This window comes from Hyla sarda, chromosome 6, assembly GCF_029499605.1.
Source record: "Hyla sarda isolate aHylSar1 chromosome 6, aHylSar1.hap1, whole genome shotgun sequence".
In the NCBI taxonomy this organism is placed as follows: domain Eukaryota; kingdom Metazoa; phylum Chordata; class Amphibia; order Anura; family Hylidae; genus Hyla; species Hyla sarda.
This window is the reverse complement of record NC_079194.1, coordinates 44,212,056-44,284,144: the sequence shown is the minus strand read 5'-3', so window position 1 is coordinate 44,284,144 and position 72,089 is coordinate 44,212,056. Positions and strand designations below refer to the sequence as shown.

General features: G+C 46.0%; 1 long non-coding RNA gene across 1 annotated transcript; it reads right to left on the bottom strand.

Moving 5' to 3' along the window:
* Positions 1-51,310: 51,310 nt before the first annotated feature.
* LOC130275515 (uncharacterized) lies at positions 51,311-56,448 on the bottom strand. Its single transcript, XR_008844808.1, has 3 exons — positions 56,370-56,448; positions 55,389-55,461; positions 51,311-51,379 (listed from the first exon to the last, which is right to left on the bottom strand). It is a non-coding gene; the product is annotated as an uncharacterized LOC130275515 (long non-coding RNA).
* Positions 56,449-72,089: the final 15,641 nt, after the last annotated feature.

The window sequence follows — 72,089 nt, the reverse complement described above, 5'->3', positions numbered from 1 at the left end:
CATGTATACTACTCTGCGCTCCTCTGTCACCCATGTACACTCCTCTACACCCCCAACACCTCTCTGTCACCAATGTACACCACTCTGTCACCCCCTACGCCCCCTTTCATCCATTTACACCCATCTATCACTCATATACACTCCTCTAAACCACTCTGCCACCCATGTACACATCTCTACATCCCCAACACCCCTCTGTCACCTACGTACACCCTTCTATCACCCCGTACACCCCTCTTTCACCCCCTACGTCCCCCTTTCACCCATGTACACTACTCTACGATCCTCTGTCACCCATGTACACTCCTCTACACCCCTCTGTCACCCATGTACACTCCTCTACACCGCTCTGTCACTCATGAACACCCCTCTACACCCATCTGTTACCCATTTACACTCCTTTAAGCTCCTCCGTCACCCATGTACACTCCTCTACACCCCTCTATCACCAATGTACACCCCTACACCCTTCTGTTATCCATGTATACTACTCTGCGCTCCTCTGTCACCCACGTACACTCCTCTACACCCCCAACACCTCTCTGTCACCAATGTACACCACTCGGTCACCCCCTACGCCCCCTTTCACCCATTTACACCCATCTATCACCCATGTACACTCCTCTAGACCACTCTGCCACCCTTGTACACTCCTCGACACTGCTGTTACCAATGTTCCCCTTTCTCCTACCTTTTTACTCGTCAACTTTGGAATGTTCCTAATCTCTGTACCTGAGATATGGTTGTGTTATATATAAAGCTGTCCATAGACGATATACTTATTAAAAACACATATATCTTCATATATACGGGAAAGACTATGACATGTCTGCAGGTCTAGATTTTACATCTAGCCTGATTGTTATCAGTAATTAATATAAATATTAATTACCTGTTTCGTGGTTCCTTTCTTGCAGCTGACGGGGGTATATGTCGGGCATCAGTCATCTGTAAAAAAAGACACAGGTATGATAACATGTTCCTGATACATGCTACAGACGCTAATATATATAACACTCTAGGGCCAGAACTACTTAACTCAGGAATTATGGAAAAAGGAGTGGAAAAAGGAACTTAAAATATAATGTATATTTTTGTAAAATATTTTATCTAAATGTTTTATATAATATACAACAATTAATCAAGTAATGGTAATGTAGGCCTCTGTACACTCCTCTGTTACCCATGTACACTCCTCTACACCCCTCTGTCACCCATGTACACTCCTCTACACCCCTCTGTCACCCATGTACACTCCTCTACACCCCTCTGTCACCCATGTACACTCCTCTACACTACTCTGTCACCCATGTACACCCCTCTACACCCATCTGTTACCCATTTACACTCCTCCGTCACCCATGTACACTCCTCTACACCCCTCTATCACCAATGTACACCCCTACACCCTTCTGTTATCCATGTATACTACTCTGTACTCCTCTGTCACCCACATACACTCCTCTACACCCCCAACACCTCTCTGTCACCAATGTACACCACTCTGTCATCCCCTACGCCCCCTTTCACCCATTTACACCCATCTATCACTCATATACACTCCTCTAAACCACTCTGCCACCCAAGTACACATCTCTACACCCCCAACACACCTCTGTCACCTATGTACACCCTTCTATCACCCGTACACCCCTCTTTCACCACCTACGTCCCCCTGTCACCCATGTACACTACTCTACGATCCTCTGTCACCCATGTACACTCCTCTACACCCCTCTGACACCACTCCTCTGTTACCATGTACACTCCTCTACGCTCCTCTATCACCCATGTACACTCCTCTACACACCCAACAACCTCTCTGTCACCCATGTACACCCCTCTGTCACTCCCTACGCCCACTGTCACCCATGTACCCCCATCTATCACCCATGTACACTCCTCGACACTCCTGTTACCCATGTTCACCTTTCTGCTACCTTTTTACTCTTCAACTTTAGAATGTTCCTAATCTCTGTACCTGAGATATGGTTCTGTTATGTATAAAGCTGTCCATAGACGATATACTTATTAAAAACACATATATCTTCATGTATACGGGAAAGACTATGACATGTCTGCAGGTCTAGATTTTACATCTAGCCTGATTGTTATCAGTAATTAATATAAATATTAATTACCTGTTTCGTGGTTCCTTTCTTGCAGCTGACGGGGGAATATGTCACGTTCACCTTTTCAAAGGTCATCAGTCCTCTGTAAAAAAGACACAGGTATGATAACATATTCCTGATACATGCTACAGACGCTAATATATATAACACTCTAGGGCCAGAACTACTTATCTCAGGAATTATAGAAAAAGGAGTGAAAAAAGGAACTTAACACCTTAACGACGCAGGACGTATATTTACGTCCTGCGCCAGCTCCCGCGATATGAAGCGGGATCGCGCCGCGATCCCGCATCATATCGCGTCGGTCCCGGCGCTAATCAACGGCCGGGACCCACGGCTAATACCACACATCGCCGATCGCGGCGATGTGCGGTATTAACCCTTTAGAAGCGGCGGTCAAAGCTGACCGCCGCTTCTAAAGTGAAAGTGAAAGTGACCCGGCTGCTCAGTCGGGCTGTTCGGGACCGCCGCGGTGAAATCTCGGCGTTCCGAACAGCTGATCGGACACCGGGAGGGCTCTTACCTGCCTCCCCGGTGTCCGATCGACGAATGACTGCTCCGTGCCTGAGATCCAGGCAGGAGCAGTCAAGCGCCGATAATGCTGATCACAGGCGTGTTAATGCACGCCAGTGATCAGCATTAGAGATCAGTGTGTGCAGTGTTATAGGTCCCTATGGGACCTATAACACTGCAAAAAAAATGTAAAAAAAAAGTGTTAATAAAGGTCATTTAACCCCTTCCCTAATAAAAGTTTGAATCACCCCCCTTTTCCCATAAAAAAAATAAAACAGTGTAAAAAAAATAAAAAATAAACATATGTGGTATCGCCGCGTGCGTAAATGTCCGAACTATAAAAATATATCATTAATTAAGCCGTACGGTCAATGGCGTACGCGCAAAAAAATTCCAAAGTCCAAAAAAGCGTATTTTGGTCACTTTTTATATCATTAAAAAATGAATAAAAAGTGATCAAAAAGTCCGATCAAAACAAAAATCATACCGATAAAAACTTCAGATCACGTCGCAAAAAATGAGTCCTCATACCACCCCATACGTTGAAAAATAAAAAAGTTATAGGGGTCAGAAGATGACATTTTTAAACGTATAAATTTTCCTGCATGTAGTTATGATTTTTTCCAGAAGTGCGACAAAATCAAACCTATATAAGTAGGGTATCATTTTAACCGTATGGACCTACAGAATAATGATAAGGTGTAATTTTTACCGAAATATGCACTGCGTAGAAACGAAAGCCCCCAAAAGTTACAAAATGGCGTTTTTTTTTCGATTTTGTCGCACAATGATTTTTTTTTCCGTTTCGCCGTGCATTTTTGGGTAAAATGACTAATGTCATTGCAAAGTAGAATTGGCGACGCAAAAAATAAGCCATAATATGGATTTTTAGGTGGAAAATTGAAAGGGTTATGATTTTTAAAAGGTAAGGAGGAAAAAACGAAAGTGCAAAAACGGAAAAACCCTGAGTCCTTAAGGGGTTAAAATATAATGTATATTTTTGTAAAATATTTTATCTAAATGTTTTATATATTATACAACAGTTAATCAAGTAATGGTAATGTAGGCCTCTGTACACTCCTCTACACTCCTCTGTCACCCATGTACACTCCTCTACACCCCTCTGTCACCCATGTACACTCCTCTACATCGCTCTGTCACCCATGTACACCCCTCTAAACCCATCTGTTACCCATTTACACTCCTCTAAGCTACCCCTTCACCCATGTACACTCCTCTACACCCTTCTATCACCAATGTTCACCCCTACACCCTTCTGTTACCATGTATACTACTCTGCGCTCCTCTGTCACCCACGTACACTCCTCTACACCCCCATCACCTCTCTGTCACCAATGTACACCACTCTGTTACCCCCTTTGCCCCCTTTCACCCATTTACACCCATCTATCACTCATATACACTCCTCTAAACCACTCTGCCACCCATGACACATCTCTACACCCCCAACACCCCTCTGTCTCCTACGTACACCCTTCTATCACCCCGTACACCGCTCTTTCACCCCCTACGTCCCCCTGTCACCCATGTACACTACTCTACGATCCTCTGTCACCCATGTACACTCCTCTACACCCCTCTGTCACCCATGTACACTCCTCTACACCCCTCTGTCACCCATGTACACCCCTCTACACCCATCTGTTATCCATTTACACTCCTCTAAGCTTCTCCGTCACCCATGTACACTCCTCTACACCCTTCTATCACCTATGTACACCCCTACACCCTTCTGTTATCCATGTATACTACTCTGCGCTCCTCAGTCACCCACGTACACTCCTCTACACCCCCAACACCTCTCTGTCACCAATGTACACCACTCTGTCACCCCCTACGCCCAGTTTCACCCATTTACACCCATCTTTCACTCATATACACTCCTCTAAACCACTCTGCCACCCATGTACACATCTCTACACCCCCAACGCCAATCTGTCACCTGTGTACACTTTTCTATCACCCCGTACACCCCTCTTTCATCCCCTATGTCCCCCTGTCACCCATGTACACTACTTGATGATCCTCTGTCACCCATGTACACTCCTCTACACCCCTCTGTCACCCATGTACACTCCTCTACACCCCTCTGTCACCCATGTACACCCCTCTACACCCATCTGTTACCCATTTACACTCTTCTAAGCTCCTCCGTCACCCATGTACACTCCTCTACACCCCTCTATCACCAATGTACACCCCTACACCCTTCTGTTATCCATGTATACTACTCTGCGCTCCTCTGTCACCCACGTACACTCCTCTACACCCCCAACACCTCTCTGTCACCAATGTACACCACTCTGTCACCCCCTACGCCCCCTTTCACCCATTTACACCCATCTATCACTCATATACACTCCTCTGAACCACTCTGCCACCCATGTACACACCTCTACACCCCCAACACCCCTCTGTCACCTATGTGCACCCTTCTATCACCCCGTACACCCCTCGTTCAACCCCTACATCCCTCTGTCACCCATGTACACTCCTCTGTTACCCATGTACACTCCTCTATACTCCTCTGTCACCCATGTACACTCCTCTACACCCCTCTGACACCCATGTACACTCCTCTACACTCCTTTGTTACCATGTACACTCCTCTATGCTCCCCTATTACCCATGTACACTCCTCTACACATCCAACACCTCTGTCACCCATGTACACCCCTCTGTCACCCCTTTTGCCCCCTGTCACCCATGTACATCCATCTATCACCCATGTACACTCCTCTGAACCACTCTGCCACCCATGTACACTCCTCGACACTCCTGTTACCCATGTTCACCTTTCTGCTACCTTTTTACTCGTCAACTTTGGAATGTTCCTAATCTCTTTACCTGATATATGGTTGTGTTATATATAAAGCTGTCCATAGACGATATACTTATTTAAAACACATATATCTTCATGTATACGGGAAAGACTATGACATGTCTGCAGGTCTAGATTTAACAATCTAGGGCCAAAACTACTTATCTCAGGAATTATGGAAAAAGGAGTGGAAAAAGGAACTTAAAATATAATGTATATTTTTGTAAAATATTTTAACTAAATGTTTTATATAATATACAACAGTTAATCAAGTAATGGTAATGTAGGCCTCAGTACACTCCTCTGTTACCCATGTACACTCTTCTACACCCCTCTCTCACCCTTGTACACTCCTCTACACCGCTCTGTCACCCATGTACACCCCTCTACACCCATCTGTTACCCATTTACACTCCTCTACGCTCCTCCGTCACCCATGTACACTCCTCTACACCCCTCTGTCACCCATGTACACTCCTCTACACCCCTCTGTCACCCATGTACACTCCTCTACACCCCTCTGTTACACATGTTCACTCCTCTACACCGCTCTGTCAACCATGTACACCCCTCTACACCCATCTGTTACCCATTGACACTCCTCTAAGCTCCTCCGTCACCCATGTACACTCCTCTACACCCCTCTATCACCATTGTACACCCCTTTAACCTTCTGTTATCCATGTATACTACTCTGCGCTCCTCTGTCACCCACGTACACTAATCTACACCCCCAACACCTCTCTGTCACCAATGTACACCACTCTGTCACCCCCTTACGCCCCCTTTCACCCATTTACACCCATCTATCACTCATATACACTCCTCTAAAACACTCTGCCACCCATGTACACATCTCTACATCCCCAACACCCCTCTGTCACCTATGTACACCCTTCTATCACCCCGTACACCCCTCTTTCACCCCCTACGTCCCCCTGTCACCCATGTACACTACTCTACGATCCTCTGTCACCCTTGTACACTCCTCTACACCCCCAAAACCCCTCTGTCACCTATGTACACCCCTCTATCACCCCTTACACCCCTCTTTCACCCCCTACGTCCCCCTGTCACCCATGTATACTCCTCTGTTACCCATTTACACTCCTCTACGCTCCTCTGTCACCCATGTACACTCCTCTACACCCCTCTCACACCCATGTACACTCCTCTACACTCCTCTGTTACCATGTACACTCCTCTATGCTCCCCTATCACCCATGTACACTTCTCTACACACCCAACACCTCTGTCACCCATGTACACCCCTCTGTCACCCTCTACGCCCCAAGTCACCCATGTACACCCATCTATCACCCATGTACACTCCTCTAAACCACTCTGCCACCCATTTACACTCCTCGACACTCCTGCTACCCATGTTCACCTTTCTGCTACCTTTTTACTTGCCAACTTTGGAATGTTCCTAATCTCTGTACCTGAGATATGGTTGTGTTATATATAAAGCTGTCCATAGACCATATATTTATTAAAAACACATATATCTTCATGTATACGAGAAAGACTATGACATGTCTGCAGGTCTAGATTTTACATCTAGCCTGATTGTTATCAGTAATTAATATAAATATTAATTACCTGTTTCGAGGTTCATTTCTTGTAGCTGACGGGGGTATATGTCACGTTCACCTTTTCACCGGGCATCAGTCATCTGTAAAAAAGACACAGGTATGATAACATGTTCCTGATACATGCTACAGACGCTAATATATATAACACTCTAGGGCCAGAACTACTTATCTCAGGAATTATGGAAAAAGGAGTGGAAAAAGGAACTTAAAATATAATGTATATTTTTGTAAAATATTTTATCTAAATGTTTTATATAGTATACAACAGTTAATCAAGTAATAGTAATGTAGGCCTCTGTACACTCCTCTACACTCCTCTGTTACCCATGTACACTCCTCTACACCCCTCTGTCACCCATGTACACTCCTCTACACCCCTCTGTCACCCATGTACACTCCTCTACACCCCTCTGTCACCCATGTACACTCCTCTACACCCCTCTGTCACCCATGTACACTCCTCTACACCGCTCTGTCACCCATGTACACCCCTCTACACCCATCTGTTATCCATTTACACTCCTCTACGCTCCCCTGTCACCCATGCACACTCCTCTACACCCCTCTATCACCAATGTACACCCCTACACCCTTCTGTTATCCATGTATACTACTCTGCGCTTCTCTGTCACCCACGCACACTCCTCTACACCCCCAACACCTCTCTGTCACCAATGTACACCACTCTGTCACCCCCTACGCCCCCTTTCACCCATTTACACCCATCTATCACTCATATACATTCCTCTAAACCACTCTGCCACCCATGTACACATCTCAACACCCCCAACACCCCTCTGTCACCTATGTACACCCTTCTATCACCCCGTACACCCCTCTTTCACCCCCTACGTCCCCCTGTCACCCATGTACACTACTCTACGATCCTCTGTCACCCATGTACACTCCTCTACACCCCTCTGACACCCATGTACAATCCTCTACACTCCTCTGTTACCATGTACACTCCTCTACGCTCCTCTATCACCCATGTACACTCCTCTACACGCCCAACACCTCTCTGTCACCCATGTACACCCCTCTGTCACCCACTACGCCCACTGTCACCCATGTACATCCATCTATCACCCATGTAAACTCCTCTAAACCACTCTGCCACCCAAGTACACTCCTCAACACTCCTGTTACCCATGTTAACCTTTCTGCTACCTTTTTACTCGTCAACTTTGGTATGGGTTCCCTGCGAAAATAGTTTTTTCCAAGGGGTGCCCCGAGGCGTAACAGAAGCTCAGCTCACATCTACTTCAGAGAGAGCCGAGCTGCAGTTATCCAGAACCACCACTATATATTGAAGAGTGCAAGGCTCTCGTCCCCATTCACTGTATAGTGCAGCCCACTGAACAGTAATTGAGGGGCTATTCTGTAAATAGACCAGCAATCACAAAATTCATGAAAACCCCCTTTAATTTCAGTACTGTCTAATAGTAAGAGGCAATACAAGAATGTAAGGTAGAGAACAGCTAGAACGTCTACTCAACATATTCGTACATATTCCAGTTATGGTATAAAGAAATTTCAGTGTATGCATTTCTTTTTATGATTCAGAGTTAAAGGGAACCAAGCAGCAGATTCTACCCTATATAATGCCTGGCAACACATTATATATGGTAAAATCTATATCCTCACCATCCCTGGAAGACATTTTTACACCCAGGGATGGTGAGGATATGAAGTTAATAAGTCGTCGAGTAGTACAGAACATGTAGTACCTCCCTGTACTGTAGGGAGGCGCTACCAGACAGCCAGTCAATGCATGCACTTCAGTAATACAGGTGTATTAGAAGTAAAATGCCCATTCTGATTGGTCAATACTTCCAGCCATTGACATGTTTTGCAGATCTGGACTGTCTGTAGCATTGTATGCTAAGTCTGATTTCAAGTTACAATTGCCCAGAAAAGACAGTTGGGGAAGATTTATCAAAATGTGTGCAAAGGAAAATTTGCCCAGTTGCCCATAACAACCAATCAGATTGCTTCTTTGATTTTGCAGAGGTCTTGTTAAAAATGAAAGAAGTGATCTGATATGGGCAACTAGACAACTTTTCCTCTGGACAGGTTTTGATAAATCTCCCCCATTGTATGTTGAAACTATTGCATGTTGAGGCCATTGTAAGTTGAGGGATCACTGTATAACATGTTGCCAAGCGTTAGATATGGTAAAATTTGCTGCTTGGTTCCCTTTAATGGTCAAACATAAGATCCAGCATTATAATGGTTAAATATACGTAATGTAAACATAAATTCTTGTCTTATGTTATAACAGGAGGTGTGTGTGACTCTGTGTGTCATGTTGAAAATTTCTTTCCTATCACCCCTGTTACTATGTCACATACACTGAAGATATTTAGACATTTAAAGGGGTACTTCGCTGCTCAGCACTTGGAACAAACTGTTCTGAATGCTGGAGCCTGCGCCGGGAGCTTGTGATGTCATAGCCCTGCCCCCTCATCATGTCACGCCCCGCCCCCTCAATGCAAGTCTATATCTCTCTTAGTGAGCAATATAAGATTACTAATCCTCCATGTACCTGCATTGTTTTGATAACTGTTGCCCTTGGTTACGACCAACTATGGCGGGGTAATACATGCCCAGTTCACCTGCAGTCTCCTGAAGGTAATGGCAGTTTGTCTCCACTGTGCATATAAGCAAGGGGGATTGTGGGAAAGTGTGTGCTCTGTCGCCTGGCAACAGCAGGGTTAGAGCTCAGAGAGGAAACTAGGTGATCAGATCCATGGGGGTGAAGAACTCTACAGAGATATAAGTTTTTTCCTTAAAAACAACACATTTGTTTCCCTTTTACATATATGTATGGGACACACATCTGATTTTACCAAATTTTCTCTGTGGGACAATCTTGTTAAAGAAAATTCTATGTATGCATTTCTTTTTATGATTCTGTATTAATAGTCATACATGAAATCCAGCATTATAATAGTGAAATATACATTATTTCTGCCTAAATTCTTGTTTTAGGTTATAACAGAAGGTCATGTTAAAGGTCAGAGATCTCTTATATTACTTCCCTGCCACCCCCATTAGTAGGTCACATACACTGAACATATAGGTGTGTTTTAGACATTTAGGTGCTTTTCCCTTTCTATGTATGGAAAACTATACATAAAGGGGGAGATTTATCAAAACCAGTGCAGAGGAAAAGTTGACCTGTTGCCTGTAGCAACCAATAAGATTGCTTCTTTCAGAGGCCTTATTAAGAATTAAAGAAGTGATCTGATTGGTTGCTATAGGCAGCTGGTCAATCTTTCCTCTCCACAGGTTTTGATGAATCTCCCCCAACATATTTAATAGATCTTGTCATTATTTGCAAGCCATCGAACTCTACATGTATTCTGACCAATATTTAGGATTTATGTACCTCTCCTGTGTCATCTTGTCCTCTTCCTCTTCTCCTGCTCTTCGTGTGCGCTCCCTCTGATGGTTAGGACCTGAACTGTACTAGTGGCTGGTAGAGATAGCCCCAAACACTTGATGATGTCACATGTGTGATGTCATGAGGGAAGGTTAACAAAGAAGGCTGGTCAGGCCACTGTATGAATTTATAGTGGGATTTTTGGCTATGTTTTTAAATAAATTCATGGTCCTTGTTTCTACTTACGAAAAGGTATTTCAACTAATATAAATCATTTTTTTTTCCTTTTCATTCTAGCCCCCTGGCTTCTGTTTGTAACAGATATTACAGCTATGCCAGATTATTTTTTAATAACCATGAGCAAACTCTCTTGTACTCCTGAGTTAGTTGGGTCTGTTAGGGTTTATTTCAGGGTTCTGACATCTTTAATGGTAACAATAGCGCTACAAACTAAGGAAGGCAAGAACCATCCATGATTGTCATAGACACGGTGCAGAAACATTTCTCCATCACCTGCTGTCAATTGGATAAATCCCTGAATCATCTCTACTGAAAATGTCATGTTGAAAGTTCAGAGATCTCCTCCCTGTCACCCCCATTAGTAGGTCACATACATGGAACATATAGGTGTGTTTTAGACATGTAGGTGCTTTTCCCTTTCTATGTATGGAAAACTATACATATAGGGGGAGATTTATCAAAATCTGTGCAGAGATTTATGTACCTCTCCTGTGTCATCTTGTCCTCTTCCTCTTCTCCTGCTCTTCGTGTGCGCTCCCTCTGATGGTTAGGACCTGAACTGTACTAGTGGCTGGTAGAGATAGCTCCAAACACTTGGTGATGTCACATGTGTGATGTCATAAGGGAAGGTTAACAAAGAAAGCCGGTCAGGCCACTGTATGAATTTATATTGTTAGTTTTAATGGTATCTGTTAGGCTTCTATGGTGATAGCTAACATTTTACAAGACAAAATATTAAAGAATATTCAGGGACATTTATCATCGTTGCTTTGGTAAGCATTTTTTACCGCTTTTTTCCCCCTAAATGTAATAACTGGTTTTTTTTCTTCTCATTTCAGAACCGTGTTTCTTGTGGATTACTTTAGATTCAGGGGAGTACAGTGATCAATATTTTTTGGAGCCTGGGCGACTGAAGTGTGGCTAGCCCGGGCTCCTTTTAACATTTAGCAGAGCTGCAATATCCGCAGCTCCGAGGAATGTTAAAAGGAGCCCGGGCTGGCATCACTCTGCAGCCGCCCGGGCTCCTCTGATTCTATCCCCGCTACCCTAAGATAATGATGGGGATGGGGACATTGCTGTACATACCCCCACCCCCCCCTTTTCTTCCACCCGCCCGCACCGCACATTGTCCGCCCGCTACAATACTACAACTCCCAGCATGCCCTCACTGTATGGACATGCTGGGAGTTGTAGTCTTGCAACAGGTAGCAGACAGATGGGAGATGTGCGGCGCAGGCGGGTAGGAGACAAGGGGGATGTCATTATGTTAGGGTAGCAGGGTTAGAATCAGACGGAGCCCAGACGGCTTCAGAGTGATGCCAGCCCGGGCTCCATTGTACAGTGGCAATATATTTCCCGCTGGAGCCGTGATCTCGGCTGCCAGCGGGAAATATAAAATTTGCTCTCAAAAGCTGTTTTTTGAGAGCAAATTTGAGAGCAAATTTGAGAACAGTTTTTGAGGGCTTTCGACTTTTTGCGCGACTTTCGCACTTGATAAATCCCTGACCACTGAAAAGTAAAAAATAAAATTTACTTTCGTACGTTTTTATGTAACTTTTTGCTTACAGCCAAAAGTCGCACAAAAAGTTGCTTAAGTGCTAATGCGACTTTTTGTGCAACTTTTGTAAGCAAAAAAAGAGCACTAAATCCCTTGATAAATGTCCCCCATTGTGCTATAAATAAAAAAATCCTTATTATATGACTCTGTTGGTGGAAAAATAAGAAGTTATCTTAGAAGGCGGGGAGGAAGAGAAAAAAAAGAAAAGAAATGAAAAGCGATGACATGGGAAGAGTTTTATAGGGTCTGTCACATTTCTGACACATAGGGCTATATTTTCAACCAGAAACCTGGGGGGGTCAGCATTAAATAAATGATATATACTTATGATGTAGCTGTTCCCAACATGCTGTGTCTTAGAGAAATATATCGGGCGTTAGTTAAATCCAAAAAAGTCAGAACAGCCGCTCTATTATTATGTTGTGGATTTGTGATTTCCCCACTTTTTGTGTATAAGGTGAGATCCAAGGTTAATCAGTAACAAAATCCGCAAGTAATGCATGCAGTTTTTGCTGTATTTTTGTGACAGATCTTCATTATAAAATTCAGACACATGTGGAATTACCGTAAGGGCTTATTCACACAACACGATTTACTTTCAAACTCACAGCGTGTTTCCCATTGCGAGTTTGAAAGTGGGCAGGCTCTCCACTGCAAATTTGCGGTTGCGGAATCTACCGCAGAATCCCTTGAGGTCAATAGGGTCTGACATTGATTTTCAAAAGCAGAACTGCTGCCAAAAATTTGCCATGGAGAGCTTGCCCCCTTTCAAACTCGCAGAAGGGAAAATGCTGAGAGTTTGAAAGTAAATCCGCTCATGTAAACGTCCGAGTTCCTAGAGCAGCGGCAAGTGCAATCTGTAAATATGGCCCTGCCAACATGGGGTCCAAAATATTACTAGACAAAATAGCACTGTTTGCAGCTTTGTGCATAGACAAGAACAGCTCACTTGCAAATGCCACGCTCTCAGCATGCACGGATCAAGCCAAGGCAGTCAAGTGTCATTAACCCCTTAAGGACAATGAATGTATATTTATGTCCATTGCCCGCTCCAGTTATATTAAGCATGCTCAGGAGCTATCAGCAACCAGGAACCACGGCTAAGGCTGGGTTCACACTATGTTTTTGCCATACTGTTTTCAATCCGTTTTTCTAAAGAAAACCGTATGGCAAAAAACGGATGGAACAGTATGGAAAAAAGTAAACCGTATGCGTTTTTAAACAGTATACTGTTTTTAAAAGTGCATACAGTTCCGTCAGTTTTTATTGAAAAAAAAAACCCATACGTTTTTGAAATTTTTGTCCATTTTTAATGGGAGGGGTCTTGGGTGGGGACTTTAGGATTCAAATGCGCATGTGCAAAGTAAAAACGTATACATTTTTCCTGTATGGAACCGTATACATGTGCGTTTCCCATTGACGTCCAAGTTAAAAAAAAATGTATGCGGTTGCAGTACGGTTTTTAAACCGGAGTCAAAACCGTGGTTGACCACGATTTTGTCTCCGGTTTAAAAACTGTACTGCGACCACCCCTCCTATCCCTGCTATTGGTGGTCTAGACGCGACCACCAATAGCAGATCAGGGGCCGAGGGGTTTACTCTTGTTTTCCCCGTCCTGCCCACCCACAATAGGCGGGCCAGAACGTGGAAAACTAAGAGGACCGGGCGCCGACGTCCACTTACCCCTCCGGAGGCTGCGGGCGAAGGGGATCGTCGGGCGGCGACGGAGATTGGCGCGGGTGGCGTGCGGCAGAAGAAGACGGCTCCCTGGATGCTACGGAAGCCGGTAAGTTGCCTAGCAACATCTGGAGGGCTACAGTCTGAGACAGTAGCCCTCCAGATGTTGCAAAACTACAACTCCCAGCATGCCCAGACAGCTGTTTGCAGTTTGGGCATGCTGGAATATGTAGTTTTGCAACAGCTGGAGGGTTGCAGTTTGAGACCAATATATAGTGGTCTCTAAACTGTATCCCTCCAGATCTTGCAAAACTACATCTCCTAGCATGCTCAAACAGCTCTTTGCTGTCAGGGCATGCTGGGATTTGTAGTTTTGCAACATCTGGAGGGTCAAAGTTTGGAAATCACTGTGCAGTGGTCTATAAACTGTAGCCCTCCAGATGTTGCAAAACTGCAAATCCCAGCATGCTCAAACAGCAAACAGCTGTCTCACAATGCTGGGAGTTGTAATTCCGTAACCTCCAGCTGTTGCATAACTACATCTCCCAGCATGCCCTTCGGCGATTAGTACATGCTGGGAGTTGTAGTTTTGCAACAGCTGGAGGCACACTGGTTGGAAAATTCTGAGTTAGGTAACAGAACCTAACTGAAGGTTTTCCAACCAGTGTGCCTCCAGCTGTTGCAAAAGTACAACTCCCAGCATGCACGGTATGTAAGTACATGCCGGGAGTTGTAGTTTTGCAACAGCTGGAGGCACACTGGTTGGAAAATACTGTTAGAACCTAACTGAAGGTTTTCCAACCAGTGTGCCTCCAGCTGTTGCAAAAGTACAACTCCCAGCATGCACTGTCAGTGCATGCTGGGAGTTGTGGTTTTGAAACAGCTGGAGGTTTGTCCCCCCCCATGTGAACGTACAGGGTACATTCACACGGACAGGTTTACAGTCAGTTTCCTGCTTCAAGTTTGGTCTGCGGCAAATTTTTCGCCGCAGCTCAAACTCCTAGCGGGAAACTCACCGTAACCCGCCAGTGCGAATGTACCCTAAAAACACTACACTACACTAACACATAATAAAGAGTAAACACTACATATACACCCCCTTACACTGTCCCCCCCAATAAAAATGAAAAACGTATTGTACGGCAGTGTTTCCAAAACAGAGCCTCCAGCTGTTGCAAAACAACAACTCCCAGCATTTCTGGACAGCCACTGACTGTCCAGGCATGCTAGGAGTTAAGCAACAGCTGGAGGCACCCTGTTTGGGAATCACTGGCGTAGAATACCCCTATGTCCGCACCTATGCAATTCCTAATTTAGTCCTCAAATGCACATGGCGCTCTCTCACTTCAGAGCCCTGTCGTATTTCAAGGAAACAGTTTAGGGCCACATATGGGGTATTTCCGTACTCGGGAGAAATTGCACTACAAATTTTGGGGGGGCTTTTTCTCCTTTTACCCCTTATGAAAAGGAAAAGTTGGGGGTTACACCAGCCTGTTAGTGTAAAAAAAAAAAGTTTACACTAACATGCTGGTGTTGCCCCATACTTTTTATTTTCACAAGCAGTAAAAGGAAATAAAGCCCCCCAAAATTAGTAACACAATTTCTCCTGAGTACGGAAATACCCCATATGTGGGCGTAAAACGCTCTGCGGATGCACAACAAGGCTCAGGAGTGAGAGCGCACCATGTACATTAGAGGCCTAAATTGGTGATTTGCACAGGGGTGGCTGATTTTACAGTGGTTCTGACATAAACGCAAAAACATAAATACCCACATGTGACCCCATTTTGGAAACTACACCCCCCCCACGGAACGTAACAAGGGGTATAGTGAGCCTGAACACCCCACAGGTGTTTGATGAATTTTCATAAAATTTGGATGGGAAAATAAAAAATAAAAAAATGTTTTCACTAAAATGCTGGTGTTACCCTAAATTTTTCATTTTCACAAGGGAAAATAGGAAAAAAGCCCCCCAAAATTTGTAACCCCATTTCCTCTGAGTAAGAACATACCCCATATGTGGATGTAAAGTGCTCGGCAGGCGCACTACAATGCTCAGAAGAGAAGGAGCGCCATTGGGATTTTGAAGAGAAAATGTGTCCGGAATTGAAGGCCACATGAGTTTATAATGCCAGAAGACTGGACCCCCCCCCACATGTGACCCCATTTTGGAAACTACACCCCTCGTGTAATGTAATAAGGGGTACAGTGAGCATTTACGCCCCACGTGTGTCTGACAGATTTTTGGAACAGTGGTCCGTGAAAATGAAAAATTTTATTTTTCATTTGCACAGTCCACTGTTCCAAAGATCTGTCAAACGCCAGTGGGGTGTAAATACTCACTGCACCCCTTAATAAATTCTGTGAGGGGTGTAGTTTCCAAAATGGGGTCACATGTGATGGAGTCCACTGTTCTGGCACCACAGGGGGCTTTGTAAACGCACATGGCTCCTGACTACCATTCCAAACGAATTATCTTTCCAAAAGCTAAATGGCGCTCCTCCTCTTCTGAGCATTGTATTTCACCCGCAGAGCATTTTAAGTACTAACATGGGGTATTTCCATACTCAGAGGAGATGGGGTTACAAATTTTGGGGGGCATTCTCTCCCATAACCCTTTGTAAAAATTGTAAATTTGGGGAAGAAACTGCACTTTAGTGGAAATATTTTTGTCAAACACCTGCGTTTAGTTAGGGTTACTGGACCCCTTGTTACGTGCCTTGAGGGGTGTAGTTTCCAAAATGGTATTCCATGTGGTGTTTTCTGCTGTTCTGGCACCATAGGGGCTTCCTAAATGTGACATGCCCCCCAAAAACCATTTCAGCAAAATTCACTCCAAAATCCCATTGTCGCTCCTTCCCTTCTGAGCCCTCTACTGCGCCCGCTGAACACTTGACATACACATATGAGGTATTTCCATACATTTGGAGGCTTTTTCTCCTATAACCACTTGTAAAAATTCAAAAACTGGGTCTACAAGAACATGCGAGTGTAAAAAATGAAGATTTTGAATTTTCTCCTTCACTTTGCTGCTATTCCTGTGAAACACCTAAAGGGTTAACAAACTTACTGAATGTCATTATGGATACTTTGAGGGTGCAGTTTTTATAATTGGGTCATTTGTGGGGTATTTCTAATAGGAAGGCCCTTAAAATCCACTTCAAACCTGAACTGGTCCCTGAAAAATTCCGATTTTGAAAATTTTGTAAAAAATTGGAAAATTGCTGCTGAACTTTGAAGCCCTCTGATGTCTTCCAAAAGTAAAAACATGTCAACTTTATGATGCAAATATAAAGTAGACATATTGTATTTGTGAATCAATATATAATTTATATGGAATGTCTATTTTCCTTACAAGCAGAGAGCTTCAAATTTAGAAAAATGCTAAATTTTCAAATTTTTCATCAAATTTGGGAATTTTTCACCAAGAAATGATGCAAGTATCGACAAAAATTTACCACTACCATAAAGTAGAATATGTCACGAAAAAACTATCTCAGAATCAAATTTATAAGTAAAAGAATCCCAGAGTTATTAATGCTTAAAGTGACAGTGGTCAGATTTGCAAAAAAATGCTCCCGTCCTTAGGGTTATAATGGGCTCCGTCCCCAAGGGGTTAAGCATTAATAACTCTGCGATGCTTTTACTTTTCATTGTGATTACGAGTTAGTTTTTTCGTGACATATTCTACTTTATGTTAGTGGTAAATTTTTGTCGATACTTGAATCATTTCTTGGTGAAAAATTTCAAAATTTTATGAAAAATGTTTTAAACTTTTACATTTCTTAAACTTTGAAACCCAAATAAATTATATATTGATTCACATATACAATATGTATAATTTATGTTTGCATCATAAAGTTGACATGTTTTTACTTTTGGAAGACATCAGTGGGCTTCAAAGTTCAGCAGCTATTTTCCAATTTTTCAAAAAATTTGGGGTGCGTTCCCACAGGGCGTATACGCAGCGTATTTGACGCTGCGCAAAATGTATGGCAGCAGCGGGAAATACGCTGCGTATCCCTTGCTCACTATACACACAGGGCTTTCCGGCGGCAGCCCTATGTGTGTAGTGAGTTTTGGAGGCGGAGCCGCGCGTCACAGACACGCCGGCACACGGCCCCGCCTCCAAAACTCACTACACACATAGGGCTGCCGCCGGAAAGCCCTATGTGTATAGTGAGCAAGGGATACGCAGCGTATTTCCCGCTGCTGCCATACATTTTGCGCAGCGTCAAATACGCTGCGTATACGCCCTGTGGGAACGCACCCTTAAAGTGGATTTGAAGGGCCTTTATATTAGAAATCCCCCATAAATTACCCCATTATAAAAACTGCACCCCTCATATATGCAAAATGACATTCAGAAAGTGTGTGTTCACCCTTTAGGTGTTTCACAGGAATAGCAGCAAAATGAAGGAGAAAAATCCAAATCTTCATTTTTTACATTTGCATGTTCTTGTAGACCCATTTTTTTTTATTTTTACAAGGGGTAAAAGGAGAGAAATCACCCTAAAATTTGTAACCAAATTTCACTAGAGTATGGAAATACCTAAGTTCTAAGTGTTAAAGGGGTACTCCGCCCCAATCCAAAGGATAGGGGATAAGATGTCAGATTGCCGTGGTCCCACTGCTGGGGACCCCTGGGATCTCCGCTGCGGCGCCCCGCTATCATTACTGCGAAGAGCACACTCGCTCTGTGCGTAATGACCGGCGATACAGGGGCTGAAGCATTGTGATGTCACGGCTCCGCCCCCTCGGGATGTCACGGACCACCCCCTTAACCCCTTAAGGACCAAGGGCATACAGGTACGCCTTTGCTCCCTGGTACTTAAGGACCAAGGGCGTACCTGTACGCCTGTGGGAATTTCGGTCCCCGCCGCGCGCCGGGCGGGGACCGGACCGGGGTGGCTGCTGATATCTATCAGCAGACACCCCGCGCAAATGCCCAGGGGGGTCATCAGAATTCACACTTGTAAAAATTCAAAAACTGGGTCTACAAGAACATGCGAGTGTAAAAAATGAAGATTTTGAATTTTCTCCTTCACTTTGCTGCTATTCCTGTGAAACACCTAAAGGGTTAACAAACTTACTGAATGTCATTATGGATACTTTGAGGGTGCAGTTTTTATAATTGGGTCATTTGTGGGGTATTTCTAATAGGAAGGCCCTTAAAATCCACTTCAAACCTGAACTGGTCCCTGAAAAATTCCGATTTTGAAAATTTTGTAAAAAATTGGAAAATTGCTGCTGAAAACAGCAGGCACCCCGCGCAAATGCCCAGGGGGGTCATCAGAATTCACACTTGCGATTTGCGGCTATTCCGGGTCATACGGGTCTATAGTCGGTGACCTGGAAAATAAAGGGGATTGCGGATGTCCTAGACACCCACGATCCCCTTGAAGCAATAGGAGTGAGGTGGCAGGGGTGCCACCCCTCCTATCTCTGCTATTGGTGGTCTAGACGCGACCACCAATAGCAGATCGGGGGCAGGGGGCTTTACTTTCGGTTTCCCCGTTCTGCCCACCCACAATAGGCGGGGCAGGACGGGGAAACCGACAGGGACCGGCGCCGAAGATCCACTTACTCATCGGCAACGGCAGCGGGTGACGATCAGCGCCGGCAGCAGGCAGCGATCGGCGGAAGAGGACGGCGACGCAGCTCCCTGGATCCGACGGAAGCCGGTGAGTTACTTAGCAAAATCACTATAGTGGTTTCTAAACTGTATCCATCCAGATGTTGCAAAACTACAACTCCCGGCATGCCCAGAGAGCTGTTTAGGCATGCTGGGAGTTGCAGTTTTGCAACAGCTGGAGGCCTACAGTTTAAGACCACTGCACAGTGATCTCTATACTGTGCACCTCCAGATCTTGCAAAACTACAACTGATAGCATGCCCACACAGCAGTTTGCTGTCTGGGCATGCTGGGAGTTGTAGTTTTGCAACATCTGGAGGTCCACAGTTTGGAGACCACTGTGCAGTCGTCTCTAAACTATAGCTCTCCAGATGTTGCAAAACTGCAACTCCCAGCATGCCTAAACAGCAAACAGCTATCTCTGCATGCTGGGAGTTGTAGTTGCGATCCTTGCAGCTGTTGCATAACTACATCTCCCAGCATGCCCTTCGGCAATCAGTACATGCTGGGAGTTGTAGTTTTGCAACAACTGGAGGCACACTGGTTGGAAAATACTGAGTTAGGTAACAGAACCTAACTGAAGATTTCCCAACCAGTGTGCCTCCAGCTGTTGCAAAAGTACAACTCCCAGCATGCACGGTCTGTCAGTACATGCTGGGAGTTGTAGTTTTGAAACAGCTGGAGGTTTGCCCCCCCATGTGAACGTACAGGGTACATTCACACTGGCGGGTTTACAGTAAGTTTACTACTTCAAGTATGAGCTGCGGCAAATTTTTCGCCGCAGCGTAAACTCCTAGCGGTAAATTCACTGCAAACCTCCGCCAGTGTGAACGTACCCTAAAAACACTACACTAACACATAATAAAGGGTAAAACACTACATATACCCCCCCCCCCCTTACACTGTCCCCCCAATAAAAATAAAAAATGTATTGTACGGCAGTGTTTCCAAAACAGAGCCTCCAGCTGTTGCAAAACAACAACTCACAGCATTTCCGGACAGCCACTGACTGGGAGTTTAGCAACAGCTGGAGGCACCCTGTTTGGGAATCACTGGCGTAGAATACCCCTATGTCCACCCCTGTGCAATCCCTATTTTAGTCCTCAAATGCGCATGGCGCTCTCTCACTTCAGAGGCCTGTCGTATTTCAAGGAAACAGTTTAGTGCCACATATGGGGTATCTCCGTATTTGGGAGAAATTGCACTACTAATTTTGGGGGCTTTTTTTCGTTTTACCCCTTATGAAAAAGAAAAGTTGGGGTCTACACCAGCCTGTTAGTGTATAAAATTTTTTTTTTTTACACTAACATGCTGGTGTTGTCCTTTACCTTTTATTTTCACGAGAGGTAAAAGGAAAAAAAAAATTTGTAACGCAATTTCTCCTGAGTACGGAAATACCCCATATGTGGGCATAAAATGTTCTGCGGATGCACAACAAGGCTCAGGAGTGAGAGCGCACCATGTACATTTGAGGCCTAAATTGGTGATTTGCACAGGGGTGGCAGATTTTACAGCGGTTCTGACATAAACCCAAAAAAATAAATCCCACATGTGACTCCATTTTTGAAACGACACCCCTCACGGAACGTAACAAGGGGTATAGTGAGCCTTAACACCCCACAGGTGTTTGACGAATTTTCATTAAAGTTGGATGGGAAAATGAAAAAAAAAAAAATTTTTCACTAAAATGCTGGTGTCACCCTAAATTTTTCATTTTCACAAGGGAAAATAGGAAAAAAAGCCCGCCAAAATTTGTAACCCCATTTCTTCTGAGTAAGAACATACCCCATATGTGGATGTACAGTGCTCTATGAGTGCACTACAATGCTCAGAAGAGAAGGAGCGCCATTGGGATTTTGAAGAGAAAATTTGTCCGGAATTGAAGGCCACTTGTGTTTACAAAGCCCCCATGGTACCAGAACAATGGACCCCCCCACATGTGACCCCATTTTGGAAACGACACCCCTCATGTAATGTAATAAGGGGTACAGTGAGCATTTATGTCCCACAGGTGTCTGACAGATTTTTGGAACAGTGATCCGTGAAAATGAAAAATATAATTTTCCATTTGCACAGCCCACTGTTCCAAAGATCTGTCAAATGCCAGTGGGGTGTAAATGCTCACTGCACCACTTATTAAATTCTGTGAGGGGTTTAGTTTCCAAAATAGGGTCACATGTGGGGGGGTCCACTGTTCTGGCACCACGGGGGGCTTTGTAAATGCACATGGCCCCTGACTACCATTCCAAACAAATTCTCTTTCCAAAAGCTCAAAGGTGCTCCTCCTCTTCTGAGCATTGTAGTTCGCCCGTAGTGCACTTCAGGTCAACTTATGGGGTACCTCCATACTCAGAAGAGATGAGGTTACAAATTTTGGGGGTATTTTCTGCTATTAACCCTTGCAAAAATGTGAAATTTGGGGGGAAACACACATTTTAGTGAAAAAAACATTTTTTTTTTACATATGCAAAAGTCGTGAAACACCTGTGGGGTATTAAGGCTCACTTAAATCCTTGTTACGTTCCTCAAGGGGTCTAGTTTCCAAAATGGTATGCCATGTGTTTTTTTTTTGCTGTTCTGGCACCATAGGGGCTTCCAAAATGCGACATACCCCCCAAAAACCATTTCTGAAAAACGTACTTTCCAAAATCCCCTTGTCGCTCCTTCGCTTCTGAGCCCTCTACCGAACAATTTACATAGAGATATGAGGTATGTCCTTACTCGAGAGAAATTGGGCTACAAATATAAGTATACATTTTCTCCTTTTACCCCTTGTAAAAATTCAAAAATTGGGTTTACAAGAACAAGCGAGTGTAAAAAATGAAGATTGTGAATTTTTTCCTTCACTTTGCTGCTATTCCTGTGAAACACCTAAAGGGTTAAAACACTTACTAAATGTCATTTTGAATAATTTGGGGGGGTGCAGTTTTTATAATGGGGTCATTTGTGGGGTATTTCTAATATGAAAACCCTTCAAATAAACTTCAAACCTGAACTGGTCCCTGAAAAATAGTGAGTTTGAAAATTTTTGAAAAATTGGAAAATTGCTGCTGAACTTTGAAGCCCTCTGATGTCTTCCAAAAGTAAAAATACGTCAATTTTATGATTCAAACATAAAGTAGACATATTGGAAATGTGAATAATTTTTTTTTTTTGGGAATATCCATTTTCCTTACAAGCAGAGAGCTTCAAAGCTAGAAAAATGCAAAATTTTCAAATTTTTCATCAAATTTGGGGATTTTTCACCATGAAAGGATGCAAGTTACCACAAAAGTTTACCACTATGTTAAAGTAGAATATGTAACGAAAAAACAATCTCGGAATCAGAAAAACAACTAAAAGCATTCCAGAGTTATTAATGTTTAAAGTGACAGTGGTCAGATGTGCAAAAAACGCTCTGGTCCTAAGGTGTAAAATGGCCTGGTCCTTAAGGGGTTTAATGCAAGTCTGTGTGAGGGGGGTGTGATGGCCGCCACGCCCCCTCCCATAGACTTTGTATTGAGGGGGCGGGCAATGACATCATGAGGGGCGGAGCCGTGACGTAACGATGCTCCGGCCCCTGTATTGCCCGTCATTACGCACAGAGCGAGTTTGCGCTGTGTAGTAATGATAGCGGGGTGCCGCAGCAGAGATCCCGGGGGTCCCCAGCAGCGGAACCCCGGCGATCTGACATCTTATCCGCTATCTTTTGGATAGGGGATAAGATGCTAGGGGCAGAATACCCCTTTAAGTGCTCTGTAGGCGCACTAGAGGGCTCAGAAGAGAAGGAGCAACAATAGGATTTGGAGAGTAAGTTTCTCTGAAATGGTTTTTGGGGGGGCATGTCACATTTAGGAAGCCCCTGTGGTGCCAGAACAGCAAAAAAAGGAACCCCTCAAGGAATGTAGCAAGGGGTACAGTGAGCCTTTACACCCCACAGGTGTTTTATTACTTTTTGTTAGAGTTGGATGTGTAAAGAATTTTTTTTTTCACTTAAATGCTGTTTGCCCCCCCCCCCCCCCCAAATGTTACATTTTTACAAGGGGTAATAGGAGAAATTGCCCCCAAAATTTGTAACGCAATTTCTCCCGAGTACGGAAACACCCCATATGTGGCACTAAACTGTTGCTTTGAAATACGACAGGGCTCCAAAGCGAGAGAGTGCCATGCGCATTTGAGGCCTAATTTGGGGATTTGCATCCGCCACCAAAATACGCTATGGCAGTGTTTCCCAAACAGGGTGCCTCCAGCTGTTGCAAAACTCCAAGCATGCCTTCACAGTCGGTGGCTGTCCGGCAATACTGGGAGTTGTGCAGAGGCTCCGTCTTGGAAACAGTGACGTTTGAGAGGTTTTTTATTTTTTTTTTATTGGGGGGGGGGGGGGGGGGGGTGTTACTGTGTAGGGATATGTGTATATGTAGTGTCTTACTTTTTATTTTGTGAAGGTATAGTGTAGTGTTTTTAGGGTACATTCACATGGGCGGGGGTTTACAGCGTTTACAGGTATACAGAAAATTTGCCACAGCACAAGCTTGATGCGGTAACTCACTGTAAGAACCCGCCTGTGCGAATGTACCCTATACATTCACATGGGAGGGGGGGGGGAAGGGAACCTCCAGCTGTTGCAAAAGTACAACTCTCAGCATGCCCTTTGGTTTTCCGTGCATGCTGGGAGTTGCAGTAAAGCAACAGCTGGAGGCACACTGGTTGCAAAACATAAATTGTTACTTAACTGTGTTTTGCCACCAGTGTGCCTACAGATATTCCAAAACTTAAACTCCCAGCATGTATGGTCTGTCAGTGCATGCTGGGAGTTGTAGTTTGGAACAGCTGGAGGCACACTGGTTGCAAAACACTGAGTTAGGTAACAAACTTTGTGTTTCACAACCAGTTTGACTTCAGCTGTTGCAAAACTACAACTCTCAGCATGTATTGACATCTGAAGGGCATGCTGGAAGCTGTAGTTATGCAACAGCTGGAGGCACACTACTACATCGCCAAACATGTCCTTTGGTTGTTTGTGCATGCTGGTTGTTGCAGTTATTCATAGAAAAATAGTGCCAGCACGATATACTTATTAAAAACACATATATCTTCATGTATACGGGAAAGACTATGACAAGTCTGCAGGTCTAGATTTTACATCTAGCCTGATTGTTATCAGTAATTAATATAAATATTAATTACCTGTTTCGTGGTTCCTTTCTTGCAGCTGACGGGGGTATATATCACGTTCACCTTTCCACCGGGCATCAGTCATCTGTAAAAAAGACACAGGTAAGATAACATGCTCCTGATACATGCTACAGATGCTAATATATATAACACTCTAGGGCCAGAACTACTTATCTCAGGAATTATGGAAAAAGGAGTGTAAAAAGGAACTTAATATATAATGTATATTTTTGTAAAATATTTTATCTAAATGTTTTATACAATATACAACAGTTAATCAAAAAATGGTAATGTAGGCCTCTGTACACTCCTCTACACTCCTCTGTTACCCATGTACACTCCTCTACACCCCTCTGTCACCCATGTACACTCCTCTACACCCCTCTGGCACGCATGTACACTCCTCTACACCCCTCTGTCACCCATGTTCACCCCTCTACACCCATCTGTTACCCATTTACACTCCTCTAAGCTCCTCCGTCACCCATGTACACTCCTCTACACCCCTCTATCACCAATGTACACCCCTACACCCTTCTGTTATCCATGTATACTACTCTGCACTCCTCTGTCACCCACGTACACTCCTCTACACCCCCAACACCTCTCTGTCACCAATGTACACCACTCTGTCACCCCCTACGCCCCCTTTCACCCATTTACGCCAATCTATCACTCATATACACTCCTCTAAACCACTCTGCCACCAATGTACACATCTCTACACCCCCAACACCCCTCTGTCACCTATGTACACCCTTCTATCACCCCATACACCCCTCTTTCACCCCCTACGTCCCCCTATCACCCATGTACACTACTCTACGATCCTCTTTCACCCATGTACACTCCTCTACACCCCTCTGTCACCCATGTACACTCCTCTACACCCCTCTGTCACCCATGTACACTCCTCTACACCTCTCTGTCACCCATGTACACTCCTCTACACCGCTCTGTCACCCATGTACACCCCTCTACACCCATCTGTTACCCATTTACACTCCTCTAAGCTCCTCCGTCACCCATGTACACTCCTCTACACCCCTCTATAACCAATGTACACCCCTACACCCTTCTGTTATCCATGTATACTACTCTGCGCTGCTCTGTCACCCACGTACACTCCTCTACACCCCCAACACCTCTCTGTCACCAATGTACATCACTCTGTCACCCCTTACGCCCCCTTTCACCCATTTACACCCATCTATCACTCATATACACTCCTCTGAACCACTCTGCCACCCACGTACACACCTCTACACCCCCAACACCCCTCTGTCACCTATGTACACCCCTCTATCACCCCGTACACCCCTCTTTCACCCCCTACGTCCCCTTATCACCCATGTACACTACTCTACGATCCTCTGTCACCCATGTACACTCCTCTACACCCCTCTGACACCACTCCTCTGTTACCATGTACACTCCTCTACGCTCCTCTATCACCCATGTACACTCCTCTACACACCCAACACCTCTCTGTCACCCATGTACACTCCTCTGTTACTCCCTACGCCCACTGTCACCCATGTACATCCATCTATCACCCATGTACACTCCTCGACACTCCTGTTACCCATGTTCACCTTTCTGCTACCTTTTTACTCGTCAAATTTGAAATGTTCCTAATCTCTGTACCTGAGATATGGTTGTGTTATATATAAAGCTGTCCATAGACGATATACTTATTAAATATATACTTATTAAAAACACATATATCTTCATGTATACGGGAAAGACTATGACATGTCTGCAGGTCTAGATTTTACATCTAGCCTGATTGTTATCAGTAATTAATATAAATATTAATTACCTGTTTCGTGGTTCCTTTCTTGCAGCTGACGGGGGTATATGACACGCTCACCTTTTCACCGGGCATTAGTCCTCTGTAAAAAAGACACAGGTATGATAACATGTTCCTGATACATGCTACAGACGCTAATTTATATAACACTCTAGGGCCAGAACTACTTATCTCAGGAATTATAGAAAAAGGGGGGGAAAAAGGAACTTAAAATATAATGTATATTTTTGTAATATATTTTATCTAAATGTTTTATATAATATACAACAGTTAATCAAGTAATGGTAATGTAGGCCTCTGTACACTCCTCTTCACTACTCTGTTACCCATGTACACTCCTCTACACCCCTCTGTCACCCATGTACACTACTCTACACCCCTCTGTCACCCATGTACACTCCTCTACACCCCTCTGTCACCCATGTACACTCCTCTACACCGCTCTGTCACCCATGTACACCACTCTACACCCATCTGTTACCCATGTGCACTCCTGAAAGCTCCTCCGTCACCCATGTACACTCCTCTACACCCTTCTATCACCAATGTACACCCCTACACCCTTCTGTTATCCATGTATACTACTCTGCGCTCCTCTGCCACCCACGTACACTCCTCTACACCCCCAACACCTCTCTGTCACCAATGTACACCACTCTGTCACCCCCTACGCCCCCTTTCACCCATTTACACCCATCTATCACTCATATACACTCCTCTGAACCACTCTGCCACCCATGTACACATCTCTACACCCCCAACACCCCTCTGTCACCTACGTACACTCCTCTACACCGCTCTGTCACCCATGTACACCCCTCTACACCCATCTGTTACCCATTTACACTCCTCTAAGCTCCTCCGTCACCAATGTACACTCCTCTACACCCCTCTATCACCAATGTACACCCCTACACCCTTCTGTTATCCATGTATACTACTCTGCGCTCCTCTGTCAACCACGTACACTCCTCTACACCCCCAACACCTCTCTGTCACCAATGTACACCACTTTGTCACCCCCTACGCCCCGTTTGACCCATTTACACCCATCTATCACTCATATACACTCCTCTGAACCACTCTGCCACCCACGTACACACCTCTACACCCCCAACACCCCTCTGTCACCCATGTACACCCCGCTATCACCCCGTACACCCCTCTTTCACCCCCTACGTCCCCTTGTCACCCATGTACACTACTCTACGATCCTCTGTCACCCATGTACACTCCTCTACACCCCTCTGACACCACTCCTCTGTTACCATGTACACTCCTCTACGCTCCTCTATCACCCATGTACAGTCCTCTACACACCCTACACCTCTCTGTCACCCATGTACACCCCTCTGTTACTCCCTACGCCCACTGTCACCCATGTACACCCATCTATCACCCATGTACACTCCTCGACACTCCTGTTACCCATGTTCACCTTTCTGCTACCTTTTTACTCGTCAAATTTGGAATGTTCCTAATCTCTGTACCTGAGATATGGTTGTGTTATATATAAAGCTGTCCATAGACGATATACTTATTAAAGATATACTTATTAAAAACACATATATCTTCATGTATACGGGAAAGACTATGACAAGTCTGCAGGTCTAGATTTTACATCTAGCCTGATTGTTATCAGTAATTAATATAAATATTAATTACCTGTTTCGTGGTTCCTTTCTTGCAGCTGACGGGGGTATATATCACGTTCACCTTTCCACCGGGCATCAGTCATCTGTAAAAAAGACACAGGTAAGATAACATGCTCCTGATACATGCTACAGATGCTAATATATATAACACTCTAGGGCCAGAACTACTTATCTCAGGAATTATGGAAAAAGGAGTGGAAAAAGGAACTTAATATATAATGTATATTTTTGTAAAATATTTTATCTAAATGTTTTATACAATATACAACAGTTAATCAAAAAATGGTAATGTAGGCCTCTGTACACTCCTCTACACTCCTCTGTTACCCATGTACACTCCTCTACACCCCTCTGTCACCCATGTACACTCCTCTACACCCCTCTGGCACGCATGTACACTCCTCTACACCCCTCTGTCACCCATGTTCACCCCTCTACACCCATCTGTTACCCATTTACACTCCTCTAAGCTCCTCCGTCACCCATGTACACTCCTCTACACCCCTCTATCACCAATGTACACCCCTACACCCTTCTGTTATCCATGTATACTACTCTGCACTCCTCTGTCACCCACGTACACTCCTCTACACCCCCAACACCTCTCTGTCACCAATATACACCACTCTGTCACCCCCTACGCCCCCTTTCACCCATTTACGCCAATCTATCACTCATATACACTCCTCTAAACCACTCTGCCACCAATGTACACATCTCTACACCCCCAACACCCCTCTGTCACCTATGTACACCCTTCTATCACCCCATACACCCCTCTTTCACCCCCTACGTCCCCCTATCACCCATGTACACTACTCTACGATCCTCTTTCACCCATGTACACTCCTCTACACCCCTCTGTCACCCATGTACACTCCTCTACACCCCTCTGTCACCCATGTACACTCCTCTACACCTCTCTGTCACCCATGTACACTCCTCTACACCGCTCTGTCACCCATGTACACCCCTCTACACCCATCTGTTACCCATTTACACTCCTCTAAGCTCCTCCGTCACCCATGTACACTCCTCTACACCCCTCTATAACCAATGTACACCCCTACACCCTTCTGTTATCCATGTATACTACTCTGCACTCCTCTGTCACCCACGTACACTCCTCTACACCCCCAACACCTCTCTGTCACCAATGTACATCACTCTGTCACCCCTTACGCCCCCTTTCACCCATTTACACCCATCTATCACTCATATACACTCCTCTGAACCACTCTGCCACCCACGTACACACCTCTACACCCCCAACACCCCTCTGTCACCTATGTACACCCCTCTATCACCCCGTACACCCCTCTTTCACCCCCTATGTCCCCTTATCACCCATGTACACTACTCTACGATCCTCTGTCACCCATGTACACTCCTCTACACCCCTCTGACACCACTCCTCTGTTACCATGTACACTCCTCTACGCTCCTCTATCACCCATGTACACTCCTCTACACACCCAACACCTCTCTGTCACCCATGTACACTCCTCTGTTACTCCCTACGCCCACTGTCACCCATGTACATCCATCTATCACCCATGTACACTCCTCGACACTCCTGTTACCCATGTTCACCTTTCTGCTACCTTTTTACTCGTCAAATTTGGAATGTTCCTAATCTCTGTACCTGAGATATGGTTGTGTTATATATAAAGCTGTCCATAGACGATATACTTATTAAATATATACTTATTAAAAACACATATATCTTCATGTATACGGGAAAGACTATGACATGTCTGCAGGTCTAGATTTTACATCTAGCCTGATTGTTATCAGTAATTAATATAAATATTAATTACCTGTTTCGTGGTTCCTTTCTTGCAGCTGACGGGGGTATATGACACGCTCACCTTTTCACCGGGCATTAGTCCTCTATAAAAAAGACACAGGTATGATAACATGTTCCTGATACATGCTACAGACGCTAATTTATATAACACTCTAGGGCCAGAACTACTTATCTCAGGAATTATAGAAAAAGGGGGGGAAAAAGGAACTTAAAATATAATGTATATTTTTGTAATATATTTTATCTAAATGTTTTATATAATATACAACAGTTAATCAAGTAATGGTAATGTAGGCCTCTGTACACTCCTCTTCACTACTCTGTTACCCATGTACACTCCTCTACACCCCTCTGTCACCCATGTACACTACTCTACACCCCTCTGTCACCCATGTACACTCCTCTACACCCCTCTGTCACCCATGTACACTCCTCTACACCGCTCTGTCACCCATGTACACCACTCTACACCCATCTGTTACCCATGTGCACTCCTGAAAGCTCCTCCGTCACCCATGTACACTCCTCTACACCCTTCTATCACCAATGTACACCCCTACACCCTTCTGTTATCCATGTATACTACTCTGCGCTCCTCTGCCACCCACGTACACTCCTCTACACCCCCAACACCTCTCTGTCACCAATGTACACCACTCTGTCACCCCCTACGCCCCCTTTCACCCATTTACACCCATCTATCACTCATATACACTCCTCTGAACCACTCTGCCACCCATGTACACATCTCTACACCCCCAACACCCCTCTGTCACCTACGTACACTCCTCTACACCGCTCTGTCACCCATGTACACCCCTCTACACCCATCTGTTACCCATTTACACTCCTCTAAGCTCCTCCGTCACCAATGTACACTCCTCTACACCCCTCTATCACCAATGTACACCCCTACACCCTTCTGTTATCCATGTATACTACTCTGCGCTCCTCTGTCACCCACGTACACTCCTCTACACCCCCAACACCTCTCTGTCACCAATGTACACCACTTTGTCACCCCCTACGCCCCCTTTGACCCATTTACACCCATCTATCACTCATATACACTCCTCTGAACCACTCTGCCACCCACGTACACACCTCTACACCCCCAACACCCCTCTGTCACCCATGTACACCGCTCTATCACCCCGTACACCCCTCTTTCACCCCCTACGTCCCCTTGTCACCCATGTACACTACTCTACGATCCTCTGTCACCCATGTACACTCCTCTACACCCCTCTGACACCACTCCTCTGTTACCATGTACACTCCTCTACGCTCCTCTATCACCCATGTACAGTCCTCTACACACCCTACACCTCTCTGTCACCCATGTACACCCCTCTGTTACTCCCTACGCCCACTGTCACCCATGTACACCCATCTATCACCCATGTACACTCCTCGACACTCCTGTTACCCATGTTCACCTTTCTGCTACCTTTTTACTCGTCAAATTTGGAATGTTCCTAATCTCTGTACCTGAGATATGGTTGTGTTATATATAAAGCTGTCCATAGACGATATACTTATTAAAGATATACTTATTAAAAACACATATATCTTCATGTATACGGGAAAGACTATGACATGTCTGCAGGTCTAGATTTTACATCTAGCCTGATTGTTATCAGTAATTAATATAAATATTAATTACCTGTTTCGTGGTTCCTTTCTTGCAGCTGACGGGGGTATATGACACGCTCACCTTTTCACTGGGCATTAGTCCTCTGTAAAAAAGACACAGGTATGATAACATGTTCCTGATACATGCTACAGACGCTAATATATATAACACTCTAGGGCCAGAACTACTTATCTCAGGAATTATAGAAAAAGGAGGGGAAAAAGGAACTTAAAATATAATGTATATTTTTGTAATATATTTTATCTAAATGTTTTATATAATATACAACAGTTAATCAAGTAATGGTAATGTAGGCCTCTGTACACTCCTCTTCACTACTCTGTTACCCATGTACACTCCTCTACACCCCTCTGTCACCCATGTACACTACTCTACACCCCTCTGTCACCCATGTACACTCCTCTACACCCCTCTGTCACCCATGTACACTCCTCTACACTGCTCTGTCACCCATGTACACCCCTCTACACCCATCTGTTACCCATGTACACTCCTCAAAGCTCCTCCGTCACCCATGTACACTCCTCTACACCCTTCTATCACCAATGTACACCCCTACACCCTTCTGTTATCCATGTATACTACTCTGCGCTCCTCTGCCACCCACGTACACTCCTCTACACCCCCAAAACCTCTCTGTCACCAATGTACACCACTCTCTCACCCCCTACGCCCCCTTTCACCCATTTACACCCATCTAACACTCATATACACTCCTCTAAACCACTCTGCCACCCATGTACACATCTCTACACCCCCAACAACCCTCTGTCACCTACATACACCCTTCTATCACCCCGTACACCCCTATTTCACCTTTACGTCCCCCTGTCACCCATGTACACTACTCTACACCCCTCTGTCACCCATGTACACTCCTCTACACCCCTCTGTCACCCATGTACACTCCTCTACACCGCTGTCACCCATGTACACCCCTCTACACCCATCTGTTACCCATTTACACTCCTCTAAGCTCCTCCGTCACCCATGTACACTCCTCTACACCCCTCTATCACCAATGTACACCCCTACACCCTTCTGTTATCCATGTATACTACTCTGCGCTCCTCTGTCACCCACGTACACTCCTCTACACCCCCAACACCTCTCTGTCACCAATGTACACCACTCTGTCACCCCCTACGCCCCCTTTCACCCATTTACACCCATCTATCACTCATATACACTCCTCTGAACCACTCTGCCACCCACGTACACACCTCTACACCCCCAACACCCCTCTGTCACCTATGTACACCCCTCTATCACCCCGTACACCCCTCTTTCACCCCCTACGTCCCCTTGTCACCCATGTACACTACTCTACGATCCTCTGTCACCCATGTACACTCCTCTGACACCACTCCTCTGTTACCATGTACACTCCTCTACGCTCCTCTATCACCCATGTACACTCCTCTACACACCCAACACCTCTCTGTCACCCATGTACACCCCTCTGTTACTCCCTACACCCACTGTCACCCATGTACACCCATCTATCACCCATGTACACTCCTCGACACTCCTGTTACCCATGTTCACCTTTCTGCTACCTTTTTACTCGTCAAATTTGGAATGTTCCTAATCTCTGTACCTGAGATATGGTTGTGTTATATATAAAGCTGTCCATAGACGATATACTTATTAAATATATACTTATTAAAAACACATATATCTTCATGTATACGGGAAAGACTATGACATGTCTGCAGGTCTAGATTTTACATCTAGCCTGATTGTTATCAGTAATTAATATAAATATTAATTACCTGTTTCGTGGTTCCTTTCTTGCAGCTGACGGGGGTATATGACACGCTCACCTTTTCACCGGGCATTAGTCCTCTGTAAAAAAGACACAGGTATGATAACATGTTCCTGATACATGCTACAGACGCTAATTTATATAACACTCTAGGGCCAGAACTACTTATCTCAGGAATTATAGAAAAAGGGGGGGAAAAAGGAACTTAAAATATAATGTATATTTTTGTAATATATTTTATCTAAATGTTTTATATAATATACAACAGTTAATCAAGTAATGGTAATGTAGGCCTCTGTACACTCCTCTTCACTACTCTGTTACCCATGTACACTCCTCTACACCCCTCTGTAACCCATGTACACTACTCTACACCCCTCTGTCACCCATATACACTCCTCTACACCCCTCTGTCACCCATGTACACTCCTCTACACCGCTCTGTCACCCATGTACACCCCTCTACACCCATCTGTTACCCATGAACACTCCTCAAAGCTCCTCCGTCACCCATGTACACTCCTCTACACCCTTCTATCACCAATGTACACCCCTACACCCTTCTGTTATCCATGTATACTACTCTGCGCTCCTCTGCCACCCACGTACACTCCTCTACACCCCCAACACCTCTCTGTCACCAATGTACACCACTCTCTCACCCCCTACGCCCCCTTTCACCCATTTACACCCATCTAACACTCATATACACTCCTCTAAACCACTCTGCCACCCATGTACACATCTCTACACCCCCAACACTCCTCTGTCACCTACATACACCCTTCTATCACCCCGTACACCCCTATTTCACCCCTACGTCCCCCTGTCACCCATGTACACTACTCTACACCCCTCTGTCACCCATGTACACTCCTCTACACCCCTCTGTCACCCATGTACACTCCTCTACACCGCTGTCACCCATGTACACCCCTCTACACCCATCTGTTACCCATTTACACTCCTCTAAGCTCCTCCGTCACCCATGTACACTCCTCTACACCCCTCTATCACCAATGTACACCCCTACACCCTTCTGTTATCCATGTATACTACTCTGCGCTCCTCTGTCACCCACGTACACTCCTCTACACCCCCAACACCTCTCTGTCACCAATGTACACCACTTTGTCACCCCCTACGCCCCCTTTCACCCATTTACACCCATCTATCACTCATATACACTCCCCTGAACCACTCTGCCACCCACGTACACACCTCTACACCCCCAACACCCCTCTGTCACCTATGTACACCCCTCTATCACCCCGTACACCCCTCTTTCACCCCCTACGTCCCCTTGTCACCCATGTACACTACTCTACGATCCTCTGTCACCCATGTACACTCCTCTGACACCACTCCTCTGTTACCATGTACACTCCTCTACGCTCCTCTATCACCCATGTACACTCCTCTACACACCCAACACCTCTCTGTCACCCATGTACACCGCTCTGTTACTCCCTACACCCACTGTCACCCATGTACACCCATCTATCACTCATATACACTCCTCTGAACCACTCTGCCACCCACGTACACACCTCTACACCCCCAACACCCCTCTGTCACTCATGTACACCCCTCTATCACCCCGTACACCCCTCTTTCACCCCCTACGTCCCCTTGTCACCCATGTACACTACTCTACGATCCTCTGTCACCCATGTACACTCCTCTACACCCCTCTGACACCACTCCTCTGTTACCATGTACACTCCTCTACGCTCCTCTATCACCCATGTACAGTCCTCTACACACCCTACACCTCTCTGTCACCCATGTACACCCCTCTGTTACTCCCTACACCCACTGTCACCCATGTACACCCATCTATCACCCATGTACACTCCTCGACACTCCTGTTACCCATGTTCACCTTTCTGCTACCTTTTTACTCGTCAAATTTGGAATGTTCCTAATCTCTGTACCTGAGATATGGTTGTGTTATATATAAAGCTGTCCATGGACGATATACTTATTAAAGATATACTTATTAAAAACACATATATCTTCATGTATACGGGAAAGACTATGACATGTCTGCAGGTCTAGATTTTACATCTAGCCTGATTGTTATCAGTAATTAATATAAATATTAATTACCTGTTTCGTGGTTCCTTTCTTGCAGCTGACGGGGGTATATGACACGCTCACCTTTTCACCGGGCATTAGTCCTCTGTAAAAAAGACACAGGTATGATAACATGTTCCTGATACATGCTACAGACGCTAATATATATAACACTCTAGGGCCAGAACTACTTATCTCAGGAATTATAGAAAAAGGAGGGGAAAAAGGAACTTAAAATATAATGTATATTTTTGTAATATATTTTATCTAAATGTTTTATATAATATACAACAGTTAATCAAGTAATGGTAATGTAGGCCTCTGTACACTCCTCTTCACTACTCTGTTACCCATGTACACTCCTCTACACCCCTCTGTCACCCATGTACACTACTCTACACCCCTCTGTCACCCATGTACACTCCTCTACACCCCTCTGTCACCCATGTACACTCCTCTACACCGCTCTGTCACCCATGTACACCCCTCTACACCCATCTGTTACCCATGAACACTCCTCAAAGCTCCTCCGTCACCCATGTACACTCCTCTACACCCTTCTATCACCAATGTACACCCCTACACCCTTCTGTTATCCATATATACTACTCTGCGCTCCTCTGCCACCCACGTACACTCCTCTACACCCCCAACACCTCTCTGTCACCAATGTACACCACTCTCTCACCCCCTACGCCCCCTTTCACCCATTTACACCCATCTAACACTCATATACACTCCTCTAAACCACTCTGCCACCCATGTACACATCTCTACACCCCCAACACCCCTCTGTCACCTACATACACCCTTCTATCACCCCGTACACCCCTATTTCACCCCTACGTCCCCCTGTCACCCATGTACACTACTCTACACCCCTCTGTCACCCATGTACACTCCTCTACACCCCTCTGTCACCCATGTACACTCCTCTACACCGCTGTCACCCATGTACACCCCTCTACACCCATCTGTTACCCATTTACACTCCTCTAAGCTCCTCCGTCACCCATGTACACTCCTCTACACCCCTCTATCACCAATGTACACCCCTACACCCTTCTGTTATCCATGTATACTACTCTGCGCTCCTCTGTCACCCACGTACACTCCTCTACACCCCCAACACCTCTCTGTCACCAATGTACACCACTTTGTCACCCCCTACGCCCCCTTTCACCCATTTACACCCATCTATCACTCATATACACTCCCCTGAACCACTCTGCCACCCACGTACACACCTCTACACCCCCAACACCCCTCTGTCACCTATGTACACCCCTCTATCACCCCGTACATCCCTCTTTCACCCCCTACGTCCCCTTGTCACCCATGTACACTACTCTACGATCCTCTGTCACCCATGTACACTCCTCTGACACCACTCCTCTGTTACCATGTACACTCCTCTACGCTCCTCTATCACCCATGTACACTCCTCTACACACCCAACACCTCTCTGTCACCCATGTACACCCCTCTGTTACTCCCTACACCCACTGTCACCCATGTACACCCATCTATCACCCATGTACACTCCTCGACACTCCTGTTACCCATGTTCACCTTTCTGCTACCTTTTTACTCGTCAAATTTGGAATGTTCCTAATCTCTGTACCTGAGATATGGTTGTGTTATATATAAAGCTGTCCATAGACGATATACTTATTAAATATATACTTATTAAAAACACATATATCTTCATGTATACGGGAAAGACTATGACATGTCTGCAGGTCTAGATTTTACATCTAGCCTGATTGTTATCAGTAATTAATATAAATATTAATTACCTGTTTCGTGGTTCCTTTCTTGCAGCTGACGGGGGTATATGACACGCTCACCTTTTCACCGGGCATTAGTCCTCTGTAAAAAAGACACAGGTATGATAACATGTTCCTGATACATGCTACAGACGCTAATATATATAACACTCTAGGGCCAGAACTACTTATCTCAGGAATTATAGAAAAAGGGGGGGGGGAAAAGGAACTTAAAATATAATGTATATTTTTGTAATATATTTTATCTAAATGTTTTATATAATATACAACAGTTAATCAAGTAATGGTAATGTAGGCCTCTGTACACTCCTCTTCACTACTCTGTTACCCATGTACACTCCTCTACACCCCTCTGTCACCCATGTACACTACTCTACACCCCTCTGTCACCCATGTACACTCCTCTACACCGCTCTGTCACCCATGTACACCACTCTACACCCATCTGTTACCCATGTGCACTCCTGAAAGCTCCTCCGTCACCCATGTACACTCCTCTACACCCTTCTATCACCAATGTACACCCCTACACCCTTCTGTTATCCATGTATACTACTCTGCGCTCCTCTGCCACCCACGTACACTCCTCTACACCCCCAACACCTCTCTGTCACCAATGTACACCACTCTGTCACCCCCTACGCCCCCTTTCACCCATTTACACCCATCTATCACTCATATACACTCCTCTGAACCACTCTGCCACCCATGTACACATCTCTACACCCCCAACACCCCTCTGTCACCTACGTACACTCCTCTACACCGCTCTGTCACCCATGTACACCCCTCTACACCCATCTGTTACCCATTTACACTCCTCTAAGCTCCTCCGTCACCAATGTACACTCCTCTACACCCCTCTATCACCAATGTACACCCCTACACCCTTCTGTTATCCATGTATACTACTCTGCGCTCCTCTGTCACCCACGTACACTCCTCTACACCCCCAACACCTCTCTGTCACCAATGTACACCACTTTGTCACCCCCTACGCCCCCTTTGACCCATTTACACCCATCTATCACTCATATACACTCCTCTGAACCACTCTGCCACCCACGTACACACCTCTACACCCCCAACACCCCTCTGTCACCCATGTACACCCCTCTATCACCCCGTACACCCCTCTTTCACCCCCTATGTCCCCTTGTCACCCATGTACACTACTCTACGATCCTCTGTCACCCATGTACACTCCTCTACACCCCTCTGACACCACTCTTCTGTTACCATGTACACTCCTCTACGCTCCTCTATCACCCATGTACAGTCCTCTACACACCCTACACCTCTCTGTCACCCATGTACACCCCTCTGTTACTCCCTACGCCCACTGTCACCCATGTACACCCATCTATCACCCATGTACACTCCTCGACACTCCTGTTACCCATGTTCACCTTTCTGCTACCTTTTTACTCGTCAACTTTGGAATGTTCCTAATCTCTGTACCTGAGATATGGTTGTGTTATATATAAAGCTGTCCATAGACGATATACTTATTAAAAACACATATATCTTCATGTATACGGGAAAGACTATGACATGTCTGGAGGTCTAGATTTTACATCTAGCCTGATTGTTATCAGTAATTAATATAAATATTAATTACCTCTTTCGTGGTTCCTTTCTTGCAGCTAACGGGGGTATATGACACGTTCACCTTTTCACCGGGCATTAGTCCTCTGTAAAAAAGACACAGGTATGATAACATGTTCCTGATACATGCTACAGACGCTAATATATATAACACTCTAGGGCCAGAACTACTTATCTCAGGAATTATAGAAAAAGGAGTGAAAAAAGGAACTTAAAATATAATGTATATTTTTGTAATATATTTTATCTAAATGTTTTATATAATATACAACAGTTAATCAAGTAATGGTAATGTAGGCCTCTGTACACTCCTCTTCACTCCTCTGTTACCCATGTACACTTCTCTACACCCCTCTGTCACCCATGTACACTCCTCTACACCCCTCTGTCACCCATGTACACTCCTCTACACCCCTCTGTCACCCATGTACATTCCTCTATACCGCTCTGTCACCCATGTACACCCCTCTACACCCATCTGTTACCCATGTACACTCCTCTAAGCTCCTCCGTCACCCATTTACACTCCTCTACACCCTTCTATCACCAATGTACACCCCTACACCCTTCTGTTATCCATGTATATTACTCTGCGCTCCTCTGCCACCCACGTACACTCCTCTACACCCCCAACACCTCTCTGTCACCAATTTACACCACTCTGTCACCCCCTACGCCCCCTTTCACCCATTTACACCAATCTATCACTCATATACACTCCTCTAAACCACTCTGCCACCCATGTACACATCTCTACACCCCAACACCCCTCTGTAACCTACGTACACCCTTCTATCACCCCATACACCCCTCTTTCACCCCTACGTCCCCCTGTCAGCCATGTACACTACTCTACGATCCTCTGTCACCCATGTACACTCCTCTACACCCCTCTGTCACCCATGTACACTCCTCTACACCCCTTTGTCACCCATGTACACCCCTCTACACCCATCTGTTACCCATTTACACTCCTCTAAGCTCCTCCGTCACCCATGTACACTCCTCTACACCCTTCTATCACCAATGTACACCCCTACACCCTTCTGTTATCCACGTATACTACTCTGCGCTCCTCTGTCACCCACGTGCACTCCTCTACACCCCCAACACCTCTCTGTCACCAATGTACACCACTCTGTCACCCCCTACGCCCCCTTTCACCCATTTACACCCATCTATCACTCATATACACTCCTCTGAACCACTCTGCCACCCATGTACACACCTCTACACCCCCAACACCCCTCTGTCACCTATGTACACCCCTCTATCACCCCGTACACCCCTCTTTCACCCCCTACGTCCCCTTGTCACCCATGTACACTACTCTACGATCCTCTGTCACCCATGTACACTCCTCTACACCCCTCTGACACCACTCCTCTGTTACCATGTACACTCCTTTACGCTCCTCTATCACCCATGTACACTCCTCTACACACCCAACACCTCTCTGTCACCCATGTTCCCCCCTCTGTTACTTCCTACGCCCACTGTCACCCATGTACACCCATCTATCACCCATGTACACTCCTCGACACTCCTGTTACCCATGTTCACCTTTCTGCTACCTTTTTACTCGTCAACTTTGGAATGTTCCTAATCTCTGTACCTGAGATATGGTTGTGTTATATATAAAGCTGTCCATAGACGATATACTTATTAAAAACACATAAATCTTCATGTATACGGGAAAGACTATGACATGTCTGGAGGTCTAGATTTTACATCTAGCCTGATTGTTATCAGTAATTAATATAAATATTAATTACCTGTTTCGTGGTTCCTTTCTTGCAGCTAACGGGGGTATATGACACGTTCACCTTTTCACCGGGCATTAGTCCTCTGTAAAAAAGACACAGGTATGATAACATGTTCCTGATACATGCTACAGACGCTAATATATATAACACTCTAGGGCCAGAACTACTTATCTCAGGAATTATAGAAAAAGGAGTGGAAAAAGGAACTTAAAATATAATGTATATTTTTGTAATATATTTTATCTAAATATTTTATATAATATACAACAGTTAATCAAGTAATGGTAATGTAGGCCTCTGTACACTCCTCTTCACTCCTCTGTTACCCATGTACACTCCTCTACACCCCTCTGTCACCCATGTACACTCCTCTACACCCCTCTGTCACCCATGTACACTCCTCTACACCGCTCTGTCACCCATGTACACCCCTCTACACCCATCTGTTACCCATGTACACTCCTCTAAGCTCAACCGTCACCCATGTACACTCCTCTACACCCTTCTATCACCAATGTACACCCCTACACCCTTCTGTTATCCATGTATACTACTCTGCGCTCCTCTGCCACCCACGTACACTCCTCTACACCCCCAACACCTCTCTGTCACCAATTTACACCACTCTGTCACCCCCTACGCCCCCTTTCACCCATTTACACCAATCTATCACTCATATAAACTCCTCTAAACCACTCTGCCACCCATGTACACATCTCTACACCCCAACACCCCTCTGTCACCTACGTACACCCTTCTATCACCCCGTACACCCCTCTTTCACCCCTACGTCCCCCTGTCACCCATGTACACTACTCTACGATCCTCTGTCACCCATGTACACTCCTCTACACCCCCTCTGTCACCCATGTACACTCCTCTACACCACTTTGTCACCCATGTACACCCCTCTACACCCATCTGTTACCCATTTACACTCCTCTAAGCTCCTCCGTCACCCATGTACACTCCTCTACACCCTTCTATCACCAATGTACACCCCTACACCATTCTGTTATCCATGTATACTACTCTGCGCTCCTCTGTCACCCACGTACACTCCTCTACACCCCCAACACCTCTCTGTCACCAATGTACACCACTCTGTCACCCCCTACGCCCCCTTTCACCCATTTACACCCATCTATCACTCATATACACTCCTCTGAACCACTCTGCCACCCATGTACACACCTCTACACCCCCAACACCCCTCTGTCACCTATGTACACCCCTCTATCACCCCGTACACCCCTCTTTCACCCCCTACGTCCCCTTGTCACCCATGTACACTACTCTACGATCCTCTGTCACCCATGTACACTCCTCTACACCCCTCTGACACCACTCCTCTGTTACCATGTACACTCCTCTACGCTCCTCTATCACCCATGTACACTCCTCTACACACCCAACACCTCTCTGTCACCCATGTTCCCCCCTCTGTTACTCCCTACGCCCACTGTCACCCATGTACACCCATCTATCACCCATGTACACTCCTCGACACTCCTGTTACCCATGTTCACCTTTCTGCTACCTTTTTACTCGTCAACTTTGGAATGTTCCTAATCTCTGTACCTGAGATATGGTTGTGTTATATATAAAGCTGTCCATAGACGATATACTTATTAAAAACACATATATCTTCATGTATACGGGAAAGACTATGACATGTCTGGAGGTCTAGATTTTACATCTAGCCTGATTGTTATCAGTAATTAATATAAATATTAATTACCTCTTTCGTGGTTCCTTTCTTGCAGCTAACGGGGGTATATGACACGTTCACCTTTTCACCGGGCATTAGTCCTCTGTAAAAAAGACACAGGTATGATAACATGTTCCTGATACATGCTACAGACGCTAATATATATAACACTCTAGGGCCAGAACTACTTAACTCAGGAATTATGGAAAAAGGAGTGGAAAAAGGAACTAAAAATATAATGTATATTTTTGTAATATATTTTATCTAAATGTTTTATATAATATACAACAGTTAATCAAGTAATGGTAATGTAGGCCTCTGTACACTCCTCTTCACTCCTCTGTTACCCATGTACACTCCTCTACACCCCTCTGTCACCCATGTACACTCCTCTACACCCCTCTGTCACCCATGTACACTCCTCTACACCCCTCTGTCACCCATGTACATTCCTCTACACCGCTCTGTCACCCATGTACACCCCTCTACACCCATCTGTTACCCATGTACACTCCTCTAAGCTCCTCCGTCACCCATGTACACTCCTCTACACCCTTCTATCACCAATGTACACCCCTACACCCTTCTGTTATCCATGTATACTACTCTGCGCTCCTCTGCCACCCACGTACACTCCTCTACACCCCCAACACCTCTCTGTCACCAATTTACACCACTCTGTCACCCCCCACGCCCCCTTTCACCCATTTACACCAATCTATCACTCATATACACTCCTCTAAACCACTCTGCCACCCATGTACACATCTCTACACCCCAACACCCCTCTGTCACCTACGTACACCCTTCTATCACCCCGTACACCCCTCTTTCACCCCTACGTCCCCCTGTCACCCATGTACACTACTCTACGATCCTCTGTCACCCATGTACACTCCTCTACACCCCTCTGTCACCCATGTACACTCCTCTACACCCCTTTGTCACCCATGTACACCCCTCTACACCCATCTGTTACCCATTTACACTCCTCTAAGCTCCTCCGTCACCCATGTACACTCCTCTACACCCTTCTATCACCAATGTACACCCCTACACCCTTCTGTTATCCATGTATACTACTCTGCGCTCCTCTGTCACCCACGTACACTCCTCTACACCCCCAACACCTCTCTGTCACCAATGTACACCACTCTGTCACCCCCTACGCCCCCTTTCACCCATTTACACCCATCTATCACTCATATACACTCCTCTGAACCACTCTGCCACCCATGTACACACCTCTACACCCCCAACACCCCTCTGTCACCTATGTACACCCCTCTATCACCCCGTACACCCCTCTTTCACCCCCTACGTCCCCTTGTCACCCATGTACACTACTCTACGATCCTCTGTCACCCATGTACACTCCTCTACACCCCTCTGACACCACTCCTCTGTTACCATGTACACTCCTCTACGCTCCTCTATCACCCATTTACACTCCTCTACACACCCAACACCTCTCTGTCACCCATGTTCCCCCCTCTGTTACTCCCTACGCCCACCGTCACCCATGTACACCCATCTATCACCCATGTACACTCCTCGACACTCCTGTTACCCATGTTCACCTTTCTGCTACCTTTTTACTCGTCAACTTTGGAATGTTCCTAATCTCTGTACCTGAGATATGGTTGTGTTATATATAAAGCTGTCCATAGACGATATACTTATTAAAAACACATATTTCTTCATGTATACGGGAAAGACTATGACATGTCTGGAGGTCTAGATTTTACATCTAGCCTGATTGTTATCAGTAATTAATATAAATATTAATTACCTCTTTCGTGGTTCCTTTCTTGCAGCTAACGGGGGTATATGACACGTTCACCTTTTCACCGGGCATTAGTCCTCTGTAAAAAAGACACAGGTATGATAACATGTTCCTGATACATGCTACAGACGCTAATATATATAACACTCTAGGGCCAGAACTACTTATCTCAGGAATTATAGAAAAAGGAGTGGAAAAAGGAACTTAAAATATAATGTATATTTTTGTAATATATTTTATCTAAATGTTTTATATAATATACAACAGTTAATCAAGTAATGGTAATGTAGGCCTCTGTACACTCCTCTTCACTCCTCTGTTACCCATGTACACTCCTCTACACCGCTCTGTCACCCATGTACACCCCTCTACACCCATCTGTTACCCATGTACACTCCTCTAAGCTCCTCCGTCACCCATGTACACTCCTCTACACCCTTCTATCACCAATGTACACCCCTACACCCTTCTGTTATCCATGTATACTACTCTGCGCTCCTCTGTCACCCACGTACACTCCTCTACACCCCCAACACCTCTCTGTCACCAATTTACACCACTCTGTCACCCCCTACGCCCCCTTTCACCCATTTACACCAATCTATCACTCATATACACTCCTCTAAACCACTCTGCCACCCAGGTATACATCTCTACACCCCAACACCCCTCTGTCACCTACGTACACCCTTCTATCACCCCGTACACCCCTCTTTCACCCCTACGTCCCCCTGTCACCCATGTACACTACTCTACGATCCTCTGTCACCCATGTACACTCCTCTACACCCCTCTGTCACCCATGTACACTCCTCTACACCCCTTTGTCACCCATGTACACCCCTCTACACTCATCTGTTACCCATTTACACTCCTCTAAGCTCCTCCGTCACCCATGTACACTCCTCTACACCCTTCTATCACCAATGTACACCCCTACACCCTTCTGTTATCCATGTATACTACTCTGCGCTCCTCTGTCACCCACGTACACTCCTCTACACCCCCAACACCTCTCTGTCACCAATGTACACCACTCTGTCACCCCCTACGCCCCCTTTCACCCATTTACACCCATCTATCACTCATATACACTCATCTGAACCACTCTGCCACCCATGTACACACCTCTACACCCCCAACACCCCTCTGTCACCTATGTACACCCCTCTATCACCCCGTACACCCCTCTTTCACCCCCTACGTCCCCTTGTCACCCATGTACACTACTCTACGATCCTCTGTCACCCATGTACACTCCTCTACACCCCTCTGACACCACTCCTCTGTTACCATGTACACTCCTTTACGCTCCTCTATCACCCATGTACACTCCTCTACACACCCAACACCTCTCTGTCACCCATGTTCCCCCCTCTGTTACTCCCTACGCCCACTGTCACCCATGTACACCCATCTATCACCCATGTACACTCCTCGACACTCCTGTTACCCATGTTCACCTTTCTGCTACCTTTTTACTCGTCAACTTTGGAATGTTCCTAATCTCTGTACCTGAGATATGGTTGTGTTATATATAAAGCTGTCCATAGACGATATACTTATTAAAAACACATAAATCTTCATGTATACGGGAAAGACTATGACATGTCTGGAGGTCTAGATTTTACATCTAGCCTGATTGTTATCAGTAATTAATATAAATATTAATTACCTGTTTCGTGGTTCCTTTCTTGCAGCTAACGGGGGTATATGACACGTTCACCTTTTCACCGGGCATTAGTCCTCTGTAAAAAAGACACAGGTATGATAACATGTTCCTGATACATGCTACAGACGCTAATATATATAACACTCTAGGGCCAGAACTACTTATCTCAGGAATTATAGAAAAAGGAGTGGAAAAAGGAACTTAAAATATAATGTATATTTTTGTAATATATTTTATCTAAATCTTTTATATAATATACATCAGTTAATCAAGTAATGGTAATGTAGGCCTCTGTACACTCCTCTACACTCCTCTGTTACCCATGTACACTCCTCTACACCCCTCTGTCACCCATGTACACTCCTCTACACCCCTCTGTCACCCATGTACACTCCTCTACACCCCTCTGTCACCCATGTACACTCCTCTACACCGCTCTGTCACCCATGTACACCCCTCTACACCCATCTGTTACCCATTTACACTCCTCTAAGCTCCTCCGTCACCCATGTACACTCCTCTACACCCCTCTATCACCAATGTACACCCCTACACCCTTCTGTTATCCATGTATACTACTCTGCGCTCCTCTGCCACCCACGTACACTCCTCTACACCCCCAACACCTCTCTGTCACCAATTTACACCACTCTGTCACCCCCTACGCCCCCTTTCACCCATTTACACCAATCTATCACTCATATAAACTCCTCTAAACCACTCTGCCACCCATGTACACATCTCTACACCCCAACACCCCTCTGTCACCTACGTACACCCTTCTATCACCCCGTACACCCCTCTTTCACCCCTACGTCCCCCTGTCACCCATGTACACTACTCTACGATCCTCTGTCACCCATGTACACTCCTCTACACCCCCTCTGTCACCCATGTACACTCCTCTACACCCCTTTGTCACCCATGTACACCCCTCTACACCCATCTGTTACCCATTTACACTCCTCTAAGCTCCTCCGTCACCCATGTACACTCCTCTACACCCTTCTATCACCAATGTACACCCCTACACCCTTCTGTTATCCATGTATACTACTCTGCGCTCCTCTGTCACCCACGTACACTCCTCTACACCCCCAACACCTCTCTGTCACCAATGTACACCACTCTGTCACCCCCTACGCCCCCTTTCACCCATTTACACCCATCTATCACTCATATACACTCCTCTGAACCACTCTGCCACCCATGTACACACCTCTACACCCCCAACACCCCTCTGTCACCTATGTACACCCCTCTATCACCCCGTACACCTCTCTTTCACCCCCTACGTCCCCTTGTCACCCATGTACACTACTCTACGATCCTCTGTCACCCATGTACACTCCTCTACACCCCTCTGACACCACTCCTCTGTTACCATGTACACTCCTCTACGCTCCTCTATCACCCATGTACACTCCTCTACACACCCAACACCTCTCTGTCACCCATGTTCCCCCCTCTGTTACTCCCTACGCCCACTGTCACCCATGTACACCCATCTATCACCCATGTACACTCCTCGACACTCCTGTTACCCATGTTCACCTTTCTGCTACCTTTTTACTCGTCAACTTTGGAATGTTCCTAATCTCTGTACCTGAGATATGGTTGTGTTATACATAAAGCTGTCCATAGACGATATACTTATTAAAAACACATATATCTTCATGTATACGGGAAAGACTATGACATGTCTGCAGGTCTAGATTTTACATCTAGCCTGATTGTTATCAGTAATTAATATAAATATTAATTACCTGTTTCGTGGTTCCTTTCTTGCAGCTAACGGGGGTATATGACACGTTCACCTTTTCACCGGGCATTAGTCCTCTGTAAAAAAGACACAGGTATGATAACATGTTCCTGATACATGCTACAGACGCTAATATATATAACACTCTAGGGCCAGAACTACTTATCTCAGGAATTATAGAAAAAGGAGTGGAAAAAGGAACTTAAAATATAATGTATATTTTTGTAATATATTTTATCTAAATGTTTTATATAATATACAACAGTTAACCTCCCTAGCGGTACGATTCCGTCTGGAAATTTGTACCAAAAGCGGTACAATTTTTTGCATTGAAATTCCACATCTCCCCCCGTCACATTCCCCCTCCCTTGTCACATTCCCCCCCCCCCATATCACATTCCCCCCCTGTCACATTCCCCCCACTTGTTGCATTCTCCCCCCCCCCTGTCACATTCATCCCCCCTGTCACATTCTCCCCCCTTGTTACACTCTCCCCCCCGTCACATTCATCCCCCCTGTCACATTCCCCCCTTGTTACATTCTCCCCCCCCCCCTTGTTACCTTCTCCCCTCTCCATGTTACATTCCACTCCCCCCCTGTCACATCCCCCCCTTGTCACATTCTCCCCTCTGTCACATTCCCCCCCTTGTCACATTCCCCCCTATGTCACATTCCCCCCCCCCTTGTCACATTCCCCCCCCCCTTGTTACATTCCCCCCTATGTCACATTCCCCCCCCTTGTCACATTCCCCCCCCCCCCTTGTTACATTCTCCCCTGTGTCACATTCCCCCCTTGTTTCATTCTCCCCTGTGTCACATTCCCCCCTTGTCACCTTGTCATCTTCTTGTCCTGCAGCAAATACACTAGGTTTGCCGGCAGATTTCAAACCTAGTGTATTTGCTGCAGAACAAGTCCTTTCCCCTTCAGCCAATCACAGGCTTTACACCACTGCGGCCTGTGATTGGCTGAAAAGTGAAAGGTCCTGTAAGATGAACAGAGCAGTGAACAGAGCGCACGGAGGGGAACGACATCTTCAGGGACCGGGACTAGGTGAGCAAAAGGTTTTTTTATTTTCTTCCTTCTTACTTTTACACTTAGTTCAGGGTTTTCTACCAGGGGGCCTCCAGCTGTTGTGAAACTACTGCTCCCAGCATGCCCGGACAGCCTTTGGCTGTTCGGGCATGCTGAGAGTTGTAGTTTTGCAACATCTGGAGGCCCCCTGGTAGGGAAACACTGACTTTTAGTATATGTCTTTACCTGCTCTGGCCGGCCCCCGCAACGGGAGCCGACCCGAGCAGATAATCACATATTTTCCCGGGGGCTGCATCACTACATCGCAAAAAGCAAGAATCGCGATTTGATTGCTTTTGCGATATACTGTGCAGCCCGCACAGCAACTCTGCAATTCTACCCCGAGCGTGACTCGGGGTTACCGCTTCTAGCAGCGAAAATTAACCCCGAGTCACGCTCGGGAATACCGCTAGGCTGGTTAATCAAGTAATGGTAATGTAGGCCTCTGTACACTCCTCTTCACTCCTCTGTTACTCATGTACACTCCTCTACACCCCTCTGTCACCCATGTACACTCCTCTACACCCATCTGTTACCCATGTACACTCCTCTAAGCTCCTCCGTCACCAATGTACATTCCTCTACACCCCTCTATCACCAATGTACACCCCTACACCCTTCTGTTATCCATGTATACTACTCTGCGCTCCTCTGTCACCCACGTACACTCCTCTACACCCCCAACACCTCTCTGTCACAATGTACACCACTCTGTCACCCCCTACGCCCCCTGTCACCCATGTATACTCCTCTGTTACCAATGTACACTCCTCTACGCTCCTCTGTCACCCATGTACACTCCTCTACACCCCTCTGACACCCATGTACACTCCTCTACACTCCTCTGTTACCATGTACATTCCTCTATGCTCCCCTATCACCCATGTACACTCCTCTACACACCCAACACCTCTGTCACCCATGTACATCCCTCTGTCACCCCCTACGCCCCCTGTCACCCATGTACACAAATCTATCACCCATGTACACTCCTCTAAACCACTCTGCCACCCATGTACACTCCTCGACACTCCTGTTACCCATGTTCACCTTTCTGCTACCTTTTTGCTCGTCAACTTTGGAATGTTCCTAATCTCTGTACCTGAGATATGGTTGTGTTATATATAAAGATGTCCATAGACGATATACTTATTAAAAACACATATATCTTCATGTATACGGGAAAGACTATGACATGTCTGCAGGTCTAAATTTTACATCTAGCCTGATTGTTATCAGTAATTAATATAAATATTAATTACCTGTTTTGTGGTTCCTTTCTTGCAGCTGACGGGGGTATATGACACGTTCACCTTTTCACCGGGCATCAGTCATCTGTAAAAAAGACACAGGTATGATAACATGTTCCTGATACATGCTACAGACGCTAATATATATAACACTCTAGGGCCAGAACTACTTAACTCAGGAATTATGGAAAAGGAGTGGAAAAAGGAACTTAAAATATAATGTATATTTTTGTAAAACATTTTATCTAAATGTTTTATATAATATACAACAGTTAATCAAGTAATGGTGATTTAGGCCTCTGTACACTCCTCTACACTCCTCTGTTACCCATGTACACTCCTCTACACCCCTCTGTCACCCATGTACACTCCTCTACACCCCTCTGTCACCCATGTACACTCCTCTACACCCCTCTGTTACACATGTTCGCTCCTCTACACCGCTCTGTCAACCATGTACACCCCTCTACACCCATCTGTTACCCATTGACACTCCTCTAAGCTCCTCCGTCACCCATGTACACAACTCTACACCCCTCTATCACCATTGTACACCCCTACACCCTTCTGTTATCCATGTATACTACTCTGCGCTCCTCTGTCACCCACGTACACTCCTCTACACCCCCAACACCTCTCTGTCACCAATGTACACCACTCTGTCACCCCCTTCGCCCCCTTTCACCCATTTACACCCATCTATCACTCATATACACTCCTCTAAACCACTCTGCCACCCATGTACACATCTCTACACCCCCAACACCCCTCTGTAACCTATGTACACCCTTCTATAACCCCGTACACCCCTCTTTCACCCCCTACGTCCCCCTGTCACCCATGTACACTACTCCATGATCCTTTGTCACCCATGTACACTCCTCTACACCCCTCTGTCATCCATGTACACTCCTCTACACCACTCTGTCACCCATGTACACCCCTCTACACCCATCTGTTACCCATTTACACTCCTCTAAGCTCCTCTATCACCCATGTACACTCCTCTACACACCCAACACCTCTGTCACCCATGTACATCCCTCTGTCACCCCCTACGCCCCCTGTCACCCATGTACACAAATCTATCACCCATGTACACTCCTCTAAACCACTCTGCCACCCATGTACACTCCTCGACACTCCTGTTACCCATGTTCCCCTTTCTGCTACCTTTTTGCCCGTCAACTTTGGAATGTTCCTAATCTCTGTACCTGAGATATGGTTGTGTTATATATAAAGATGTCCATAGACGATATACTTATTAAAAACCATATATCTTCATGTATACGGGAAAGACTATGACATGTCTGCAGGTCTAAATTTTACATCTAGCCTGATTGTTATCAGTAATTAATATAAATATTAATTACCTGTTTTGTGGTTCCTTTCTTGCAGCTGACGGGGGTATATGTCACGTTCACCTTTTCACTGGTCATGAGTCATCTGTAAAAAAAGACACAGGTATGATAACATGTTCCTGATACATGCTACAGACGCTAATATATATAACACTCTAGGGCCAGAACTACTTAACTCAGGAATTATGGAAAAAGGAGTGGAAAAAGGAACTTAAAATATAATGTATATTTTTGTAAAACATTTTATCTAAATGTTTTATATAATATACAACAGTTAATCAAGTAATGGTGATGTAGGCCTCTGTACACTCCTCTGTTACCCATGTACACTCCTCTACACCCCTCTGTCACCCATGTACACTCCTCTACACCCCGCTGTCACCCATGTACACTCCTCTACACCCCTTTGTTACACTTGTTCACTCCTCTACAGTGCTCTGTCAACCATGTACACCCCTCTACACCCATCTGTTACCCATTGACACTCCTCTAAGCTCCTCCGTCACCCATGTACACTCCTCTACACCCCTCTATCACCATTGTACACCCCTACACCCTTCTGTTATCCATGTCTACTACTCTGCGCTCCTCTGTCACCCACGTACACTCCTCTACACCCCCAACACCTCTCTGTCACCAATGTACACCACTCTGTCACCCCCTTCGCCCCCTTTCACCCATTTACACCCATCTATCACTCATATACACTCCTCTAAACCACTCTGCCACCCATGTACACATCTCTACACCCCCAACACCCCTCTGTCACCTATGTACACCCTTCTATAACCCCGTACACCCCTCTTTCACCCCCTACGTCCCCCTGTCACCCATGTACACTACTCTATGATCCTTTGTCACCCATGTACACTCCTCTACACCCCTCTGTCACCCATGTAAACTCCTCTACACCCCTCTGTCACCCATGTACACTCCTCTACACCACTCTGTCACCCATGTACACCCCTCTACACCCATCTTTTACCCATTTACACTCCTCTAAGCTCCTCCGTCACCCATGTACACTCCTCTACACCCCTCTATCACCAATGTACACCCCTACACCCTTCTGTTATCCATGTATACTACTCTGCGCTCCTCTGTCACCCACGTACACTCCTCTACACCCCCAACACCTCTCTGTCACCAATGTACACCACTCTGTCACCCCCTACGCCCCCTTTCACCCATTTACACCCATCTATCACTCATATACACTACCCTGAACCACTCTGCCACCCATGTACACATCTCTACACCCCCAACACCCCTCTGTCACCTACGTACACCCTTCTATCACCCCGTACACCCCTCTTTCACCCCCTACGTCCCCTGTCACCCATGTACACTACTCTACGATCCTCTGTCACCCATGTACACTCCTCTACACCCCTCTGTCACCCATGTCCACTCCTCTACACCCCTCTGTCACTCATGTACACTCCTCTTCACCCATCTGTTACCCATTTACACTCCTCTAAGCTCCTCCGTCACCCATGTACACTCCTCTACACCCTTCTATCACCAATGTACACCCCTACACCCTTCTGTTATCCATGTATACTACTCTGCGCTCCTCTGTCACCCACGTACACTCCTCTACACCCCCAACACCTCTCTGTCACCAATGTACACCACTCTGTCACCCCCTTCACCCCCTTTCACCCATTTACACCCATCTATCACTCATATACACTCCTCTAAACCACTCTGCCACCCATGTACACATCTCTACACCCCCAACACCCCTCTGTCACCTATGTACACCCTTCTATAACCCCGTACACCCCTTTTTAACCCCCTACGTCCCCCTGTCACCCATGTACACTACTCTATGATCCTCTGTCACCCATGTACACTCCTCTACACCCCTCTGTCACCCATGTACACTCCTCTACATCCCTCTGTCACCCATGTACACTCCTCTACACCACTCTGTTACCCATGTACACCCCTCTACACCCATCTGTTACCCATTTACACTCCTCTAAGCTCCTCCGTCACCCATGTACACTCCTCTACACCCCTCTATCACCAATGTACACCCCTACACCCTTCTGTTATCCATGTATACTACTCTGCGCTCCTCTGTCACCCACGTACACTCCTCTACACCCCCAACACCTCTCTGTCACCAATGTACACCACTCTGTCATCTCCTACGCCCCCTTTCACCCATTTACACCCATCTATCACTCATATACACTACCCTGAACCACTCTGCCACCCATGTACACACCTCTACACCCCCAACACCCCTCTGTCACCTATGTACACCCCTCTATCACCCTGTACACCCCTGTTTCACCCTCTACATCCCCCTGTCACCCATGTACACTCCTCTGTTACCCATGTACACTCCTCTACGCTCCTCTGTCACCCATGTACACTCCTCTACACCCCTCTGACACCCATGTACACTCCTCTACACTCCTCTGTTACCATGTACACTCCTCTATGCTCCCCTATTACCCATGTACACTCCTCTACACACCCAACACCTCTGTCACCCATGTACACCCCTCTGTCACCCCCTACGCCCCCTTTCACCCATTTACACCCATCTATCACTCATATACACTCCTCTAAACCACTGTGCCACCCATGTACACATCTCTACACCCCCAACACCCCTCTGTCACCTTTGTACACCCTTCTATCACCCCGTACACCCCTCTTTCACCCCCTACGTCTCCTGTCACCCATGTACACTACTCTATGATCCTCTGTCACCCATGTACACTCCTCTACACCCCTCTGTCACCCATGTACACTCCTCTACACCCCTCTGTCACCCATGTACACTCCTCTACACCGCTCTGTCACCCATGTACACCCCTCTACACCCATCTGTTACCCATTTACACTCCTCTAAGCTCCTCCGTCACCCATGTACACTCCTCTACACCCCTCTATCACCAATGTACGCCCTTACACCCTTCTGTTATCCATGTATACTACTCTGCGCTCCACTGTCACCCACGTACACTCCTCTACACCCCCAACACCTCTCTGTCACCAATGTACACCACTCTGTCACCCCCTACGCCCCCTTTCACCCATTTATACCAATCTATCACTCATATACACTCCTCTAAACCACTCTGCCACCCATGTACACATCTCTACACCCCCAACACCCCTCTGTCACCTATGTACACCCTTCTATCACCCCGTACACCCCTCTTTCACCCGCTACGTCCCCCTGTCACCCATGTACACTACTCTACGATCCTCTGTCACCCATGTACACTCCTCTACACCCCTCTGTCACCCATGTACACTCCTCTACACCCCTCTGTCACCCATGTACACTCCTCTACACCGCTCTGTCACCCATGTACACCCCTCTACACCCATCTGTTACCCATTTACACTCCTCTAAGCTCCTCCGTCACCCATCTACACTCCTCTACACCCCTCTATCACCAATGTACACCCCTACACCCTTCTGTTATCCATGTATACTACTCTGCGCTCCTCTGTCAACCACGTACACTCCTCTACACCCCCAACACCTCTCTGTCACCAATGTACACCACTCTGTCACCCCCTACGCCCCCTGTCACCCATGTATACTCCTCTGTTACCCATGTACACTCCTCTACGCTCCTCTGTCACCCATGTACACTCCTCTACACCCCTCTGACACCCATGTACACTCCTCTACACTCCTCTGTTACCATGTACACTCCTCTATGCTCCCCTATCACCCATGTACACTCCTCTACACACCCAACATCTCTGTCACCCATGTACATTCCTCTGTCACCCCATACGCCCCCTGTCACCCATGTACACAAATCTATCACCCATGTACACTCCTCTAAACCACTCTGCCACCCATGTACACTCCTCGACACTCCTGCTACCCATGTTCCCCTTTCTGCTACCTTTTTGCTCGTCAACTTTGGAATGTTCCTAATCTCTGTACCTGAGATATGGTTGTGTTATATATAAAGATGTCCATAGACAATATACTTATTAAAAACACATATATCTTCATGTATACGGGAAAGACTATGACATGTCTGCAGGTCTAAATTTTACATCTAGCCTGATTGTTATCAGTAATTAATATAAATATTAATTACCTGTTTTGTTGTTCCTTTCTTGCAGCTGACGGGGGTATATGTCACGTTCACCTTTTCACTGGTCATCAGTCATCTGTTAAAAAAAGACACAGGTATGATAACATGTTCCTGATACATGCTACAGACGCTAATATATATATAACACTCTGGGGCCAGAACTACTTAACTCAGGAATTATGGAAAAAGGAGTGGAAAAAGGAACTTAAAATATAATGTATATTTTTGTAAAATATTTTATCCAAATGTTTTATATAAAATACAACAGTTAATCAAGTAATGGTGATGTAGGCCTCTGTACACTCCTCTACACTCCTCTGTTACCCATGTACACTCCTCTACACCCCTCTGTCACCCATGTACACTCCTCTACACCCCTCTGTCACCCATGTACACTCCTCTACACCCCTCTGTTACACATGTTCACTTCTCTACACCGCTCTGTCAACCATGTACACCCCTCTACACCCATCTGTTACACATTGACACTCCTCTAAGCTCCTCCGTCACCCATGTACACTCCTCTACACCCCTCTATCACCATTGTACACCCCTACACCCTTCTGTTATCCATGTATACTACTCTGCGCTCCTCTGTCACCCACGTACACTCCTCTACACCCCCAACACCTCTCTGTCACCAATGTACACCCCTCTGTCACCCTCTACGCCCCCAGTCACCCATGTACACCCATCTATGACCCAAGTACACTCCTCTAAACCACTCTGCCACCCATGTACACTCCTCGACACTCCTGCTACCCATGTTCACCTTTCTGCTACCTTTTTACTCGCCAACTTTGGAATGTTCCTAATCTCTGTACCTGAGATATGGTTGTGTTATATATAAAGCTGTCCATAGACGATATACTTATTAAAAACACATATATCTTCATGTATACGAGAAAGACTATGACATGTCTGCAGGTCTAGATTTTACATCTAGCCTGATTGTTATCAGTAACTAATATAAATATTAATTACCTGTTTCGTGGTTCATTTCTTGCAGCTGACGGGGGTATATGTCACGTTCACCTTTTCACCGGGCATCAGTCCTCTGTAAAAAAGACACAGGTATGATAACATGTTCCTGAAACATGCTACAGACGCTAATATATATAACACTCTAGGGCCAGAACTACTTATCTCAGGAATTATGGAAAAAGGAGTGGAAAAAGGAACTTAAAATATAATGTATATTTTTATAAAATATTTTATCTAAATGTTTTATATAATATACAACAGTTAATCAAGTAATAGTAATGTAGGCCTCTGTACACTCCTCTACACTCCTCTGTTACCCATGTACACTTCTCTACACCCCTCTGTCACCCATGTACACTCCTCTACACCCCTCTGTCACCCATGTACACTCCTCTACACCCCTCTGTCACCCATGTACACTCCTCTACACCGCTCTGTCACCCATGTACACCCCTCTACACCCATCTGTTATCCATTTACACTCCTCTACGCTCCCCTGTCACCCATGCACACTCCTCTACACCCCTCTATCACCAATGTACACCCCTACACCCTTCTGTTATCCATGTATACTACTCTGCGCTCCTCTGTCACCCACGTACACTCCTCTACACCCCCAACACCTCTCTGTCACCAATGTACACCACTCTGTCACCCCCTACGCCCCCTTTCACCCATTTACACCCATCTATCACTCATATACACTCCTCTAAACTACTCTGCCACCCATGTACACATCTCTACACCCCCAACACCCCTCTGTCACCTACGTACACCCTTCTATCACCCCGTACACCCCTCTTTCACCCCCTACGTCCCCCTGTCACCCATGTACACTACTCTACGATCCTCTGTCACCCATGTACACTCCTCTACACCCCTCTGACACCCATGTACAATCCTCTACACCCCTCTGTCATTCATGTACACTCCTCTTCACCCATCTGTTACCCATTTACACTCCTCTAAGCTCCTCCGTCAGCCATGTACACTCCTCTACACCCCTCTATCACCAATGTACACCCCTACACCCTTCTGTTATCCATGTATACTACTCTGCGCTCCTCTGTCACCCACATACACTCCTCTACACCCCCAACACCTCTCTGTCACCAATGTGCACCACTCTGTCACCTCCTACGCCCCCTTTCACCCATTTACACCCATCTATCACTCATATACACTCCTCTAAACCACTCTGCCACCCATGTACACATCTCTACACCACCAACACCCCTCTGTCACCTATGTACACCCTTCTATCACCCCGTACACCCCTCTTTCACCCCCTATGTCCCCCTGTCACCCATGTACACTACTCTACGATCCTCTGTCACCCATGTACACTCCTCTACACCCCTCTGTCACCCATGTACACTCCTCTACACCCCTCTGTCACCTATGTACACCCTTCTATCACTCTGTACACCCCTCTTTCACACCCTATGTCCCCCTGTCACCCATGTACACTACTCTACGATCCCCTCTCACCCATGTACACTCCTCTACACCCCTCTGATACCACTCCTCTGTTACCATATACACTCCTCTACGCTCCTCTATCACCCATGTACACTATTCTACACACCCAACACCTATCTGTCACCCATGTACACCCCTCTGTCACTCCATACACCCACTGTCACCCATGTACACCCATCTATCACCCATGTACACTCCTCGACACTCCTGTTACCCATGTTCACCTTTCTGCTACCTTTTTACTCGTCAATTTTGGAATGTTCCTAATCTCTGTACCTGAGATATGGTTGTGTTATATATAAAGCTGTCCATAGACGATATACTTATTAAAAACACATATATCTTCATGTATACGGGAAAGATTATGACATGTCTGCAGGTCTAGATTTTACATCTAGCCTGGTTGTTATCAGTAATTAATATAAATATTAATTACCTGTTTCGTGGTTCCTTTATTGCAGCTGACGGGGGTATATGTCACGTTCACCTTTTCACCGAGCATCAGTCCTCTGTAAAAAAGACACAGGTATGATAACATGTTCCTGATACATGCTGCAGACGCTAATATATATAACACTCTAGGGCCAGAACTACTTATCTCAGGAATTATGGAAAAAGGAGTGGAAAAAGGAACTTAAAATATAATGTATATTTTTGTAAAATATTTTATCTAAATGTTTTATATAATATAAAACAGTTTATCAAGTAATGGTAATGTAGGCCTCTGTACACTCCTCTTCACTCCTCTGTTACCCATGTACACTCCTCTACACCCCTCTGTCACCCATGTACACTCCTCTACACCCTTCTGTCACCCATGTACACTCCTCTACACCCCTCTGTCACCCATGTTCACTCCTCTACACCCTTCTGTCACCCATGTACACTCCTCTACACCGCTCTGTCACCCATATACACCCCTCTACACCCATCTGTTACCCATTTACACTCCTCTAAGCTCCTCCGTCACCCATGTACACTCCTCTACACCCTTCTATCACCAATGTACACCCCTACACTCTTCTGTTATCCATTTATACTACTCTGCGCTCCTCTGTCAATCACGTACACTCCTCTACACCCCCAACATCTCTCTGTCACCAATGTACACCACTCTGTCACCCCCTACGCCCCCTTTCACCCATTTACACCCATTTATCACTCATATACACTTCTTTAAAACACTCTGCCATCCAAGTACACATCTCTACGCCCCCAACACCCTTCTGTCACCTACATACACCCTTCTATCACCCCGTACACCCCTCTTTCACCCCCTAGGTCCCCCTGTCACCCATGTGCACTTCTCTACGATCCTCTGTCACCCATGTACACTCCTCTACACCCCTCTGTCACTCATGTACACTCCTCTACACCCCTCTGTCACCCATGTACACCCCTCTACACCCATCTGTTTCCCATTAACACTCCTCTAAGCTCCTCCGTCACCCATGTACACTCCTCAACACCCTGCTATCACCAATGTACACCCCTACACCCTTCTGTTATCCATGTATACTACTCTGCGCTCCTCTGTCACCCATGTACACATCTCTACACCCCTAACACCCCTCCGTCACCTGTGTACACCCTTCTATCACCCCATACACCCATCTTTCACCCCCTACGTCCCCGTCACCCATGTACACTACTCTATGATCCTCTGTCACCCATGTACACTCCTCTACACCCCTCTGTCACCCATGTACACTCCTCTACACCCCTCTGTCACCCATGTACACTCCTCTACACCGCTCTGTCACCCATGTACACCCCTCTACACCCATCTGTTACCCATTTACACTCCTCTAAGCTCCTCCGTCACCCATGTACACTCCTCTACACCCCTCTGTCACCCATGTACACTCCTCTTCACTCCTCTGTTACCCATGTACACTCCTCTACACCCCTCTGTCACCCATGTACACTCCTCTACACCCCTCTGTCATCCATGTATACTCCACTACACCACTCTGTCACCTATGTACACCCCTCTACACCCATCTGTTACCTATTTACACTCCTCTAAGCTCCTCCGTCACCCATGTACACTCCTCTACACCCCTCTGTAACCAATGTACACCCCTACACCCTTATGTTATCCATGTATACTACTCTGCGCTCCTCTGTCACCCACGTACACTCCTCTACACCCCCAACACCTCTCTGTCACCAATGTACACCACTCTGTCACCCACTATGCCCCCTTTCACCCATTTACACCCATCTATAACTCATATACACTCCTCTGAACCACTCTGCCACCCATATACACACCTCTACACCCCCAACACCCCTCTGTCACCTATGTACACCCCTCTATCACCCCGTACACTCCTCTTTAACCCCCTACGTCCCCCTGTCACCCATGTACACTCCTCTGTTACCCATGTACACTCCTCTACGCTCCTCTGTCACCCATGTACACTCCTCTACACCCCTCTGACACCCATGTACACTCCTCTACACTCCTCTGTTATCATGTACACTCCTCTATGCTCCCCTATTACCCATGTACACTCCTCTACACACCCAACACCTCTGTCACACATGTACACCCCTCTTTCACCCCCTATGCCCCCTGTCACCCATGTACACCCATCTATCACACATGTACACTCCTCGACACTGCTGTTACCAATGTTCCCCTTTCTGCTACCTTTTTACTCGTCAACTTTGGAATGTTCCTAATCTCTGTACCTGAGATATGGTTGTGTTATATATAAAGCTGTCCATAGACGATATACTTATTAAAAACACATATATCTTCATATATACGGGAAAGACTATGACATGTCTGCAGGTCTAGATTTTACATCTAGCCTGATTGTTATCAATAATTATTATAAATATTAATTACCTGTTTCGTGGTTCCTTTCTTGCAGCTGACGGGGGTATATGTCACGTTCACCTTTCCACCGGGCATCAGTCATCTGTAAAAAAAAGACACAGGTATGATAACATGTTCCTGATACATGCTACAGACGCTAATATATATAACACTCTAGGGCCAGAACTACTTATCTCAGGAATTATGGAAAAAGGAGTGGAAAAAGGAACTTAAAATATAATGTATATTTTTGTAAAATATTTTATCTAAATGTTTTATATAATATACAACAGTTAATCACGTAATGGTAATGTAGGCCTCTGTACACTCCTCTGTTAACCATGTACACTCCTCTACACCCCTCTGTCACCCATGAATACTCCTCTACACCCCTCTGTCACCCATGTACACTCCTCTACACCCCTCTGTCACCCATGTACACTCCTCTACACCCCTCTGTCACCCATGTACACCCCTCTACACCCATCTGTTACCCATTTACACTCCTCTACACTCCTCCGTCACCCATGTACACTCCTCTACACCCCTCTGTCACCAATGTACACCACTCTGTCACCCCCTACGCCCCCTTTCACCCATTTACACCCATCTATCACTCATATACACTCCTCTAAACCACTCTGCCACCCATGTACACATCTCTACACCCCCAACACCCCTCTGTCACCTACGTACACCCTTCTATCACCCCGTACACCCCTCTTACACTCCTCTACACCCCTCTGTCACCCATGTACACTCCTCTACACCCCTCTGTCACCCATGTACACCCCTCTACACCCATCTGTTACCCATTTACACTCCTCTAAGCTCCTCCGTCACCCATGTACACTCCACTACACCCTGCTATCACCAAAGTACACCCCTACACCCTTCTGTTATACATGTATACTACTCTGCGCTCCTCTGTCACCCACGTACACTCCTCTACACCCCCAACACCTCTCCGTCACCAATGTACACCACTCTGTCACCCCTACGCCCCCTTTCACCCATTTACACCCATTTATCACTCATATACACTCCTCTAAACCACTCTGCCACCCATGTACAAATATCTACACCCCCAACACCCTTCTGTCACCTACGTACACCCTTCTATCACCCCTCTTTCACCCCCTACGTCCCCCTGTCACCCATGTACACTACTCTATGATCCTCTGTCACCCATGTACACTCCTCTACACCCCTCTGTCACCCATGTACACTCCTCTACACCCCTCTGTCACCCATGTACACTCCTCTACACTGCTCTGTCACCCATGTACACCTCTCTACACCCATCTGTAACCCATTTACTTTCCTCTAAGCTCCTCCGTCACCCATGTACACTCCTCTACACTCCTCTATCACCAATGTACACCCCTACACCCTTCTGTTATCCATGTATACTACTCTGCGCTCCTCTGTCACCCACGTACACTCCTCTACACCCCCAACACCTCTCTGTCTCCAATGTACACCACTCTGTCACCCCCTATGCCCCCTTACACCCATTTAAACCCATCTATCACTCATAGACACTCCTCTAAACCACTCTGCCAACCATGTACACATCTCTACACCCCCAACACCCCTCTGTCACCTATGTACACCCTTCTATCAGCCCGTACACCCCTCTTTCACCCCCTATGTCCCCCTGTCACCCATGTACACTACTCTACGATCCTCTGTCAACCGTGTACACTCCTCTACACAACTCTGTCACCCATGTATACTCCTCTACACCCCTCTGTCACCCATGTACACTCCTCGACACCGCTTTGTCACCCATGTACACCCCTCTACACCCATCTGTTACCCATTTACACTCCTCTAAGCTCCTCCGTTACCCATGTACACTCCTCTACACCCATCTATCACCCATGTACATTCCTCGACACTCCTGTTACCCATGTTCACCTTTCTGCTACCTTTTTACTCATCAACTTTGGAATGTTCCTAATCTCTGTACCTGAGATATGGTTGTGTTATATATAAAGCTGTCCATAGACGATATACTTATTAAAAACACATATATCTTCATGTATACGGGAAAGACTATGACATGTCTGCAGGTCTAGATTTTACATATAGCCTGATTGTTATCAGTAATTAATATAAATATTAATTACCTGTTTCGTGGTTCTTTTCTTGCAGCTGACGCGGGTATATGTCACGTTCACCTTTTCACCGGGCATCAGTCCTCTGTAAAAAAGACACAGGTATGATAACATGTTCCTGATACATGCTACAGACGCTAATATATATAACACTCTAGGGCCAGAACTACTTATCTCAGGAATTATGGAAAAAGGAGTGGAAAAAGGAACTCAAAATATAATGTATATTTTTGTTAAATATTTTATCTAAATGTTTTATATAATATATAACAGTTAATCAAGTAATGGTAATGTAGGCCTCTGTACACTCCTCTTCACTCCTCTGTTACCCATGTACACTCCTCTACACCCCTCTGTCACCCATGTACACTCCTCTACACCCCTCTGTCACCCATGTATACTCCTCTACACCCCTATGTCACCCGTGTACACTCCTCTACACCGCTCTGTCACCCATGTACACCCCTCTACACCCATCTGTTACCCATTTACACTCCTCTAAGCTTCTCCGTCACCCATGTACACTCCTCTACACCCTTCTATCACCAATGTACACCCCTACACCCTTCTGTTATCCATGTATACTACTCTGCGCTCCTATGTCACCCACGTACACTCCTCTACACCCCCAACACCTCTCTGTCACCAATGTACACCACTCAGTCACCCCCTACGCCCCCTTTCACCCATTTACACCAATCTATCACTCATATACACTCCTCTAAACCACTCTGCCACCCATGTACACATCTCTACACCCCAACACCCCTCTGTCACCTACGTACACCCTTCTATCACCCCGTACACCCCTCTTTCACCCCTACGTCCCCCTGTCAACCATGTACACTACTCTACGATCCTCTGTCACCCATGTACACTCCTCTACACCCCTCTGTCACCCATGTACACTCCTCTACACCGCTCTGTCACCCATGTACACCCTTCTACACCCATCTGTTACCCATTTACACTCCTCTAAGCTCCTCCGTCACCCATGTACACTCCTCTACAGCCCTCTATCACCAATGTACACCCCTACACCCTTCTGTTATCCATGTATACTACTCTGCGCTCCTCTGTCACCCACGTACACTCCTCCACACCCCCAACACCCCTCTGTCACCTATGTACACCCTTCTATCACCCCGTACACCCCTCTTTCACCCCCTATGTCCCCCTGTCACCCATGTACACTACTCTATGATTCTCTGTCACCCATGTACACTCCTCTACACCCCTCTGTCACCCATGTACACTCCTCTACACCTATCTGTCACACATGTACACTCCTCTATACCGCTCTGTCACCCCTTGTACACCCCTCTACACCCATCTGTTACCCTTTTACACTCCTCTAAGCTCCTCCGTCACCCATGTACACTCCTCTACACCCCTCTATCACCAATGTACACCCCTACACCCTTCTGTTATCCATGTATACTACTCTGCGCTCCTCTGTCACCCACGTACACTCCTCTACACCCCAACACCCCTCTATCACCAATGTACACCCCTACACCCTTCTGTTCTCCATGTATACTACTCTACGATCCTCTGTCACCCATGTAAACTCCTCTACACCCCTCTGTCACCCATGTACACTCCTCTACACCCCTCTGTCACCCATGTACACCCCTCTACACCCATCTGTTACCCATTTACACTCCTCTAAGCTCCTCCATCACCCATGTACACTCCTCTAAACCCTTCTATCACCAATGTACACCCCTACACCCTTCTGTTATTCATGTATACTACTCTGCGCTCCTATGTCACCCACGTACACTCCTCTACACCCCCAACACCTCTTTGTCACCAATGTACACCACTCTGTCACCCCCTTCGCCCCCTTTCACCCATTAACACCCATCTATCACTCATATACACTCCTCTAAACCACCCTGCCACCCATGTACATATCTCTACACCGCCAACACCCCTCTTTTACCTGTGTACACCCTTCTATCACCCCGTACACCCCTCTTTCACCCCCTATGTCCCCCTGTCACCCATGTACACTACTCTATGATCCTCTGTCACCCATGTACACTCCTCTACACCCCTCTTTCACCCATTTACACTACTCTACACCCCTCTGTCACCCATGTCCACTCCTCTACACCGCTCTGTCACCCATGTACACCCATCCACACCCATCTGTTACCCATTTACACTCCTCTAAGCTCCTCCGTCACCCATGTACACTCCTCTACACCCCTCTATCACCAATGTACACCCCTACACCCTTCTGTTATCCATGTATACTACTCTGCGCTCCTCTGTCACCCAAGTACACTCCTCTACACCCCCAACACCTCTCTGTCACCAATGTACACCACTCTGTCACCCCCTACGCCCCCTTTCACCCATTTACACCCATCTATCACTCATATACACTCCTCTAAACCACTCTGCCACCCATGTACACATCTCTACACCCCCAAAACCCCTCTGTCACCTATGTACACCCTTCTATCACCCCGTACACCCCTCTTTCAACCCCTACGTCCACTGTCACCCATGCACACTACTCTACGATCCTCTGTCACCCATGTACACTCCTCTACACCCCTCTGTCACCCATGTACACCCCTCTACACCCCTCTGTCACCCATGTACACCCATCTGTTACCCATTTACACTCCTCTAAGCTCCTCCGTCACCCATGTACACTCCTCTACACCCCTATATCACCAATGTACACTCCTACACCCTTCTGTTATCCATGTATACTACTCTGCGCTCCTCTGTCACCCACGTACACTCCTCTACACTCCAAACACCTCTCTGTCACCAATGTACACCACTCTGTCACCCCCTACGCCCCCTTTTACCCATTTACACCCATCTATCACTCATATACACTCCTCTGAACCACTCTGCCACCCATGTACACACCTCTACACCCCCAACACCCCTTTGTCACCAATGTACACCACTTTGTCACCCCCTACGCCCCCTTTCACCCATTTACACCCATCTATCACTCATATATACTCCTCTGAACCACTCTGCCACCCATGTACACACCTCTACACCCTCAACACCCCTCTGTCACCTATGTACACCCCTCTATCACCCCGTACACCCCTCTTTCACCCCCTACGTCCCCCAATCATCTATGTACACTCCTCTGTTACCCATGTACACTCCTCTACGCTCCTCTTTCACCCATGTACACTCCTCTACACCCCTCTGACACCCATGTACACTCCTCTACACTGCTCTGTTACCATGTACACTCCTCTATGCTCCCCTATTACCCATGTACACTCCTCTACACAACCAACATCTCTGTCACCCATGTGCACCCCTCTGTCACCCCCTACGCCCCCTGTCACCCATGTACACCCATCTATCACCCATGTACACTCCTCTAAACCACTCTGCCACTCATGTGCACTCTTCGACACTGCTGTTACCAATGTCCCCCTTTCTGCTACCTTTTTATTCGTCAACTTTGGAATGTTCCTAATCTCTGTACCTGAGATATGGTTGTGTTATATATAAAGCTGTCCATAGACGATATACTTATTAAAAACACATATATCTTCATATATACGGGAAAGACTATGACATGTCTGCAGGTCTAGATTTTACATCTAGCCTGATTGTTATCAGTAATTAATATTAATTTTAATTACCTGTTTCGTGGTTCCTTTCTTGCAGCTGACGGGGGTATATGTCGGGCATCAGTCATCTGTAAAAAAAGACACAGGTATGATAACATGTTCCTGATACATGCTACAGACGCTAATATATATAACACTCTAGGGCCAGAACTACTTAACTCAGGAATTATGGAAAAAGGAGTGGAAAAAGGAACTTAAAATATAATGTATATTTTTGTGAAATATTTTATCTAAATGTTTTATATAATATACAACAGTTAATCAAGTAATGGTAATGTAGGCCTCTGTACACTCCTCTACACTCCTCTGTTACCCATGTACACTCCTCTACACCCCTCTGTCACCCATGTACACTCCTCTACACCCCTCTGTCACCCATGTACACTCCTCTACACCCCTCTGTCACCCATGTACACTCCTCTACACCCCTCTGTCACCCATCTACACTCCTCTACACCCCTCTGTCACCCATGTACACCCCTCTACACCCATCTCTTACCCATTTACACTCCTCTACACTCCTCCGTCACCCATGTACACTCCTCTACACCCCTCTATCTCCAATGTACACCTCTACACCCTTCTGTTATCCATGTAAACTACTTTGCGCTCCTCTGTCACCCACGTACACTCCTCTACACCCCCAACACCTCTCTGTCACCAATGTACACCACTCGGTCACCCCCTACGCCCCCTTTCACCCATTTAAACCCATCCATCACTCATATACACTCCTCTAAACCACTCTGCCACCCATGTACATATCTCTACACCCCCAACACCCCTCTGTCACCTATGTACACCCTTCTATAACCCCGTACACCCCTCTTTCACCCCCTACGTCCCCCTGTCACCCATGTACACTACTCTACGATCCTCTGTCACCCATGTACACTCCTCTACACCCCTCTGTCACCCATGTACACTCCTCTACACCGCTCTGTCACCCATGTACACCCCTCTACACCCCTCTGACACCACTCCTCTGTTACCATGTACACTCCTCTACGCTCCTCTATCACCCATGTACACTCCTCTACACACCCAACACCTCTCTGTCACTCATGTTCCCCCCTCTGTTACTCCCTACGCCCACTGTCACCCATGTACACCCATCTATCACCCATGTACACTCCTCGACACTCCTGTTACCCATGTTCACCTTTCTGCTACCTTTTTACTCGTCAACTTTGGAATGTTCCTAATCTCTGTACCTGAGATATGGTTGTGTTATATATAAAGCTGTCCATAGACGATATACTTATTAAAAACACATATATCTTCATGTATACGGGAAAGACTATGACATGTCTGCAGGTCTAGATTTTACATCTAGCCTGATTGTTATCAGTAATTAATATAAATATTAATTACCTGTTTCGTGGTTCCTTTCTTGCAGCTGACGGGGGTATATGTCACGTTCACCTTTTCACCGGGCATTAGTCCTCTGTAAAAAAAGACACAGGTATGATAACATGTTCCTGATACATGCTACAGACGCTAAAATATATAACACTCTAGGGCCAGAACTACTTATCTCAGGAATTATAGAAAAAGGAGTGGAAAAAGGAACTTAAAATATAATGTATATTTTTGTAATATATTTTATCTAAATGTTTTATATAATATTCAACAGTTAATCAAGTAATGGTAATGTAGGCCTCTGTACACTCCTCTTCACTCCTCTGTTACCCATGTACACTCCTCTACACCCCTCTGTCACCCATGTACACTCCTCTACACCCCTCTGTCACCCATGTACACTCCTCTACACCCCTCTGTCACCCATGTACATTCCTCTACACCGCTCTGTCACCCATGTACACCCCTCTACACCCATCTGTTACCCATGTACACTCCTCTAAGCTCCTCCGTCACCCATGTACACTCCTCTACACCCTTCTATCACCAATGTATACCCCTACACCCTTCTGTTATCCATGTATACTACTCTGCGCTCCTCTGCCACCCACGTACACTCCTCTACAACCCCAACACCTCTCTGTCACCAATGTACACCACTCTGTCACCCCCTACGCCCCCTTTCACCAATTCAACCCATCTATCACTCATATACACTCCTCTAAACCACTCTGCCACCCATGTACACATCTCTACACCCCCAACACCCCTCTGTCACCTATGTACACCCTTCTATAACCCCGTACACCCCTCTTTCACCCCCTACGTCCCACTGTCACCCATGTACACTATTCTACGATCCTCTGTCACCCATGTACACTCCTCTTCACCCCTCTGTCACCCATGTACACTCCTCTACACCCCTCTGTCACCCATGTACACTCCTCTACACCGCTCTGTCACCCATGTACACCCCTCTACACCCATCTGTTACCCATTTACACTTCTCTAAGCTCCTCCGTCACCCATGTACACTTCTCTACACCCCTCTATCACCAATGTACACCCCTACACCCTTCTGTTATCCATGTATACTACTCTGCGCTCCTCTGTCACCCACGTACACTCCTCTACACCCCCAACACCTCTCAGTCACCAATGTTCACCACTCTGTCACCCCCTACGCCCCCTTTTACCCATTTACACCCATCTATCACTCATATACACTCCTCTGAACCACTCTGCCACCCATGTACACACCTCTACACCCCCAACACCCCTTTGTCACCAATGTACACCACTTTGTCACCCCCTACGCCCCCTTTCACCCATTTACACCCATCTATCACTCATATATACTCCTCTGAACCACTCTGCCACCCATGTACACACCTCTACACCCTCAACACCCCTCTGTCACCTATGTACACCCCTCTATCACCCCGTACACCCCTCTTTCACCCCCTACGTCCCCCAATCATCTATGTACACTCCTCTGTTACCCATGTACACTCCTCTACGCTCCTCTTTCACCCATGTACACTCCTCTACACCCCTCTGACACCCATGTACACTCCTCTACACTGCTCTGTTACCATGTACACTCCTCTATGCTCCCCTATTACCCATGTACACTCCTCTACACAACCAACATCTCTGTCACCCATTTGCACCCCTCTGTCACCCCCTACGCCCCCTGTCACCCATGTACACCCATCTATCACCCATGTACACTCCTCTAAACCACTCTGCCACCCATGTGCACTCTTCGACACTGCTGTTACCAATGTCCCCCTTTCTGCTACCTTTTTATTCGTCAACTTTGGAATGTTCCTAATCTCTGTACCTGAGATATGGTTGTGTTATATATAAAGCTGTCCATAGACGATATACTTATTAAAAACACATATATCTTCATATATACGGGAAAGACTATGACATGTCTGCAGGTCTAGATTTTACATCTAGCCTGATTGTTATCAGTAATTAATATAAATATTAATTACCTGTTTCGTGGTTCCTTTCTTGCAGCTGACGGGGGTATATGTCGGGCATCAGTCATCTGTAAAAAAAGACACAGGTATGATAACATGTTCCTGATACATGCTACAGACGCTAATATATATAACACTCTAGGGCCAGAACTACTTAACTCAGGAATTATGGAAAAAGGAGTGGAAAAAGGAACTTAAAATATAATGTATATTTTTGTAAAATATTTTATCTAAATGTTTTATATAATATACAACAGTTAATCAAGTAATGGTAATGTAGGCCTCTGTACACTCCTCTACACTCCTCTGTTACCCATGTACACTCCTCTACACCCCTCTGTCACCCATGTACACTCCTCTACACCCCTCTGTCACCCATGTACACTCCTCTACACCCCTCTGTCACCCATGTACACTCCTCTACACCCCTCTGTCACCCATCTACACTCCTCTACACCCCTCTGTCACCCATGTACACCCCTCTACACCCATCTCTTACCCATTTACACTCCTCTACACTCCTCCGTCACCCATGTACACTCCTCTACACCCCTCTATCTCCAATGTACACCCCTACACCCTTCTGTTATCCATGTAAACTACTCTGCGCTCCTCTGTCACCCACGTACACTCCTCTACACCCCCAACACCTCTCTGTCACCAATGTACACCACTCGGTCACCCCCTACGCCCCCTTTCACCCATTTAAACCCATCTATCACTCATATACACTCCTCTAAACCACTCTGCCACCCATGTACATATCTCTACACCCCCAACACCCCTCTGTCACCTATGTACACCCTTCTATAACCCCGTACACCCCTCTTTCACCCCCTACGTCCCCCTGTCACCCATGTACACTACTCTACGATCCTCTGTCACCCATGTACACTCCTCTACACCCCTCTGTCACCCATGTACACTCCTCTACACCGCTCTGTCACCCATGTACACCCCTCTACACCCCTCTGACACCACTCCTCTGTTACCATGTACACTCCTCTACGCTCCTCTATCACCCATGTACACTCCTCTACACACCCAACACCTCTCTGTCACCCATGTTCCCCCCTCTGTTACTCCCTACGCCCACTGTCACCCATGTACACCCATCTATCACCCATGTACACTCCTCGACACTCCTGTTACCCATGTTCACCTTTCTGCTACCTTTTTACTCGTCAACTTTGGAATGTTCCTAATCTCTGTACCTGAGATATGGTTGTGTTATATATAAAGCTGTCCATAGACGATATACTTATTAAAAACACATATATCTTCATGTATACGGGAAAGACTATGACATGTCTGCAGGTCTAGATTTTACATCTAGCCTGATTGTTATCAGTAATTAATATAAATATTAATTACCTGTTTCGTGGTTCCTTTCTTGCAGCTGACGGGGGTATATGTCACGTTCACCTTTTCACCGGGCATTAGTCCTCTGTAAAAAAAGACACAGGTATGATAACATGTTCCTGATACATGCTACAGACGCTAAAATATATATCACTCTAGGGCCAGAACTACTTATCTCAGGAATTATAGAAAAAGGAGTGGAAAAAGGAACTTAAAATATAATGTATATTTTTGTAATATATTTTATCTAAATGTTTTATATAATATACAACAGTTAATCAAGTAATGGTAATGTAGGCCTCTGTACACTCCTCTTCACTCCTCTGTTACCCATGTACACTCCTCTACACCCCTCTGTCACCTATGTACACCCCTCTATCACCCCGTACACCCCTCTTTCACCCCCTACGTCCCCTTGTCACTCATGTACACTACTCTACGATCCTCTGTCACCCATGTACACTCCTCTACACCCCTCTGACACCACTCCTCTTTTACCATGTACACTCCTCTACGCTCCTCTATCACCCATGTACACTCCTCTACACACCCAACACCTCTCTGTCACCCATGTAAACCCCTCTGTTAATCCCTACGCCCACTGTCACCCATGTACACCCATCTATCACCCCTGTACACTCCTCGACACTCCTGTTACCCATGTTCACCTTTCTGCTACCTTTTTACTCGTCAACTTTGGAATGTTCCTAATCTCTGTACCTGAGATATGGTTGTGTCATATATAAAGCTGTTCATAGACGATATACTTATTAAAAACACATATATCTTCATGTATACGGGAAAGACTATGACATGTCTGCAGGTCTAGATTTACATCTAGCCTGATTGTTATCAGTAATTAATATAAATATTAATTACCTGTTTTGTGGTTCCTTTCTTGCAGCTGACGGGGGTATATGTCACGTTCACCTTTT